Consider the following 72,089-nt stretch of genomic DNA (forward strand, 5'->3'; position numbering starts at 1 on the left):
AAAACCAAAGACTATATCAGTATGAGTATACATTGGAGGAAACTAAGCCTTGTTGGTGCTTGGACACCTGCATAGAACCAAGACTAATCCTAGGTTTTTTTTCCTACCAGTAAAAGGATCTCAAAAACCCATCGAGGTACTTAAATTTCTGAGAAAGGGTCACAGATGAAACATGATGAAATAAATATAGGAATTGGGGAAGAAAAATCATCATGAAAATGTTAATACTATAAAGCCATAGTTGTTCTATCCATGTTTTTCAGGCATCCCTAGGGATGGATCCATCTTTTCCCAGTTGCTACCACCCAGCTACCGGATGGCTATTGAATAAAACTGGAAATGAGGAGACTGCCTTGTATCAAGCATCACTATCCCACTGGGAGATTAACTGGGGCATGGATTCTGATTAAAGGGGTTATCCAGCGCTACAAAAACATGGCCACATTGCTCCGGAGACAGCCCCACTCTTGTCTCGAGTTTGGGTGGTGTTTTGCAATTCAATTCCAATGAAGTGAATGGAGCTTAATTGCAAACCACACCTGAACTAGAGACAAGAGTCGTGCTGTCTATGAAAGAAAGTGGCCATGTTTTTGTAGTGCCCCTTTAAAGTGACACTCTAAACAGCCCAAGTAGAACATTTATGAGTAAAACAATCCCACTGAGATTGACATGCCCATCTGACCCAATGCCAAGAACCCTTAGTAGCAGATCCTCTGTTTGGATAGGAAGATAACAGTCACCCTCTCCTGCACCAACGTCTTCTCCTTCTTGTCCACCCCTGTCTTTTTAGAGATGGTATCTTTAGAAGAAAAAGCAGCAGTGGGAAGAAGATCCCCAACACCCATTTCAAGCCTTGACACGTCTGAGGGCCTGTGCCTCTTACATTCTTACATGCCACAAAGTCCCGCAAGCTGCCACTTTTTCACCCCCTCCTGTAGCTGCAATTCCCAAGTTAGCAGACACCATCTCACTTCCTTTTGTGGCAGTCATTACCTCTGAACCTGTAGCTGCCATATTGGCTGCCACTTTTAAATCTACAGGCTAACAACTGTGTGTGCCACCAGGACTAAGGGGAAGGCCAGCTGTCCCAGTGGCCAGAGGTCAAAGTTATATAATGTATCTGCATATGCAACTTGCTAAGTAGGGACAGTTATAGAGTCTCTCTTTTATACACCCTTTAGGCAGCTCTGCCCTTTTGTTATGTAGGCCCAATTGGCCAATGTTGCCAACTTGTACCATGTTGGCAACATGTAACGTTGAAGAAGTGTGCCTGGCTTTTGGACCATGAAAGAGAATGCTTGAGTTCAAGCGTGGTGCAACATTTTATTATTTTTGTAGTGACTAAGCTAAGTGTATGTGCCTGATCATTACACCATATATGTTGCAGTGAAATAACCTATTGTTATGGGGAGGGGTTAGTTTTGTTGGGGTTTAGTTTGTAAAAACCACGCTACTACCGGCATTGCTACTGCCTTCTTTTATAAAGTATGATGTTTGTGCAGAGACTCCTTCAAATAATATGCTTTGGTGCCGAGCAGTATGTACCCTTGAAACCACAGGTGCTAGAGTATACAGTAACAAGATTACTGCGGCACTCAAAATTGTAGTGAAAAAACCTAAGTGGTTTATTAAGTTCAAAAACCACAACATTTTGACCTAACAATAAGATCTTTTTTCAAGCAGTATCAAGTGCATACATGGCATAGATATGTATAACTACACAGCAAACGTAACTTATACCAGTTGTTACAAATCATTAATTAATGTCAAAATAAAAATCAAAACAAACAGCACGTGTCAAAATATTAGCAGAAGGACTTGTCAGCTCTACAGGAAAATATCAATTATTGGAAACTACCCTAAAGACCTTAATGAACAAGGAGGAGTTCATGGCATCATTGGAAAAACCTCCATATCTAAACATGAGAAAGAAATCAAAGGGGGAAAAAAACAGAAATGGAGACATTGACACCAAAGACTGCGACTTAAGGAACGTATATACATGGAACACTGAAGCTTCTAATGCCAATGTAAAACAACTCAGAAAGTGAAATCGCGTGACAATTCTATTTTAGATTCCACTAGAAGGCTATGTTAACACTGCATATATGTCCGGCCGCATATTTTCGCGGCCGGATATATACGCGGTAAACTCAGGCCGGAGATTTACGCTACTTGCGGCCGGCTACGTACGGACCGCGAACTTACGCCCGAAGTCTACTTACGCTTCCCGAGCGCCCTACGTAGCGATCTGACAGCGGACTTTTGCTTGGAAATCTTCGCCTAGCCCCGGACACCCCACAGAACCTTTTGGATCAGCACAAAAAGCTGCAAAAATGAAGAAATCACCACTACGTACGGGACCGCATGTAACGCTACGGGCGTAAGTTAAGGCATTTTCTTCCGCAAACAATGGTCTGGTTCATTTTTTATGCCGCCGCGTACGATCCGGGCGTAAGTTCATACGTAGTGTGAACTGTGCAGCCGTACTTCGTATACTTTCCATTATACGCAAACTACGTAAGTCTCCGGCTGCTTATTCACGGAACGCGCTACGGACGGAAACTTACGTAGTGTGAACATAGCCCAAAAGTTTTTTTGGGAGCACACAAGTCTCCGGCGATGCCCACAACTAAGTAACAAGGAGCGAAGGCCGGAAGCGACAGACACCGATACAGGAAAAAAATGTGTGACCAAAACTACCCAGATCTAGCCCATGCATTCACCGAAAGACAAGGAAAAGGGAAAGGATATGCTCCTTTCAGTGACTTACGTATCAGAGTACTAAACAAGGGATTGTATTGTTGCCCAGGGAATTCAGTGAACGGGTTTGAACTGAACTGGACTTGTGGCAATTCTTCAGACACATAAAGCTTAAGATCTGGGGTACCACTTTGGGTAGAATGGAAGTTCAGATGCTCTAGAGGTGGAGTCCTCAGATATTTTCTTGCGTGACTTTAATTTATTAACTAAAAATGAGTTTACACCTCTATTGACATAAAAACCCATAGAGACCTTCAATCAGGTGGTAAAAAGAGACATTTATAGACTAAAGATGAGTACACCTGTGGGTTCTGTCAGAAATCTCAATACGACTAGGACAGAATTGATTGCTCTGAAAGATCTGGCATGTAACCACAACATCACCATCAAGCCATAACAAGGGTTGTGGTGTCGAGCTTATGAATATGAGTCAATATATGGAGGAGGAATATCGCCAATTGATGGACAACAATGTATATGAAATTTTGCAGAGGGATCCTTGTGGAGAGGTGCAGACTTAGTTAAAAGGTCTGTTACCTAAGATACATAGATCCTTTACTAACCCCCCATGTAGACCTATTGTGTTGGAGAAGAAACACAGTTCTTAGTAACCCCTTAACGTCAGCCATATGGCTATATACGTTCCTGCTGAACACACTCCGTGCAGAAGGAATGTATATAAACATTACTGGCTGTGAAGGGGTTTTAATGTGTGCAGGGCCGTTTCAATGCGATCGACCCTGCACACATTACGGTCCCCATTACCGCAGCTGTCTGTCATTAACCTCCTTAAACCTCATTAAACCCCCATTAACTACCTTAAACGCTGCAATCACAGCATTTAAGGTTGTCAGTGACAGGACAAGGCCCTGTCACTGACTGATCAGGATCTCCGCAGCATGGCTGAGGGGGTCTCAATCACATGTACCATCAGATGGGGGTAAGCCACTTACCTCCGTCCTGTCAGATCTTCGATCTGTGCTCTCAGGCAGACTCTATGTACAGATCGCCAATAATACTGATGAATGCTAAGCTATGGCATAGCATTTATCAGTATATGCAATCAGAGCATTTCATATATAAGTCCCCTAGGGACTTGTATATGCAGTGCAAAATGTGTAAAAAAAAAAAAAAAGTTTTAAGACATTTTAAAAACTAATAAATAAAAATTATTCGATCTATTAAAATATAACAGTATTGTTTCCGCACGGTGAACAGCGTAAATGAAAAGTGAAAAAAAACACCAGAATTGCAAATTTTTTTAAATTATATATATTAGAAAAAATTTTATTGAAAACAATCAAAATTTATTTGTTACACCAATATACCAATAAAAACTAGAGATCATGGTGCAAAAAATAACACCACAACCAGCCTTTAGGTGGAAAAATAAAAGCAATATGGCTCTTAGAACATGGGGAGGAAAATTGTATTCATTTGACCCGGACATCAGGGCACCAATGACCTCGGTCAAAGTTTGGATGCCACCTGTGTCACCTTTGTTGTGTCCATGGACATAGGTAGTCTCTAAATTTGCATAGGAAACAACAAGGAAATCAGGATCATTAAAAATGTTTTATGTCAACCTGAATACTCTCCATCAAACTTCCCTCCTAACTTTACCTGATCTTGTGTTATCATGCTGTTTCTTCATGTTTGATGGAAAAATCTTCTTGTAGAAGAACGGGACTGTGATGGAGTCAAAGGTAATGCTCACTTTCTCAAATTTATATGTGGCCTTTTTTGAAGCGTCACATGTTGGCGGGCTGGTGGAGATACATAAATGATGTGTGGTGCTGAGCAGAGCCTCCTTAAATTCTATAGGTTCCTGAACCGAATGGATCCAGACACTCAGTTCACTATTAGGTATTCAAATACTTCTATATCGTGAGAAGATGTGTGTAAAACCCGATTGTATACTAAACCAATGGTATACTACCAATAAAAACACTTTATAAAAAGTTGAGTCTATTCGGGGAGACGGGTGGAGGAGAAGAAGATGAGCCTTCCTGTCAGACCAGAGGGGGGATATGCAGGGCTATGAGGAGGATGGAGGCAGTACCCATTGGCAGTATACTGTGGAGATGGAGGCGGGATCTCCTTCCCACTCGATGGTGGAAATGGCTATGCCCATGTTGATATGCTTTCGGGCTGACCCACGCTTGCAACAGATTCGTCAACGGGACGAATTCTGGCTGGCCACACTACAGAACACACGGTATCGCAACAAGCTGTGTGAATTCATTCACCCTTCCCAACGGGAGGAAAAAAATTATTATTATAGAGAGGAGCTGGATGCACAGCTAGTGGCAGCCTTTGGAACACGGCGCTCTCATTCACGCCATTCCCACCAGGGCCACACCAGCAGCGCTGCCTTCTCCACATCTTCCTCTAGCAGCTTGGGTGGCACAAGCAGCGGCACCAGTCTGAGCCTAATGTCCATGATGCACGCTTTCATGCAGCCACAGGCCGGGCTAACAGGAGCACCTGCACAGCAGCAGGACATGGCGGCACACCTCAAACAGCAAGTCTAGGTGTTTATGGACTCTATGTTGCCACCTAACGTCCCTGAACCCCTGAACTACTGGGTGGGAAAATTAGATGTTTGGCCACAACTTGCTGAAATTGCTTTGGACATACTCTCCTGTCCGGCCAGCAGTGTGTCATCCGAGTGAGTTTTCAGCACAGCAGGTCATATTGTCAGTGCCAGGAGAACCAGATTGTCCTGTGATACTGTGGAGCGTCTGACTTTCATCAAAATGAACGCCACATGGATAGATAAGTACTTTGTGACACCTGCTCCTGAAACCACACAGTAGGATTTGGTCCTTTTGTCACCAAGATGTAGGACCTTCTCTGCTTCTATTATGGCCTATATGTGAACTAGACCTTACTGCCCATTCCACCATTCCTGCTGCTGCTGCTACCTCTCGCCTGTCCATGGACCTCATTATTCTGCTTCCGCTGCTCATGTCACCCCATTACAACTGCTACTCCTGCCCAGGCCTCCATGTTGGCTACTACCGCTCCTGCCCTGGCCTCCATGTTAGCTACTGCTGGGCCTTCACTGGCCTCTATGTTGACTACTGACGCTCCTGTACTGGCCTCTATGTTGACTACTTCTGCTCCTGCCCTGGCCTCCATGTTGGCTACTCTATGTTGGCTACTGACGCTCCTGTACTGGCCTCTATGTTGACTACTGTTGTTCCTGCCCTGGCCTCCATGTTGGCTACTCCATGTTGGCTACTGCTGGGCCTTCACTGGCATCCATGTTGACTACTGCTGTATTTGCCCTTGCGTCCATGTTGGCTACTGCTGGGCCTTAACTGGCATCCATGTTGACTACTGCTGGGCCTTAACTGGCATCCATGTTGACTACTACTGTGCCTGCCCTTGCCTCCATGTTGGCTACTGCTGGGCCTCAACTGGCATCCATGTTGTCTACTGCTGGGCCTTAACTGGCATCTATGTTGACTACTGCTGTGCCTGCCCTTGTCTGCATGTTGGCTACTGCTGGGCCTTAATTGGCATCCATGTTGACTACTGCTGGGCCTTAACTGGCATCCATGTTGACTACTGCTGTGCCTGCCCTTGCCTCCATGTTTGCTACTGCTGGGCCTTAACTGGCATCCATGTTGACTACTGCTGGGCCTTAACTGGAATCCATGTTGACTACTGCTGTGCCTGCCCTTGCCTCCATGTTGGCTACAGCTGGGCCTTAACTGGCATCCATACTGACTACTGCTGGGTCTTAACTGGCATCCATGTTGACTACTGCTGGGCTTGCCCTTGCCTCTATGTTGGCTACTGCTGGGCCTCAACTGGCATCCATGTTGACTACTGCTGGGCCTTAACTGCCATCCATGTTGACTACTGCTGTGCTTGCCCTTGCACCCATGTTGGCTACTGCTGGGCCTTAACTGGCATCCATGTTGACTACTGCTGGGCCTTAACTGCCATCCATGTTGACTACTGCTGTGCTTGCCCTTGCACCCATGTTGGCTACTGCTGGGCCTTAACTGGAATCTATGTTGGCTACTGCTGCTCCTGCTTGGCCTTGATGTTGGCTACTGCTGCTCCTGCCTGGCCTCCATATTGGCTACTGCTGATCCTGCCTGCCCTCCATGTTGGCTACTGTTGCTCCTGCCTGGCCTCCATGTTGGCTACTGCTGCTCCTGCCTGGCCTCCATGTTGGCTTCTGCTGCTCCTGCCTGGCCTCCATGTTGGCTACTGCTGCTCCTGCCTGACCTCCATGTTGGCTACTGCTGCTCCTGCCTGGCCTCCAGGGCCGCCATCAGGAATTTCGGGGCCCCATACAACCAAAGTGTCTGGGCCCCCCACATTAATAAAAAAAAAAAAAAAAATTGTGTGTTCGACCCACGCCTTGCTGGGAGGTATAATTTGGTTCCGATCAATTCTAGAGAACTGGCTCATATATCCCATTTTTCACAGTGGCTTAAAATGTAACCTCTGTTATACAGTTATAAAATTGTAGAAATTAAATGTGAACAAGGTGCAATTCAAATAGACACTTACTTGTATAGCTGCCTCTTGTGCTCTGTATGCAGTGCATTATATTCACCCCTGCAACGTACAATTTATAGCGTATCTACAAGCCCAGCGGGGCTCATTATGATGGAGACTAAAACTTATACAAGAGTGGGGTAGGGGTTCCCCTGTATTCAGAATGTTGTTGAGTACTAGGCAATGCCCCGTTTGGGGTTATTGAATTTCGAGGGTCTGGGGGGCTGTTTGATTTGTATATGTTCACCAATATCCCCCCCCCCGGTATGCTCACTAACATAGAATATGTTGATAAGGCTAATATAATGAGGCTGTTCCATGTTAGTGAGCATGTACAAATCATCCCCCCCCCCCCCCCAGGCAGACTAGTTTAGCTCACCCAAGCCAGTGATAGCGAATACATGGTGGTGAGAACGCTTTCTAGGAGATCCTGTTTGTGCAGCAGAGGTGCCTTTATCCTGCTCTGCATAGACCCTCGAAATTCAATAATCCCAGACGGGGCATTGCCTAGCACTCAACAGCATTTTGAATACAGGGGAACCCCTACCCCACTCTTGTATAAGTTTTAGTCTCCATCATAATGAGCCCCGCTGGGCTTGTAGACACGCTATAAATTGTACGTTGCAAGGGTGAATATAATGCACTGCATACAGAGCACAAGAGGCAGCTATACAAGTAAGTGTCTACTTGAATTGCACCTTGTTCACATTTAATTTCTACAATTTTATAACTGTATAACAGACATTACATTTTACATTATACATTTTAAGCCACTGGGGAAAATGGGGTATATGAGCCAGTTCTCTAGAATTGATCTCACACACAGACACCAGCACACATGTATACAGACACCAGCACACATGTATACAGACATACAGACATCAGCACACCAGGGCACGATGAAGTTTGAACTTCTGCAACCTGGAGAAATCACCTGATATCACCTGCAGTCCTATGTAACACCACATAACACAGTGGTATCTCTGAGTACAGATAATGTAGTAGATTTCACCTGCAGTCCTATGTAACAGCACAGATAACACAGTGATATCTCTGAGTATAGATCATGTAGTAGATGTCACCTGCAGTCCTATGTAACAGCACAGATAACACAGTGATATCCCTCTGAGTACAGATAATGTAGATGTCACCTGCAGTCCTATGTAACACCACAGATAACACAGTGATATCTCTGAGTACAGATAATGTAGTAGTCACCTGCAGTCCTATGTAAAACCACAGATAACACAGTGATATCCCTCTGAGTACAGATAATGTAGATGTCACCTGCAGTCCTATGTAACACCACAGATAACACAGTGATATCTCTGAGTACAGATAATGTAGTAGTCACCTGCAGTCCTATGTAACACCACAGATAACACAGTGATATCTCTGAGTACAGATAATGTAGTAGCTGTCACCTGCAGTCCTATGTAACACTACAGATAACACAGTGATATCTCTGAGTACAGATAATGTAGTAGTCACCTGCAGTCCTATGTAACACAACAGATAACACAGTGATATCTCTGAGTACAGATAATGTAGTAGCTGTTACCTCGGGGCGCCCCTACTAAATGATGTTCTACAAAATAAGAAAAGTGTCATACAGGGACTCACAGGTGACGTCTTCTTTGATCTGAGGCGTCACTTTCCCTTTTCCTCTCCATCCGGCCCAGACCTCCAGGATGATTCCTTCCAGATACGTTTCATCCCCTTAGAACCTGCGAGACAAACAATTTAGGCTCCGCACATTTCTAGCAACTTCCTTTCCTTTCTCCCCCCTGTAGGCTCCCATAGTAACTGCGCTGTGTGGGAGGCCCCCTGTATGTAGGATCCCCTGCTGTGCCCCCATGAGCTAATAATGCCCCTAGAGGTGGCCTCCATGAACTAATAATGCCCCCAGAGATACCCCCATGCACTAATAATGCCCCAGAGATGCCCCCAGAGGTACCCCCATGCACTAATAATGCCCCCAGAGGTGCCCCCATGAACTAATAATGCCCCCAGAGGTGCCCCCATATACTAATAATGCCCCCAGAGGTGCCCCCATGAGCTAATAATGCCCCCAGAGGTGCCCCCATGAGCTAATAATGCCCCCAGAGGTGCCCCCATGAGCTAATAATGCCCCCAGAGGTGCCCCCATAGACTAATAATGCCCCCAGAGGTGCCCCCATATACTAATAATGCCCCCAGAGGTGCCCCCATATATTAATAATGCCCCCAGAGGTGCCCCCATATACTAATAATGCCCCCAGAGGTGGCCCCCCATGAACTAATAATGCCCCCAGAGGTGCCCTCATGAACTAATAATGCCCCCAGAGGTGCCCCCCATATACTAATAATGCCCCCAGAGATGCACCCATACACTAATACTGCCCCCAGAGGTGCCCCCATACACTAATAATGCCCCCAGAGGTGCCCCCATACACTAATAATGCCCCCAGAGGTGGCCCCATACACTAATAATGCCCCCAGAGGTGCCCCCATACACTAATAATGCCCCCAGAGGTGCCCCCATACACCAAGAATGCCCCCAGAGGTGCCCCCATACACCAATAATGCCCCCAGAGGTGCCCCCATACACCAATAATGCCCCCAGAGGTGCCCCCATACACCAATAATGCCCCCAGAGGTGCCCCCATACACCAATAATGCCCCCAGAGGTGCCCCCATTCGCTAATAATGCCCCCAGAGGTGCCCCCATATACTAATAATGCCCCCAGTGGTGCCCCCCTACACTAATTATGCCCCCAGAGGTGCCCCCATGATATAATAATGCCCCCAGAGGTGCCCCCATACACTAATAATGCCCCCAGAGGTGCCCCCATACACTAATAATGCCCCCAGAGGTGCCCCCATACACTAATAATGCCCCCAGAGGTGCCCCCATATACTAATAACGCCCCCAGAGGTGCCCCCATACACTAATAACGCCCCCAGAGGTGCCCCTAAAAAAAAAAAACATCCTACTCACCTAATCCGCGCTGTGCAGGCAGCAGCTCTTCCTCCTCCTCTTCGGGCTCCATCTTGCGAGCCGCAGGGACGGGACTTCCGGCAGACGTGATGACGTCACATCATCACGCCTGCCGGAGGGGCACATGATCACGGCCCGGCCTCCCATAGGCTGCTGGTATGAAGTGCCGGCAGCCTATGGGAGAGAATACAGGAGGAGGACGCTGCTAGGTCCTTCTCCTGTATTCTGATCGCTTTAATGTTCCGCCCGCACAGCGATCAGTGCATCCCGAGAAGCTGCGTGGCCGTAGCTTCTCGGGATGCTCAAAAACAGGTGGCAAGGGGGGCCGTGCGGGCCCCCCTAGCGTAGCGGTCGGGGGGCGGCGGCCGGCAGGCCCGCCGGGCCCCCCCCCGTGTCTCTTAGGGTCCGGGCCCCATACGGCAGTACCACTTGTACTGCCCTATCGGCGGCCCTGCTGGCCTCCATGTTGACTACTGCTGCTTCTGCCTGGCCTCAATGTTGGCTACTGCTGCTCCTGCCTGGCCTCCATGTTGGCTACTGCTAATCCTGCCTGCCATCCATGTTGACTACTGTTGCTCCTGTCTGGCCTCCATGTTGCCTACTGCTGCTCCTGCCTGGCCTCCATGTTAGCTACTGCTGCTCCTGCCTGGCCTCCATGTTGGCTACTGCTGATCCGGCCTGCCTTCCATGTTGACTACTGTTGCTCCTGCCTGGCCTCCATGTTGGCACATGCTGCTCCTGCCTGGCCTCCATGTTGGCTACTGCTGCTCCTGCCTTGCTTCCATGTTGGCTACTGCTGATCCTGCCTGCCCTCCATGTTGACTACTGTTGCTCCTGCCTGGCCCCCATGTTGGCTACTGCTGATCCTGCCTGGCCTCCATGTTGGCTACTGCTGCTCCTGCCTGGACTCCATGTTGGCTACTGCTGATCCTGCCTGCCCTCCATGTTGACTAGTGTTGCTCCTGCCTGGCCTCTATGTTGGCTACTGCTGCTCCTGCCTGGCCTCCATGTTGGCTACTGCTGATCCTGCCTGCCCTCCATGTTGAATACTGCTGATCCTGCCTGCCCTCCATGTTGGCTACTGTTGATCCTGCCTGCCCTCCATGTTGACTACTGCTGCTCCTGTACTGGCCTCAAATGACTATTTATGGACCTCCACTGGCCTCTAATGACTACTGCTACTCCTTCACTGCATTTGTGACCTTTTTCCTGCATAGACCCTGTAATGGTGAATTTCCTGCATAGACCCTGTAATGGTGAATATTGAAGTCTAAAAAAAAAAAATAACTTTGAGATATTGAAAAGATAACGATGTTACTGACATGTAGAGCCCTAAATTCAACCAAATACACTACCCCCGTATCATATAGATGCTTTAAACTATAAAATCCGAAGAAATCCGAAATCCGGGAGAGATTTTTATGGAGAGATTCACAAAGAGTGTACTGCTGCTGGAGTCAGTGCTTCAAAAGCCACCACATACAGACGTCTGCAGGACATGGGCTACAAGGAAAATACGCCAGAAGCGTCTTTTTTGGGCCAAGGAAAAGAAGAACTGGACTGTTGATTTGTGGTCCAAGGTGCTGACTTCAGATGAAAGTTAAATTTTGCATTTTATTTGGAAATCAAGGTCCCATAGTCTGGGGGATGAGTGGAGAGGCTGTACACAATTCAAGCTGCTTGAGGTCTAGTGTGAAGTTTCCATAATCAGTGATTGTTTGGAGACCCATGTCATCTGCTGATGTAGCTTTACTGTGTTTCATCAACAACAAAGTCAACGCTGCCGTTTGACTAATCTCAAAAGAAGGGAGTTATATTGCATATATGACTTAGACACATTAAAACCCAATGGGTTAAATGTTGACTTTAAAATTACTTTGAGATACTGTAAATAGGTCCCCTGTTGCCCACCCAGTATTTATGTATGCTTTCCTCTTTATTGTATGGATCAATGCATATATGGTTATATTTCATATGTGATTTGCATTTTATTCATATATCTTTTGTTTTCTTATAGACATTGTTAAAGCAATGAATCTGTGGAATGGTACAGGATATCACCACATGATCACCGGCCTTCATTGGAACTGTTAGCAATTAGTCCCCTTTAAAGTCTTTTGTTGTCTTTGCAGAATCAAATCATGTTGATTCAGCCCAGAATCAGTCGTTTCCTGACAACCGAAGTACTTGGACAAGTAAGGGTGAAGTACCCTAATACAAGCCGATGCAGTGCTTGTGCACCCTCTGTGAAAATATCCCTTTGTATGCCTGTTATAGGCTATGTTTACACAACGTCAAAAATAGAGGACAGGCAGCTGATTTTGATATTTTAAAAAAAGTCTGTTTTTTTCGGCGATTTAACTGGCTGCAATGGCAATGCATTGAAGTCAAGGGGAAGACGGACGTGCAATGCACACAATGCATTGAATAACAGACGTTTTTAACGTGGACAGAAAAATAATGAACATGATCAAACAGCAGACGTTTTTTATTTGTAGTTCACACAGTTTTTCTTTTGTCCCCGTTCTTTCTCCGTTTTTACTATTAAATTCATTGGACTTTTCAATTAACCCACACCCAAAGTCCAATTAGTAACCTCAAACTAGAATAGTGTACAAACACCAGTCATTGCACTAAGGGAAGGCTAGACAGCTAAATGACATCCGTTATTTTAGATTCAAAATAATGGATGTCATTTTTAATGGAGCTAAAAAAAATGTTGTGTGAACATAGCCTCATACCTCACAGTCTCACAGTATTACTAAGTCTTATATTGCTTCGTTATCAGTTTGTGCATGAAGGGTTAACTCCCTTCCCTCCTTCTATGTTGCTAATTACGCTATAGAAGGTGCGCAGTCGGACACACAGGACACCGCTTCAATACTATTATGATGTTTAGAGCCGATGTGTCATCAGGGTGTGTGAAGATCCCCGCAGATTCCCTATGTAAATATTGCTCATATGGACTTTTATAAACTCTATAATCCTCTATTTTTACACAAATCACTAGAGTTGTTAGATTATATACTACTGACCACTGACCAATGAGACAATGGTTGTATTTACATTTTGGCACATGTGCTGTTTGTTTTGTGTTATTTTTATTTTGACACTAATAAATGATTTGTAACAACTGTTGTAAATTATGTTTGCTGTGTATTTATACACCTTTACGCCATGTATGCACTTGATAGTGCTTGAAAAAGATCTCAGTGTGAGGTTGAAACATTGTGTTTTTTTGGGCTTAATCACTAAACCACTAACGTTTTTTTCAGTACAATTTTGAGTGCCGCAGTAATCCTGTTGCTGTTGGTATTCTGGAGATGATACATAACACTGAAAACTTAGTAGGATGCCACCTTATTTATACACAGTTTGTGGGCTATCTTTTGACACCATCTGGAAAGTTATTGGTTATAATCAAACGCTCATTTGCCACCTTGGCACCTCTCCAGCAATGGTTCTCATCACACTACGTATGGCTCTGTGCATTACTGACGACATTAAAAGAAGGTTTCTGCAATGTAACACAGTATATACTACAAATATCTATAGGAGGAACAGAACCGGCACTACCACCTCCATGCGGCATCAAACGTCAGAACGAAGATTGGAGTATCGGATTCCCAGCATAGGTGGTGCTCGCTCGTGCGAGTTGCAGTAGAGCAGGTAGACAATCTTTCAAAGAAGGAAGAATGCACGGGGCACTTCACCAAAGTTGTGCTGTATCTTTATTACGGTGTTGCTTCAATACATAGTTAAAAGGCAGGTAGCAGAGAGGACGCCATGCACCCTCAGCAGGACAGCTGTTGCGCGTTTACCACGCTTCGTCACTCTACGCCCCTTCCTGCACGTCATGGGTTTATACACCCACAATAGTGACGTGTAGGAATGAGGCGTCACAGTGGTAGTTAATTAAAAATTTGCCTAAAGCTCAATTTAAAAACAAACAATGGAAATATAGTTTCACCACTTCACAAGTGTTTATCAGAGAAACATACTAAGATCTATGCGATCATTTAAACCTAGGTTGCCTTGTGCACCCGTGGCCATAATAAGCCGTGCCTCTTTCCTTAGCAATACTTTGTTGACATCAATATCGCTTCCACTGAACACACGTTCCAGACCCATAAATTTCATCACTTTTGATTCTCCATGATGTACCTCGTTTATGTGCTGTATTAATTTGGTTGCTCCATGTCCCGAGCGTATAGAGCGTACATGCTCATAGAACCGCCTATTGAGGGCTCGCGTTGTCTTCCCTATATAAAAATAACCGCACGGGCATGTTATCGCATATGTGACCTGTTTAGTCTTACAGCATATAAAATCAGAAACAACGTGTGTATGACCACCAAGTGTTACTAGATTTGCATTTCCAGGAAAATACATAGTACTTGAAAAGAGCGCCCCTTTACCAGTGACCTCACTTTAAGAGAAACTTGGATCCCATTCCTTTAAGAGCGACATGGCTCCCGTCCGTATAAGAGTGACTTGCGTCCCATACCTTTAAGAGCGACTTGGGTCCCTTTAAGAGTGACTTGGGTCCCGTGCCTTTAAGAGCTACATGGATCCCTTTAAGAGCGACTTGGATCCCTTTAAGAGCGACCTGGGTCCCTTAAAGGGACCCAGGTCGCTCTTAAAGGGACCCAGGTCGCTCTTTAAAGGGAATCATTTCGCTCATAAAGGGACCCAAGTCGCTCTTAAAGGGACCCAGGTCGCTCTTAAAAGGACCCATTTAGCTCTTAAAGGGACCTATTTCGCTCTTAAAGGGACCCAGGTCGCTCTTAAAGGGACCCAGTTCGCTCTTAAAGGAACCCATTTCGCTCTTAAAGGGGCCCAGGTCACTCTTAAAGGCACCCATTTTGCTCTTAAAAGGAACATATTTCGCTCTTAAAGGCACATATTTCGCTCTTAAAGGGACCAAGGCCACTCTTAAAGGGACCGATTTATCTCTTAAAGGGACATATTTCGCTCTTAAAGGGACCCATTTTGCTCTTAAAGGGACACATTTCGCTCTTAAAGGGACATATTTCGCTCTTAAACGGACCAAGGTCTCTCTTAAAGGGACCGATTTTGCTCTTAAAGGGACATATTTCGCTCTTAAAGGAACCCAGGTCACTCTTAAAGGGACATATTTAGCTCTTAAAGGGACCAAGGTCGCTCTTAAAGGGACAGATTCTGCTCATAAAGGGACATATTTCGCTCTTAAAGGGACCCAGGTCGCTCTTAAAGGGACTCAGGTCGCTCTTAAAGGAACCCAGGTCGCTCTTAAAGGGACATATTTTGCTCTTAAAGGGACTCAGGTTGCTCTTAAAGGGACCCATTTTGCTCTTAATGGGACATATTTCGCTCTTAAAGGGACCCAGGTCGCTTTTAAAGGGACACAGGTCGCTCTTAAAGGGACCAAGGTCGCTCTTAAAGGGACCGATTTTGCTCTTAAAGGGACATATTTCGCTCTAAAAGGGACATATTTTGCTCTTAAAGAGACCCATTTTGCTCTTAAAGGGACCCAGGTTGCTCATAAAGGGACATATTTCGCTCTTAAAGGGACCCATTTTGATCTTAAAGGGACATATTTTGCTCTTAAAGGGACCCGGGTCGCTCTTAAAGGGACCCAGGTTGCTCTTAAAGGGACCCATTTTGCCCTTAACCTCTTAAGGACATAGGACGTATGCGTACGTCATATGTCCTCACTTGCACTTCAAAGCGGGGCCACGCGGCGGCCCCGCTTTGAAGTGCCGCGATCCCGGGTGCCGCGAGTAGCCCGGGACCGCTGCTATTAGCGGGCACGGTCTGATCGCCGTGCCCGCTAATTAGCTAATCGGAGGCAGCTGTCAAAGTTGACAGCTGCCTCCGATTACCAGAGGCAACGTTTCCCTGGGGTCTAGTGGGGGAGATCGCTCCTCCGGGACCTTGTCCCGGAGGAGCGATCTCCGTTACTGATACCGGCCGGGGACGCGTCCAAGATGGCGCCGTCCTCGGCTCGGCACTCGTTCGTTTTCGGCTGCAGCAGCCGAAAGCAAACGAGTGTCGATCTCATGGATCTCTGCAGCATATCTATGCTGCAGAGATCTCAATGAGAGATCCAAGTGTATATACTAGAAGTCCCCCAGGGGGGCTTCTAGTATATGTGTAAAAAAAAAAAAAGTGTTGTTAATAGTAAAAAGCCCCCTCCCCTAATAAAAGTCTGAATCACCCCCCTTTTCCCAGGTTTTAAATAAAAGTAAACAAATAAATAAATAAATAAACATGTTTGCTATCGCCGCGTGCGTAATCGCCCGAACTATTAATTAATCACATTCCTGATCTCGTACGGTAAACGGCATCAGCGCAAAAAAATCCCAAAGTGCAAAATTGCGCATTTTTGGTCGCATCAAATCCAGAAAAAATGTAATATAAAGCGATCAAAAAGTCGTATATGCGCAATCAAGGTACCGATAGAAAGATCACATCATGGCACAAAAAATGACACCTCGCATAGCCCCATAGACCAAAGGATAAAAGCGCTATAAGCCTGGGAATGGAGCGATTTTAAGGAACGTATATTGGTTAACAACGGTTTGAATTTTTTACAGGCCATCAGATACAATATAAGTTATACATGTTATATATCGTTTTAACCCCTTAACGACATCGGGCGTACCCATACGCCCCCGTTGCCTGGGCTTTAACGCAAACGGGCGTATAGGTACGCCCGATGTTTCCCCGATCGCTGTGTGTTCACACACAGCGGTCGGGGAAGATGGCCTGCTATAATGTATAGCAGGCCATCTTAGCTTCACGGCACGGGGGGTGGTTAACACCCCCCGTGCTTACGATCGCCGCTATAGGCTGATCAATTCAGATCAGCCAATAGCGGCGATCGGAACCTTTCCGGGTCATCGGTGACCCGATGACCCGGAAAAAAATGGCGGTCGGTGCTGTCCGAGGACGGCACCAACCGCCATTACTGTAAAAAGTAATGGTGGTCACCGTGCCACCGGCCCGATCGCCGTGAACGGCCGGCCGGCCGGCCGTTTACGGCGATCGGGCCGGTGGCACGGCGATCAGAGTCCCACAATATAGTAAATACCTGCCCTGGACCCCTCAGCTAGGTAGCCGAGGGGTCCAGAGCAGGTATTTGTACATTACTCACCTGTCCCGGGCTCCTGATCGGCGTCTTCCGGGTTCGCGGCGTCCTCGTCTTCGTTCGGGTCTTCGGCTTCCTCCGTGACGTCACGTTCGGCTTCTCTCGGCTATTTTCGGCTCCAGCGTCGGCTTTTTCCGTATTTTGCGCTCTGCTGCCCTCTAGCGGCTGATATGTGTAATACACTTATCAGCAGCTACAGGGATGTTCAGAATATAGAAAAAGTTTTTGTTTTTTTTTTTCAAATTTTTTTTTTCTATTTTCCACACCCTATCGCCGCTGAGTGTTGATCAGCATCGCACGAAAGTGCGCTGCTAATCAGCAACTCCTCCTTTTGGCGTAGGGTGTTTTTTTTCTATATTCTACTGCCACGGCCTGCTGATAAGTGCCGCACATAAGTGCGGCATTTATCAGCAACTCCTTTGTTGGCGTAGGTTTTTTTTTTATACTTACTGTAAAAAAACACGTAAAAAAACACTACATTACACCACACTACATTGAATAAAGTTTGACACTACACCACTACATACCCCATATACTAGTCCCCGTATAAAGATGGCCCCCAGGGTGTTTTCGGTGTCGGACGCATACGTTATTATTGTCTCCGACACCAAAACAGCCAGTAAGGATGAATGGGGGGATCCTTCTTTCCTCCATTCATCCTCATCATCCTCATCATCCAGTGACGTGTCTGGGGGTAGCGTAGCGTACGCTGCCCCCCAGACACGTCTTTTCCTCCAGTACCGTCCCAATAAGAGATGGCGGTATGGTGTGAAATTCTACAAACTGTGTGAGTGTACCTCTGGGTACTCTTACAGATTTAGGGTACGTGCTCACTGCGGAATGGCGAAGGATAACCCTTCGTGCATTCTGCAGCTGGCACCCGCCGGCGGACTGATGCGGGCGCATGTCTCCACCCGTGTCATAGACTCCATGTTATGCTTGGGCGGATTCCATCGTCCGTCCAAAGAATGAACACGTTGGACGGAGAGCGGAATCCGCCCGGGCATAGAATGGAGTCTATGACACGGACGGAGACGTGCGCCTGCATCAGTCAGTCGGTGGGTGCCAACTGCGGAATGCACGAAGGGTTATCTGTCGCGATTCCGCAGTGTGCACGTACCCTTAGAGTGTATGTAGGAAGGGACACCCGAATCCAGCCCCAGATGCCCCCTCCCCCCCCCCTATCCTCGGAACAAGTGGGAAAATCGTTCGGGAACTGATCTTCCCACTGCTGGATAAAGGTCACCACCTGTACGGGGATAACTTTTATACCAGCACCCCCTCTTCTGGTCCCTCGCTGCCCGAGCTACTGTAGCTTGCGGCACGATCCGAACATATCAGAAGCAGTAATAGAGCCCTAATATTTAGCAGCCATGGAGCGGACCCAGCACTTCTGGATATGAGGGACCCCGTATCGCACCAGGACAACATTTTCCAGTTGACGTCCCCCACACTGGAGAACAGGAGACCCCAGAAGAAGTGCAGAGTGTGGCGTAACAGGGGGATCAGGAAGGACACCATTTTCCAGTGTGACACCTGTCCTGATCACCCCGGCCTCTGCATACTGGATCGCTCCAAGGCGCACCACACGTCATTGGGGTTCTACATTATCTAAATTCTGTCCCTTATTCCTATTTCAGGGGTCACGTTGATCCAGGGATTATTCTGATCGCCAATATGGAGTCGGGAAGGAATTTTTCCCCTGTGATGAGGCTACTGTCGTCTGCCTCACAAGGGTTTTTTGCCTTCCTCTGGATCAACACAGGTTGAATTTGATGGACACCTGTCATTTCCAACCTTATAAACTAATAATTGCCCTAATACCCCCAAATAAATTAGAATTGTCCCTTTTCCCCAGCTAAGTAGATATGGCCGCCATTCCCATTAGAGGATGCCATGATGCAATTACAAAGCCTCTGTGCGGCCAGGACAGTAGAAACCCCCCACAAGTGACCCCATTCTGGAAACTACACCCCATAAGGAATCTAACAAGGGGGGCAGCGGGGATATGGCCCCCTGGTGACGGCCACATTTGGGACGTGAAAATGAAAAAAATTGTATTTTTTATTTTCTCAGCACATGTTCTACGTAAGTGCCCGTCACCAGTGGGGTCCATATCCTCACTGCACCCCTTGTTAGATTCCTTATGGGGTGTAGTTCCCAGAATGGAGTCACTTGTCGGAGGTTTCTACTGTCCTGGCAGCACAGGAGCTTTGTAATTGCGACATGGCCTCCATCCTCCATTCCAGCCTCTAAATGGCGCTCTGTCCCTTTGGTGGCTTGCCCTGTGCCCATATGGCACATTATGCCCACATGTGGGGTATTTTCGTACTCAGGGGAAATTACCCTACACGTTTTGTGTTCATTTTCTTTTTTAACCCCTTGTGGAAATCGAAAAAAATCAAGGCTAGACCAACATTTAGTGTAATTTTTGTAAAATTTTTACTCTAAATCATTAATCTTGTCATGATTTTTTCATTTTCACAAGGGGTTAAAAGATAAAAAAAAAACATTTAATGTGTAGCGCAATTTCCCCTGAGTAAGGAAATACCCCACATGTGTACATAAAGCGCCATTCGGGTGCAGGGTAAGCCTCCGAAGGGACGGAGCGCCATTTGGTTTTTGAAGGCTGGATTTGGATGGAATGGATTTCGAGGGGGCCATGTTGCATTCAAAAGGCCCCTGTGTTGCCAAGACAGTTGAAACCCCCCACAAGTGACCCCATTATGGAAACTGCACCCCTCAGGGAATGTAACAAGGGGTGTAGTGAGCATATGGACCCCACTGGTGACGGGCACAAATGTGGAACAATGTGGCGTGAAAATGAAATATTACATTTTTTACACTATAATGTTGGTTTAGCCTTGAATTTATCATTTTCACAAGGGGTTAAAAGAGGAAAAAAAAACAAAATGTGTAGAGCAATTTCCCCCGAGTCCGTAAATACCCCACATGTGGACATAAAGCGCCATGTGGGCGCAGGGCAAGCCTCCCAAGGGAAGGAGCGCCATTTGGATTTTGGAGGTTGGATTTGGCTAGAATGGATGATGAAAGCCATGTCGCATTTACAGAGCCCTCGTGCTGCCAAAACACTGGAAACCCCCCACAAGTGACCCCATTCTGGAAAATGCACCCCTCAAGGAATCTAACAATGGGTGCAGTGAGGATATGGATCCCTTGATGACGGGCACATTTGTGCCATGAAAGTGAAAAAATGAAATTTTTTACTTTTACGTCACATTTTTCCACATTTGTGCCCGTCACCAGTGGGGTCCATATGCTCACTGCCCCCCTTGTTAGATTCCTTGAGGGGTGTAGTTTCCAGAATGGGGTCACTTGTGGGGGGTTTCCAGTGTCTTGGCAGCACGAGGGCTCTGTAAATGCGACATGGCGCTTGAAATCCTTTTCAGTGAAATTCAGCTTCCAAAAGCCAATTGGCGCTCCTTCCCTTTGGAGGCTCGTCCTGCGCCCCCTTGGCACTTTATCGCCTTATGTGGGGTATTTCCGTATTCGGGAGAAACTGCGCTACACATTTTGTGTCTTTTTTTGCCTCTTATCCCTTTAAGAAAATGAAAAATTGAAGGCTAGAACAACGTTTTAGTGTAAAAAAAAAAAAAAAAAATTTTCACGCCACATTGTTCGGAAAATCTGTGAAGCACCTATGGGGTCCAGATGCTCACCGCACCCCTTGTTACATTCCTTGAGGGGTGTAGTTTTCTAAATGGTGTCCCTTTAGGGGTGTTTTTTAGGTTTTGGCACCCCAGAGCCTCTGCCAACCTGAAGTGGTACAGTCAAAAATGACCAAATATAACGGAGGCGTTGAAAATCACTAAGCGCTCCCTTATATCTGAGGCTTGTGGTTGCGTCAAATAGCGCAATAGGGTCACATATGGGGTATTTCTATAAACTGCAGAAACAGGACAATAATTATTGGGGTGCATTTCTCTGGTAATAGGTTTATAATTATGAAAAATATTGGATTACAATAAAATCTGCACAGAAAATTAAAATTTTCAAATTCCTTACACACTTAGCTTTTATTTCTGTGACTCCCCTAAAGGGTTAAAACACTTTCTGGATATGCTTTTCCAGAGTTTGGGGGGTGCAGTTTCTGAAATGGGGTGCTTTGTGGGGCTTTCTAACATACAGGCCCCTCAAATACACTTTAAACCTAAACAGGTCCCTAAAAATATCTGATTTTGAAATTTGACTGAAAATTTGGAAATTTGCTGCTAATGTTTTAAGCTCCCTATTGTCTAAAAAAAATGAAAGATAGTTTAATAAATGCCGCCAACATAAAGTAGACATGTTGCTAATGCTATTTAATATATAATTTATGTGGTATAACCACTTTCTGTATACGCAAAGAAGTTTCAAAGTTGGAAAAATGCATTTTTTCAAATTTTTTCACATTATTTGGGATTTTTTCATAAAGATTTGTTATGAGTATCGACTCCAATTTACCAGAAATGTAAAGTACAATATGTCACGAGAAAACAATCTCAGAATCTAATGTAAAGTACAATATGTCACGAGAAAACAATCTCAGAATTAGCCGGATAGGTAAAAGCATCCTGAAGTTATTAATGACTAAAGTGACACAGGTCATATTCATAAAATTTGTCTCTGTCATTAAGGCCATTTCAGGCTCTGTCCTTAAGGGGTTAATCGTAACGACTTGAGGAACATGCATAACAAGTCAGTTTTACCCCAGGGCGAATGGCGTAAAAACACATTTCCCCCAAATAAAAGAAATGCGTTTTTTTTTTCAATTTCACCACACTTTGAATTTTTTTCTGGTTTTGCAGTGTACTTTATGCAAAAATTCAGCCTGTAATTGCAAAGTACAATTAGTGACGCAAAAAATAAGGGGTCATGTGGGTTTCTAGGTGGAAAAATGCAAGTGCTATGACCTTTTAAACACAAGGAGGAAAAAACAAAAACGTAAAATCGAAAATGGGCCATGTCCTTAAATGGTTAAAGCGACATATTTTGCTCTTAAAGGGACCGATTTTGCTCTTAAAGGGACATATTTCGCTCTTAAAGGGACCCATTTTGCTCTTAAAGGGACCCAGGTCGCTCTTAAAGGGACATATTTTGCTCTTAAAGGGACCCATTTTGCTCTTAAAGGGACCCAGGTCGCTCCTAAAGGAACCCAGGTCGCTCTTAAAGGGACATATTTTGCTCTTAAAGGAACCCAGGTTGCTCTTAAAGTGACCCATTTTGCTCTTAAAGGGACATATTTCGCTCTTAAAGGGACCCAGGTCGCTTTTAAAGGGACACAGGTCGCTCTTAAAGGGACCAAGGTTGCTCTTAAAGGGACCCATTTTGCCCTTAAAGGGACATATTTCGCTCTTAAAGGGACTAAGGTCGCTCTTAAAGGGACCGATTTTGCTCTTAAAGGGACATATTTCGCTCTAAAAGGGACATATTTTGCTCTTAAAGGGACCCATTTTGCTCTTAAAGGGACCCAGGTTGATCTTAAAGGGACCCATTTTGCCCTTTAAGGGACATATTTTGCTCTTAAAGGGACCAAGGTCGCTCTTAAAGGGACCGATTTTGCTCTTAAAGGCACATATTTCGCTCTTAAAGGGACCCATTTTGCTTTTAAAGGGACCAAGGTCGCTCTTAAAGGGACCCAGGTTGCTCTTAAAGGGACCCATTTTGCCCTTTAAGGGACATTTTTTGCTCTTAAAGGGACCCAGGTTGCTCTTAAAGGGACCCATTTTGCTCTTAAAGGGACATATTTCGCTCTTAAAGGGACCCAGTCGCTTTTAAAGGGACACAGGTCGCTCTTAAAGGGACCCAGGTTGCTCTTAAAGGGACCCATTTTGCCCTTGAAGGGACATATTTCGTTCTTAAAGGGACCAAGGTCGCTCTTAAAGGGACCGATTTTGCTCTTAAAGGGACATATTTCGCTCTAAAAGGGACATATTTTGCTCTTAAAGAGACCCATTTTGCTCTTAAAGGGACCCATTTTGCTCTTAAAGGGACCCAGGTCGCTCTTAAAGGGACATATTTTGCTCTTAAAGGGACCCAGGTTGCTCTTAAAGGGACCCATTTTGCCCTTAAAGGGACATATTTCGCTCTTAAAGGGACTAAGGTCGCTCTTAAAGGGACCGATTTTGCTCTTAAAGGGACATATTTCGCTCTAAAAGGGACATATTTTGCTCTTAAAGGGACCCAGGTTGCTCTTAAAGGGACCCATTTTGCTCTTAAAGGGACCCAGGTCGCTCTTAAAGGGACATATTTTGCTCTTAAAGGGACCCAGGTTGCTCTTAAAGGGACCCATTTTGCCCTTAAAGGGACATATTTCGCTCTTAAAGGGACTAAGGTCGCTCTTAAAGGGACCGATTTTGCTCTTAAAGGGACATATTTCGCTCTAAAAGGGACATATTTTGCTCTTAAAGGGACCCAGGTTGCTCTTAAAGGGACCCATTTTGCTCTTAAAGGGACCCAGGTTGCTCTTAAAGGGACATATTTCGCTCTTAAAGGGATCCATTTTGCTCTTAAAGGGACATATTTTGCTCTTAAAGGGACCCTGGTCGCTCTTAAAGGGACCCAGGTTGCTCTTAAAGGGACCCATTTTGCCCTTAAAGGGACATATTTTGCTCTTAAAGGGACCAAGGTCGCTCTTAAAGGGACCCATTTTGCTCTTAAAGGGACATATTTCGCTTTTAAAAGGACCCAGGTTGCTTTTACAGGGACCCATTTTGCTCTTAAAGGGACATATTTCGCTCTTAAAGGGACCCAGGTCGCTCTTAAAGGGACATATTTTGCTCTTAAAGTGACCCATTTTGCTCTTAAAGGGACCCGGGTCGCTCTTAAAAGAACCCAGGTCGCTCTTAAAGGGACATATTTTGCTCTTAAAGGGACCCAGGTTGCTCCTAAAGGGACCCATTTTGCTCTTAAAGGGACCCATTTTGCTCTTAAAGGGACCCAGGTCGCTCTTAAAGGGACATATTATTCTCTTAAAGGGACCCAGGTTGCTCTTAAAGGGACCCATTTTGCCCTTAAAGGGACATATTTCGCTTTTAAAGGGACCAAGGTCGCTCTTAAAGGGACCGATTTTGCTCTTAAAGGGACATATTTCGCTCTAAAAGGGACATATTTTGCTCTTAAAGGGACCCAGGTTGCTCTTAAAAGGACCCATTTTGCTCTTAAAGGGACCCAGGTTGCTCTTAAAGGGACATATTTCGCTCTTAAAGGGACCCATTTTGCTCTTAAAGGGACATATCTCGCTCTTAAAGGGACCCTGGTCGCTCTTAAAGGGACCTAGGTTGCTCTTAAAGGGACCCATTTTGCCCTTAAAGGGACATATTTTGCTCTAAAAGGGACATATTTTGCTCTTAAAAGGACCCATTTTGCTCTTAAAGGGACCCAGGTTGCTCTTAAAGGGACATATTTCGCTCTTAAAGGGACCCATTTTGCTCTTAAAGGGACGTATTTCACTCTTAAAGGGACCCTGGTCGCTCTTAAAGGGACCCAGGTTGCTCTTAAAGGGACCCATTTTGCCCTTAAAGGGACATATTTTGCTCTTAAAGGGACCAAGGTCGCTCTTAAAGGGACCCATTTTGCTCTTAAAGGGACATATTTCGCTCTTAAAGGGACCCAGGTCGCTCTTAAAGGGACACAGGTCGCTCTTAAAGGGACCCAGGTCGCTCTTAAAGGGACATATTTTGCTCTTACAGGGACCCAGGTTGCTCTTAAAGGGACCCATTTTGCTCTTAAAGGGACATATTTTGCTGTTAAATGGACCCAGGTCGCTCTTAAAGGGACACAGGTCGCTCTTAAAGGGACCCAGGTTGCTCTTAAAGGGACCCATTTTGCCCTTAAAGGGACATATTTCGCTCTTAAAGGGACCAAAGTCGCTCTTATAGGGACCGATTTTGCTCTTAAAGGGACATATTTCGCTCTTAAAGGGACATATTTCGCTCTTAAAGGGACCCATTTTGCTCTTAAAGGGACCCAGGTTGCTCTTAAAGGGACCAGGTCGCTCTTAAAGGGACATATTTTGCTCTTAATGGGACCCAGGTTGCTCTTTAAGGGACCCATTTTTCTCTTAAAGGGATATATTTTTCTTTTACAGGGACCCAGGTCGCTCTTAAAGGGACCCATTTTGCTCTTAAAGGGACATATTTCGCTCTTCAATAGACATATTTCGCTCTTAAAGGGACATATTTCTCTCTTAAAGGACCAAGGTCGCTCTTAAAGGGACCGATGTTTGCTCTTAAAGCGACCCAGGTTTCTCTTAAAGGGACCCAGTTCGCTCTTAAAGGGACATATTTCGCTCTTAAAGGGACATATTTTTCTCTTAAAGGGACCAAGGTCGCTCTTAACCCTTTGAGGACCAGGCCCAAAAGGACCCAGTGGACCGCGCAAATTTTGATCTTAGTGCTTTCGTTTTCCCCTCCTCCCCTTCTAAGAGCTCTAGCACTCTCAGTTTTCTATCTACAAGCCATGTAAGGGCTTATTTGTTACAGGAATAGTTGTACTTTGTAATGGCGTCATTCATTTTACCATAACATGTATGATGGAATTCCAAATATATTATTTATGAAGATATAAATTGGTGAAATCGTAAGAAAGAATGCAATATGGTAACGTTTAGGGGGTTCCTGTGTCTACGTAATGCACTATATGGTAACAGCGACATGACACTATTATTCTATAGGTCAGTCCGAACACAACCATATGCAGGTTTACACAGATTATCTAATGTTATATATATATTTTTTTATGAAATCCTTTTTTTTGGCAATTAAATATTAATAAAATGGGCCTATTGTGACGCTTATAACGGTTTTATTTTTTCACCTACGGGGCTGTATAGGGTGTCATTTTTTCCCCCATGATCTCTAGTTTTTATTAATACCATATTTGTGAAGATCGGACGTTTTGATCACTTTTTATTGATTTTTTTTAATATATAATGTAACATAAAATCGGTAATCTGCGCACTTTTTCCCCTCTTTTCGTGTACGTTGTTTACCGGTCGCAATGACGCTTGTTATATTTTAATAGATCGGACAATTACGCACGTTACGGTATATTATATGTTTATCTATTTATTCATTTTTATATGTTTTATTTATATAATGGGAAAGGGGGGTGATTTAGACTTTTATTGGGGGAGGGGTTTTGGGGTAGTGTGTTAGTGTTTTGAACTTTTTTTTTTTTACACTTTTGAAGTCCCTTTGGGGGACTTCTACATACATTACTTTGATTTCTACACTGATGAATGCTATGCCATAGGCATAGCATTGATCAGTGTTATCGGCGATCTGCTCATTGAGCCTGCCTGTGCAGGCTTAGTGCAGCAGATCCCCGATCGGACCGCACGGAGGCAGGTAAGAGACCTCCGGCAGTCCATTTCAACGATCGGGACCCCCACAGTCACACTGCGGGGGTCCTGATCGGTAAGTGACAGGGGACTCCCCCTGTCACTTACACTTAAACGCCCCGGTCGCGGCGCGATCGCGGCAATTAAGGGGTTAATGACACGCGGCAGCGCGATCGCTGCAGCGTGTCATTACCGGTGAGGTCCCGGCTGCTGATTGCAGCCGGCCCCCACCTGCTATGAAGCTTCATAGTGGGAAAAACACCCAGGACGTAAGGTTACGTCATGGGTCGTCTGGGGACAGACTTCCATGACGTAACCCTACGTCCAGGGTCGTCTAGGGGTTAAAGGGACCGATGTTTGCTCTTAAAGGGACCCAGGTTGCTCTTAAAGGGACCCAGTTCGCTCTTAAAAGGAAATATTTCGCTCTTAAAGGGACCCATTTTGCCCTTAAAGGGACATATTTCGCTCTTAAAGGGACCAAGGTCGCTCTTAAAGGGACCAAGGTCGCTCTTAAAGGGACATATTTCGCTCTTATAGGGACCCAGGTCGCTCTTAAAGGGACCCAGGTTGCTCTTAAAGGGACATATTTCACTCTTAAAGGGACCCAGGTCGCTCTTTAAGAGCGAAATGGGTCTCTTTAAGAGTGAAATATTTCCTTTAAAGGGACCCAGATCACTCTTAAAGGGACCCATTTCGCTCTTAAAGGGACCCAGGTCGCTCTTAAAGGGACATATTTCGCTCTTAAAGGGACCCATTTCCCCCTCAAGGGACCAAGGTCGCTCTTAAAGGGACCAAGGTCGCTCTTAAAGGGACCAAGGTCACTCTTAAAGGGACCAATTTATCTCTTAAAGGGACATATTTTGCTCTTAAAATGACATATTTCGCTCTTAAATGGACCCAGGTCGGTCTTAAAGGGACCCATTTTGCTCTTAAAGGGACATATTTTGCTCTTAAAGGGACCAAGGTCGCTCTTAAAGGGACATATTTCGCTCTTATAGGGACCCAGGTCGCTCTTAAAGGGACCCAGGTCGCACTTAAAGGGACATATTTCTCTCTTAAAGGGACCCAGTTCGAGCGAAACGGGTCTCTTTAAGAGCAAAATATTTACTTTAAAGGGACCTAGATCACTCTTAAAGGGACCCATTTCGCTCTAAAGGGACATATTTCGCTCTTAAAGGGACCCATTTACCCCCTCAAGAGACCCAGGTCGCTCTTAAAGGGATCCGGGTCACTCTTTTACAGGTACTTAGTTCGCTCTTAAAGGGACCCATTTAGAGCGGCTTGGGTCCCTTTAAGAGCGACTTGGGTACCGTCCCTTTAAAAGCAGCTTGGATCCCGTACCTGCTACATGGCTGCCTCAGCTCTGCTATTTTACTGACTGACCTCTGCTACTTATAATGGTAAAGACCATTGCTCGGTTACCATGACAATCTTACTCATGTCAGGGAGACAAAATGGTTAAGGACCTTCCATATATTACATCTTCTATTGGCCAATAGTGGACATGTGACTGTGGATGGTGTGATACAATGCATGATGAGACCTTAGAGTTCCTATTGGCTGCTATATTTCAGCTATTTGCATATGTGCTGTGATTGGCTGTCAGCAGTTAGAGTGTGGCCATTATTTGCAATGGGCCTTTATTTTCTATGGGAAATTTGGGGTCTTTAAACGTAAATTTCTTAAAAACGACAAATCCGATCGTAACGAAAAATAGATAGCACACCACACACCGCCGAGGGCTTCGAAACGCAGTTTGAACGGAGTCTGTGCGCAAAGTGGTTCGGGCTGTATTACGCGCAGAAAAATGGCTGGAAGAAGAAACGGAAGAAGAAGAAGAATACGGATTACAATATAGTGCTTTTCAAACACTATAATTATTTTGTTCTCAGATAAATATGTACACCAATTGCAGTTTCTGCATCTGAAGTTACCTTCTAGGGGATTTTTTCTGAGCCAGTTTTTTTGATGTTGCGTTTTCCTCTCCTTCTTATCCTTAAATCTACTCTGTACTAAGTGATCTTTTATGTTTTTGGACCTACTTAATGAAATGATAGGGCTCTCTGTATATAGTTTAGAAAAGAGGGGATCTTGTTGGATAAGATACCAATTCTCATGAATTACTTTTCTTATTTTGTTGGCTATAGGGCTGAACTTTTTAATTTTTCTATATTTTAGGAGATTGTGGCGACTGCATCTCAATGCTCTGTTTTTGGACCTCTCTAGTTGGTGCTTGTCGTAGCCCCTCGCCATCAGTCTTGTCGTTAATTCATCGGCCTGTTGAAGGTAAGTTGAGTCCTCACTATTTATTCTGCGCAGACGCAGATATTGCCCATAGGGGACAGCTTTTTTCACATGGGAGGGATGATAACTAGTGTAGTGTAAATAGGCATTGGAGGCTGTTGGTTTCCTGTGGCTAGTTGTTGTAATTTTACTATTTTTAACTTCAATCAGTACATCTAAAAATTCTATTTTTGTATCATTGAAGTTGTATTTGAAATTCATGTTCAAATCATTGGTATTAAGATAGTCTACAAAGCTTCTGAATTCATCTGGACTTCCTAACCATATTATGAAAACATCGTCCACATAGCGACGATAACAGGGCAATTTTGAGAGAAAAGGATTTTTTGCACAAAAGACTATCTCCTTTTCCAGGAGGGCTAGGTACAAATTAGCAAGGGTACAAGCGACGGGCGTACCCATCGCTGTACCCTCGCATTGCACGTACCAGTCGCTTCCAAACTGAAAATTGTTATTTTATAAAATAAAATACAGTGCATCACAAATAAAATCAATAAAAATGCAACATCAAAAAAACTGGCTCAGAAAAAATCCCCTAGAAGGTAACTTCAGATGCGGAAACTGCAATTGGTGTACATATTTATCTGAGAACAAAATAATAACACTTGGTGGTCATACACACGTTGTTTCTGATTTTATCTGCTGTAAGGCTAAACAGGTTACATATGCGATAACATGCCCGTGCGGTTATTTTTATATAGGGAAGACAACGCGAGCCGTCAATAGGCGGTTCTATGAGCATGTACGCTCTATACGCTCGGGACATGGAGCAACCAAATTAATACAGCACATAAACGAGGTACATCATGGAGAATCAAAAGCGATTAAATTTATGGGTCTGGAACGTGTGTTTAGTGGAAGCAATATTGATGTCAACAAAGTATTGCTAAGGAAAGAGGCACGGCTTATTATGGCCACAGGTGCACAAGGCAACCTAGATTTAAATGATCGCATAGATCTTAGTATGTTTCTCTGATAAACACTTGTGAAGTGGTGAAACTATATTTCCATTGTTTGTTTTTAAATTGAGCTTTATGCTAATTTTTAATTAACTACCACTGTGACGCCTCATTCCTACACGTCACTATTGTGGGTGTATAAACCCATGACGTGCAGGAAGGGGCGTAGACTGACGAAGCGTGGTAAACGCGAAACAGCTGTCCTGCTGAGGGTGCATGGCGTCCTCTCTGCTACCTGCCTTTTAACTTTGTATTGAAGCAACAACGTAATAAAGATACAGCACAACTTTGGTGAAGTGCCCCGTGCATTCTTCCTTCTTTGATAGACAGTATATACTACAAACACTTAGTTATTTTAATAAAGTGAGAATTAATATAACATAAAACAAAAATATTTCAATAATTTGCTGTTTTGTTGTTGCCTTCTGTGCCAGCTAAAAACAAGATGATAAAGTTATAAGAATGTGTTAGAATTAGAGATGAGAGAATAGTGAAATATTCGATTGGATTGGATTCGATTCGAATAGCTCTCGATATTCGACTATTCGATCGAATATTGAATCGCATTATAGTCTATGGGAGAAAAATCCTTGGGACCTGGAAATCAAGATTCGGCGAATCGGAGGTCACCAAGTCCTAGACATCTTTAGCTTTAGCTTTTGTAATTAAAATGTACTGTTAATAAAAAAAAAAAATATACAAATAAATATATATATATATATATATATATATATATATTTATTTACAGTATATTTAATTAAAAAGTATGTATTCGTTTTAATTTAGCTATTGAACAACGAAAATAGCTGTATCAGAACAAAAATATTCTTTTTAAATTAAATATTAATTATTACAGGAAGCTGTATTATTGCCGGCAATTCCTATTGTCAGTAATACAGCTCAATGTAATAATCAATACTTCACTTTAATTTAAACAGCAAATATTTCTTCTAATGATGCCATTTTTTTTTATCACAATAGCAACATTAGAAGAAACACACACACCCCTGCACTGCACCCATCCCCGCAAAGAAGGGGGGGCACTTAACCCCTTCCTTGCTAATATGGGTGCAGTCTGACATCAGTCTGGCCCCCAAGAGGTTAAGTGAGGACCCTTACTTAACCCCCTGGGGGCTAGATTATTCAGTATGGCACCCAAAGGGTTAAGGGGGATGCAATGGTTGATGGGATTTTTTTTTTTAAATAAAATGGTCAACAAGTGGAATGGGGGTGTTTTTATTTGAATAAAAAATATTTTTCACTTGTGTCTTGTCTTTATTTCTTATAGAGTTATATAGACTATATAGACTTAGTAGTGGAAGCCGTCTCATAGACGGAATCCATTACTAAGTTGGGGCTTAGTGTAAGCCAGTATAAATGGCTAACACTAACCCCCCCCATTATTACCCCAGTACCCAATGCCACCAGAGGTACTGGGAAGAGCCAGGTGCCAGTGGTTCCAGAGCATCAAATTTGGCGCTCCCGGACTGGGCGGCAGCAGGCTGGTAATATTAAGGCTGGGGAGGGCCAAAACAAATCCAGGGTGGGTCCTTCCCACCCTGGTGTTACTAGGCTGCTGTTGCTTGGTTTTTAACCCGACTCGTTTACTTTTAATAAATAAATAATTTAAAAGAACGCATAGGGTTCCCCTATATTCATAACCAGTCGGGTTAAAAACCAAACAACAGCAGCCCAGTAACACCAGGGTGGGAAGGGCTATTTTTTTTGCCCCTCCCCAGCCTTAATATTACCATCCTGCTGCGGCCCAGTCCAGGAGCACCAATTTTGATGCTCTGGGACCACTGGCACCTGGCTCTTCCCAGTACCCCTGGTGGCATTGGGTACTGGGGTAATAATGGGGGATTTAGTGTTAGCCATTTTATACCGGCTATCACTAAGCCCTGACTTAGTAATTGATTCCGTCTATTAGATGGCTTTCACTACTAAGTCTATATAGTATAGAAACAAAGACAAGACACAAGTGAAAAATATTTTTTATTCAAATAAAAACAGCCCCACACCCCTTGTTGACCATTTTATAAAAAAACAAATCCCAACAACCGCTGGTCATTGACGTAGTCCACCGAATCCGCCGTAATCTACAGGATACCTATATCTGAAAAACAAAAAGGGAGAAACACAAAAAACACACAAACAGGAGCACAACACCCATCATTGGGAGCGGTGTTGTGCACCTTATAGTATGCAGCATCTTTACAGATGGCTGCTCACAGTGTGACATCCAAGGGGTTAAAGGAAGATGCGTTGCATCCCTCTTAACCCTTTGGGTGCCATACTGAATAATCTGGCCCCCAGGGGGTTAAGTAAGGGTCCTCAATAAACCCCTTTAGAGCCAGACTGACATCAGACTGCACCCATACCAGCAAGAAAGGGGTTAAGTGACCCCACTTCCTTGCTGGGATGGGTGCAGTGGAGGGGGGGACAGCTTTCTACTCACCCTCCCAGGTCTTGTCTCTTCTCTCTTCTATCTTCTCTCTTCGCCATTCCCCGACACAATGAGCTCAGCCAATCAGCTGGGCGGACATATAATTCAAAATGTTTCTTCTAATGTTGTTATTGTGATAAAAAAAAAATAGCATCATTAGAAGAAGCATTTGCTGTTTTAATTAAAGTAAAGTATTAATTATAACATTGAGCTCTATTACCGGCTCTATTGCCGGCATTAATACAGCTTCATGTAATAGTTAATATTTAATTAATAATGCACATTTTCATTCTAATAAAGCTATTTTCGTTGTTCAATAGCTTAATTAAAATGAATATATGGAGGGTGAGAGAAATACAGCCGGCACCAGCTGATGTAAGCACTTGGATGGAACCGGGGGCAAATAGATGCAGTAGACAGTCAATGTAGGATAACCTAGTAAACCGGGGTGCTAGGAAACTGAAGAGGTAAATATAACTGTGCAATGGAGGAAGAGGAATCCGCACTCACCGGTAAGCAGAAAGAGTAGGTTTATTGATCCAAACACCAGAGGCTGTGGCTGGGAGGGGGAAGATCTTACGCAGGTGAGCTCCTTACAGCAACAATTGTTTCTCGCCTGCTCGGCGCTTCGTCTGGCTGTGAGCTCACAGCCAGACGAAGCGCCGAGCAGGCGAGAAACAATTGTTGCTGTAAGGAGCTCACCTGCGTAAGATCTTCCCCCTCCCAGCCACAGCCTCTGGTGTTTGGATCAATAAACCTACTCTTTCTGCTTACCGGTGAGTGCGGATTCCTCTTCCTCCATTGCACAGTAAAATGAATATATACTTTTGAAATTAAATAAACTGTAAATAAATAAATATATACATTTATTTATTATGTTTTTATTAACAGTATATTTAATTGCAAAAGCATTGATTTGTTTTAATTAAGCTATTGTATAACGAAAATAGCTTTTTTTAGAACAAAACTTTGTTTTTTTAATGAAATATTAACCATCACAGGGTGCGGTATTATTGCCGGCAATTGCTAATTGCCGGTAATACCATGCCCTGTAATACTATTTCCCTGCTTTCCGAGGGAGCATAAACTTTATTAAAACAGCTAAACAATTGTTTAGCTGTTTTAGTAAAGTTAATTTAGATTCGAATATTCTATCACATATTCAATTAAACTCGAATCTTTTGAATAGTGCAGTATTCGATCGAATAGCTATTCGATCAAATACTATTCGCTAATCTCTAGTTAGAATGCATTAACAGTGGTGCCTTGGATTACGAGCATCATTCATTCCGGGACTGTGCTTGTAATCCAAATCTACTCTTAAACCAAAGCAAAACTTGCCATAAGAAATCACTGAAATGCAGACAATTGGTTTCACACCCCAAAAATAATGATTTTTTTATTCTGAATAACATGTAAAACCAATGAAAAAAATCTGGAGAAACAGCTGAATATGTTATATAAGTTACTGTACAGTATAGCAATCAGTATGTGGAATATAATGTATAGTAAGTGCATGGATCTGAAAAAAACAGCAACAGTTTGTAGCTACAGGATGCAAATGCAGAACGCCATAATGGCGAGGATGGGAAACACAAGGGCTGACAGAGACTGCAGGGAGTTGAAGGAATGAGCAGGACATAAGTGGGCACAGTATAGCAGTACTCTGTCCAGGGAGAGAGGGGTAACAGCTATGAAGAGATTACCTCCACAGTTCTGTCCCCTGATGCACTGGATCTGCTATGACTTGGAAGGTGAGGGGGACTTTCTGGGTCAGAGTACATTGCTGTAGACCACCCTGGGCAGGCCTTGTGCTTCTCCCACTTGCCCTCCCACCAAGTACAGGGAGCTCTTAAACCAAAGTGATGCTCTTAAATCAAGTCATAATTTTTAAAAACTGTGAGCTCTTTAACCAAAATGCTCTTAATCCAAGTTACTCTTAAACCAAGGTACCACTGTATATTATTTATTTTTATTTCATTTGATACTAAAATCTACAGTATAAGAACATACCCCCCCAAAAAAAATAATAATAATAATAATATATATATATATATATATATATATATATATATAAATAAATAAATATATATATATATATATATATATATATATATATATATATATAGTGAACTATTAGGATCAATAAGGTTACATTAAACTTACAAAGCAAATTCAACAAACGTTTTGTGGTTTGGAGCATTCCCTGTGCTAATAAAATCTGATCATCACACTGTTTTTAGTTCTGCTGCAGAAAACAATGTGAACATCTCATCTAGATGTGGGGGAAGGGTTGGAATACACTGCAAAGCTTCACTGGCTGTGCCTGAGGCTTTTTTGAAACAGGCATAAGAAAAGCAAAGGGAGATGCATGGATAAGTACTGTCTTATAATAATGATTTACTGAAGTCAAATAAAGGCAGGAAATTATGCGTATAAAAAATTGTTTATTATAGCCTTTGGGAAAACATTTACATTTCACTTTACCTATAGTGCAGTCTTCAGTATGAAAAACTGCTGTAAACTATGAAATGTATTAAAACAATATTACACACACAAAGAGTAAACACATAAAGATACAGGCTCATAAGAAACAGAACTGGTAAAAATAACATTGAGGCTTACAGTAAGTAAAAAATCCCTCTGGAGAGTTTCTTTGAAAATAAAACTTTAAGACTGTGATCTATTTTAGAGAAAGTGTTCTTCACATTGAGCAATGCAGCCTTCTTTTGAAAGATGAAATAGGAAAGCTACAAAAATAGCATGCCGGTAGAATTCATTTCTGAGTTGTGAGCCTACATGAGAACTATACAACTTGGGAAAATGTAAAAGTAGTCGTAAGTGACAGCTGTGTCATAAATGAAAACTTAAAAAATATATGTGAGGGGAAAAAGTCTATAAGTACTATATAACTGTTTAAGTGATTTCTAAACTTTGAGTATGGCTTACTTTATTTATTCATATATAAAATCGTGACATAAATGGATTTTACATTTTGTTCTCTAGATATACCACTGATCAAGTTCCTTTCCATTTATTTTCTTTATTATAAATCTATAATGATGGATGAGAACTATTTGTATCAGGGTACTCGAAAGTACTCAATACTTGACAGAGTACTACGTGGTGCTCGAGTTAAAATGATAGCCTCCTTCCCAAATGTTTGATGGCTTTAACTAGCCAATAAACATGCAGAGAAGGGTCTGGAACACCCTACTATGCCACAGTCATGTTGGCTGCAAACAAAGCTGCGATTACCTGGCCACATCAACACTAAAGATGAGCGAAGCAGCCGGAAATTAGTTTTGCAAGCTTTGCAAATTTTTTCAAACTCTTTAAGATTTGCAAATCAAATCTTAGCAAATTTCATTAAAACAGCCCAAACTGTAGTAACTACAATACTGGGACTATTACATATCAAAAACAATTTTAAAGAAATGTCAATCAGCCAGTCAATAATCCAATTTCCACCATGGACAGCAGTGGACCCTGCTGGATCAACGGCATAATATAATTTTTTTTTCCCTTGACAGGAGTGGAGTGCGACCACTGATTATGTAAGGCGCACACTTAAGCCCGTATTCCACGGGTCGTTGGAGGAGCAAACGAGCGCTGTCAGCGCTCGTTTGCTCCTCGTTCGCCGCTCGCTGCCGCCGCTATTCAACGCGGCTGCAGCGAGCGGGTGAGTGCAGGAGGGGGCGGCGGGGAGCTGCGGGGGGGCTGCCCGGGGGATCGCTAGATCGTCCGGGCAGCCCATAGGATATAGCAGCATCTGCTGCCGATGCTCCTATTCAACGGAGCGACGGCAGCAGATCGCTGCTATATCAGTCGCTTGTTTTTCAACATGTTGAAAAACAAGCGACTGCAACGATCAGCCGACATGAACGATGTCGGCTGATCGTTGCACTCTATTCCACGGAACGATTATCGTCCGTAGCGGTCGATATCGTCCGAAAACGAACGATAATCGTTCCGTGGAATAGGGCCATTAGTTCAGTACTGAAACCCAGTTGTATAACAAAGTAGGAGTGGCGTGCGACCACTGATCATGTAAAGCGCACCCTAAGTTCAGTAATGAACCCCAACTGTTATGGATGCACCTCAAGAGTGCTGTCATATTGACTGTCTGTTCCAAATTACAAGTTATAAGTTTATGGTGCGCACTGAGAATCAAACACCTGACACATTGATGGTTAACCCTTAGAGGACCCGGCCAATTTCAATTTTTGCATTTTAGTTTTTTCCTCCTTGTGTTTAAAAGGCCATAGCACTTGCATTTTTCCACCTAAAAACCCACATGAGCCCTTATTTTTTGCGTCACTAACTGTACTTTGCAATAACTGGCTGAATGTTTGCATAAAGTACACTGCAAAACCAGAAAAAAATTCAAGGTGTGGTGAAATTGAAATTAAAAAACGCATTTCTTTTATTTGGTGGGTATGTGTTTTTACGCCATTCACCTTGGGGTAAAACTGACTTGTTATATATGTTCCTCAAGTTGTTACGATTAAAACGATATATCACATGTATAACTTTTCTTGTATTGGATGGCCTGTAAAAAATTCAAACCCTTGTTAACAAATATACGTCAATTAAAATCGCTCCATTCCCAGGCTTATAGCGCTTTTATCCTTTGGTCTATGGGGCTGTGTCAGGTGTCATATTTTGTGCCATGATGTGATCTTTCTATCAGTACCTTGAGGCTGCCTCCGATTACCTGATTAGCGGGCACAGCGATCGGACCGTGCCTGCTAATAGCCGCGATCCCGGGCTACATGAGGCACCCGGGATCGCAGCGGTTCAGAGCGCGGCCCCGCTCTGAACGCGGGGAGGCGGCCCTTGACGTAAGGGTACGTCCAGGGTCGCCTAAGGGTTAAGGTGGATCTCCTTTATTTAAAGATGGCAGCCAGGTTATATACCCTGTGGGCGTGTGTTCTTCTACTAAGGCTCGTGTCAGTACTTCATTGCCTGTGGTACAAAAAGAGTTAGTTACGTAGCACGAATGTTTACTAACGTAAGCTGTAAGGAATGTGAATATCTCTACTTGTTTAAAAGGTCAGCACCATATTGTAATGGCTGCACTAAATACTAAATACAAAATATGACACCCTTAACAGTCCCCCCTTTGAAGCCATTATCAAAAGAAAATGACCTTTATTGCTAGGTCAAAATACTAACAATGTGTCTCACAGTGTATGTGTTCTGAGGTTTTCATCACATTAGGGACAACATCTCTGTAGCAGAATGGCTACCTCTTAGGGGGCTTATACAAATGAAAGTCCAATTCTAATATGGAAGGTATGGTGGTGGCCGCACTTCTTCTTTGTTCATTGGCTTCAAGCTTTTAGATTCTTTGAAATCGTCTGAGGCTGGGAAATCAGCATACATAGTTGGAGTTGCTTCTTCAACAACTGGATGTTCCTTGAAGACGTGTTGTTCTTCCTCCTGGAAAAATATCTATAAGCATAAAATATCTATAAGTTTGTGATATAGTTTCCCATAAAGAGTTAATAGTGAAGTTAGTGGAAGGTAAACATTTAAGCCTAATCCCTGGTTGGTTTTAGTGGATTTTTGGTTGTCTGAAGGATAAATATCGGGGGTTGTGGTTAGTGGTGTGTATTGTTAACAGAGACTGGTTACAAGTGGTGGCCACAGAGGTCTGCTCTGGGTCAAGTTCTTTTAATACAGTTTCAGGCTGGGTTCACACTACGTATATTTCAGTCAGTATTGTGGTCCTCATATTGCAACCAAAACCAGGAGTGGATTGAAAACACAGAAAGGCTCTGTTCACACAATGTTGAAATTGAGTGGATGGCCGCCATTTAATGGCAAATATTTGCTGTTATTTTAAAACAACGGCTGTTATATTGAAATAATGGCAGTTATTTACTGTTATATGGCGGCCATCCACTCAATTTCAACATTGTGTGAACAGAGCCTTTCTGTGTTTTTAATCCACTCCTGGTTTTGGTTGCAATATGAGGACCACAATACTGACTGAAATATAAGTAGTGTGAATCCAGCCTACGGTAAGTGACATAGGAAAAGATTCATCAGTGTGCAATATGGTTGATATACCTGAAAGTGTCCGTAATATGAAAATGATTTAACTTTACTAGATAAGTGGCTCAAACAATGGGGCCCTCCACTATCATTCACAACAGTATAGAAAGTCATTCCATTTTATACTACTGTGTATCACTATCCCCCCTTGGACATCACTTTCTCTATCTTAATATTCTGTCCTTTTTTGCTTAGAACTCTTTCATTTTGTGTATTGGACGGCACATGTCCCTCTGTGATAGAATCTCATATAAGGAACTCAGAAGATCTTTCCCTGAGGGGCTATGGAGTGGCTATTGTCTTGTAGACTGTGGTATATGCCTTGAGAGGGATGTACGTCTCCTCTTTGGAGGTCTTTACAGGAATGAATGTGCAACAGGTACCACCTAACATCTTGTTGACACCTCCATTCTAGTTAATAAAGTTAATAAATTGTAGTTGATTGTAATATATGTAGTTTATCTGATCTACATGATTGTTTGCTGTTATGATAGGCATTGGTGATTAAAATCTGGCTTTTCCCTGGTCCTGGCCTTAAAATAATTTGGTACCCCTCTTGACACCCCACCAAAGTATCATTATAAACATATATATCTCCCCTAGGTCCCTTTACCGTAGGACCGCCCTCAAAGGTAGGACATCCCACGTCTCTTACCTAACCTATTCTCCTGTCCCTCTTCCTACATTCTCCCTGTTTTTGAGTGATTAGACAATAAGGTCTCTACTGCATATAACAAATCTTGCAGACATGGAGAGAAAGGAGTTGCTGCACCTCACACTAAGACACTAATGCCTCTCTTCTATATTTAAAAACCAACGCCAGGATGTTGGTATATATTTTGATCAAACCATATAACCTCATGAACCATGTGCAGGTCCCCTGGCCCACATGAGTCCTAACAAATCTTGACTCGCTAATATCACAAGGACTTTGTTTACACTGCAGCCTCATCAGTGAATTGGAAAATCACAATTATCAAAAGAAAACTTTCCTGAAAAAGGATAAATGTATAGATAAAATCTTTAGAACAAATCACATCTCATAACAAAAACAAAAAGTTGATTAACACATAAGCCAATAATAGCACAATAACTAAATGCAATAAAATCTCTACTAAATTGGCCTAATATTAAATCATCATGGTGTGTTCACACAGGCAGATTTATCTGAAAGATTTTGGAAGCCAAAGCCAGGAATGGATTTGAAAAGAGGAAAAGTCTCAGTCTTTGCTTTATGACTCGTTCCCTGTTTATGGTCTGTTCCTGGCTTTGGCTTCAAAAATCTGTCAGATAAATCTGCCTGTGTAAACGCACCATTAGATTCCCTTATAATAACCAATCAATAAATTGCTAACTTCTATAACCTGCTCTAACTGCCTGCTGCAATTCTGCTCTCTACTCCACATACAGCCAACTGGCCACCATTGTTAATTAACTGCTCTATGTAGAGGCTGAGATCAGAAATGCATTTGAGTAAAGCACGAGTGGATACAAAACAGTAAAAAAGAAAATGTAATTCCTTGATTTGATTTCCATTTTTTGGGGGGATGTAGCCCTGGCTCGGTATAAAAACTGCATCATAACAGTATGTTTGATTCCATCATTGTAGATGTGTTAATGCTGATGCATTGTTTTGAAGAAGTGTGGCCAAATCAGTGGCACTGAACGCCAAAAAACGTGTCAAAATCAGGCATCAACCACTTGTACCTTTGGATAGCTGCTTTTAATCCAAGATCTGTCCTGGGGTCCGTCGGCAGGTAATGCAGTTATTGTCCTAAAAACAACTTTGAAACTTGCAGCCCTGTGCCCAACGGGAGTATCTGAGCCCTAACTTTGCACCACCCCTCCGTCCCTCCTCCCCACCCTCTTCATCATTAGGGATGCCGCTGGAACATTTTCTCCTGTCTGAACATTGCACAGGTGCCTTAACGATCCAGCCCATGTTCAGTATTCACACAGCTGACGAATAGGAGACAATCTGCCTGGAGCACTCCTTATGATAAGGGCGGGGAGGAGGTAGGAGGTTGTGCCAGCCTAATGCATTCACAATCCAAGCCCCAGCCGTTGGGCACAGGGCTGCCATATTAAAAGTAGTTTTTTAGGACAATAGCTGCATCACCTGCCAAAAGGACCCCAGGACAGATCTTGGATTAAAAGCAGCTATCTGAAGGTACAAGCGGTTTGGGGGGGGGGGGGGGGGGTCAGAATGTGGGCACAGAGTCACTTTAAATAAAGCCCCACCCTCTATGCAGTCCACTGGATGTGGAGATTTAAAACATGATAAATCAGGCATAGGAGTAGACTACACCTTCTCCCTATCTTTTCCTGACCCCCTGCCTACCCCCAAGGGGCTTACTCCAGGGGGGGTGCACCAGGGGGCAATTGATAAATGAGCCCAAGAAAGGTTTAGTACATCTGGACCACTGTATCGGCTGCATAAAGAAACATTTTATCATTCTGATTTATACCTCTTTCAAGAATGCTTGTGTAATCTCCAGTGTGAAATGTAGACAAGAATACTTCAAACACATTCACTTACAAATAACAGTGATTAATTTCAATTTGGTGGAAAGCTAGGTAGCTGTAAGCTGTCTGGTATCTTGTTAATATCTGAAATTATATTTAAGGTTAAACAAATCAGAAGGTCAGATTGTGTGTGTGTTTTTATCAAATACTAGACTTATATGATATACTTAGTCACCATAGTAACAGAGCTTGGTGTTTAAAAATGAGATAACTGTGCACATTTCCTGAAAGCTTTTTCTTCTAATATAAATTACCAATTTCGATAACCATTTGCTTCACACTGAGACACTCATGGTCAGCTGTTATTACAAGATTCCAATCAAGTTCAGGGATAAAATGATTACCTGGACAAAAAAAAAATACACACCTTGCGTGCTTCTTGGGCACTGATTGAGGGTTATTTTAATAATAAAAATAAAAATATATCCTTAATTTTTAATAAGTTAAGTTACTATATTTTAGGTATTAGTTAATGTGAATATTTTGGGATTAATGGTGCGTTTACACAGGCAGATTTATCTAACAGATTTTTGAAGCCAAAGCCAGGAACAGACCCTAAACTGGGAACCGGTCATAAAGGAAAGACTGAGATTTCTCCTCTTTTCAAATCCGTTCCTGACTTTGGCTTTCAAAATCTGTCAGATAAATCTGCCTGTGTAAATGCACCATCAGTGTTAAAACTTTTAAAATCTAAATAAACAGGGGAGGTGATATAAGGCAAGTTTGCAATTTACATTAGTTATTTATTTTACCTATCATACATTAAAACAAAACTATACTTATTAGTGCCCAAGTGCAGTCACCCGAAGACAGCTTTTTAGTGCTAGTAAAAAAAACATTAATTTGCATTTCCAGGAAAATACATAGTGCTTGAAAAGAGCGCCCCTTTACCAGTGACTTCCCTTTAAGAGAAACTTGGATCCCATTCCTTTAAGAGCGACATGGGTCCCGTTCCTATAAGAGTGACTTGGGTCCCATACCTTTAAGAGCGACTTGGGTCCCTTTAAGAGTGACTTGGGTCCCGTCCCTTTAAGAGCTACATGGATCCCTTTAAGAGCTACATGGACCCCTTTAAGAGAGACTTGGATCCCTTTAAGAGTGACCTGGGTCCCTTAAAGGGATCCAGGTCGCTCTTAAAGGGACCCAGATCGCTCTTTAAAGGGAATCATTTTGCTCATAAAGGGACCCAGGTCTCTCTTAAAGGGACCCAGGTCGCTCTTAAAGGGACCCATTTAGCTCTTAAAGGGACCTATTTCGCTTTTCAAGGGACCCAGGTCGCTCTTAAAGGGACCCATTTCGCTCTTAAAGGGACCAAGGTCGCTCTTAAAGGGACCGATTTATCTCTTAAAGGGACATATTTCGCTTTTAAAGGGACCCAGGTCGCTCTTAAAGGGACATATTTCGCTCTTAAAGGGACCAAGGTCGCTCTTAAAGGGACCGATTTTGCTCTTAAAGGGACATTTTTCGCTCTTAACCTCTTAAGGACATAGGACGTATGCGTACGTCATATGTCCTCACTTGCACTTCAAAGCGGGGCCGCGCGGCGGCCCCGCTTTGAAGTGCCGCGATCCCGGGTGCCGCGAGTAGCCCGGGACCGCTGCTATTAGCGGGCACGGTCTGATCGCCGTGCCCGCTAATTAGCTAATCGGAGACAGCTGTCAAACATGACAGCTGCCTCCGATTACCGGAGGCAACGTTTCCCTGGGGTCTAGTGGGGGAGATCGCTCCTCCGGGACCTTGTCCCGGAGGAGCGATCTCCAATACTGATGCCGGCCGGGGACGCGTCCAAGATGGCGCCGTCCTCGGCTCGGCACTCGTTCGTTTTCGGCTGCAGCAGCCGAAAGCAAACGAGTGCCGATCTCATGGATCTCTGCAGCATATCTATGCTGCAGAGATCTCAATGAGAGATCAGTGTATATACTAGAAGTCCCCCAGGGGGGCTTCTAGTATATGTGTAAAAAAAAAAAAAAAAAGTGTTGTTAATAGTAAAAAGCCCCCTCCCCTAATAAAAGTCTGAATCACCCCCCTTTTCCCAGGTTTTAAATAAAAGTAAACAAATAAATAAATAAATAAACATGTTTGCTATCGCCGCGTGCGTAATCGCCCGAACTATTAATTAATCACATTCCTGATCTCGTATGGTAAACGGCGTCAGCGCCAAAAAATCCCAAAGTGCAAAATTGCGCATTTTTGGTCGCATCAAATCCAGAAAAAATGTAATATAAAGCGATCAAAAAGTCGTATATGCGCAATCAAGGTACCGATAGAAAGATCACATCATGGCGCAAAAAATGACACCTCGCACAGCCCCATAGACCAAAGGATAAAAGCGCTATAAGCCTGGGAATGGAGCGATTTTAAGGAACGTATATTGGTTAACAACGGTTTGAATTTTTTACAGGCCATCAGATACAATATAAGTTATACATGTTATATATCGTTTTAATCGTAACGACTTGAGGAACATGCATAACAAGTCAGTTTTACCCCAGGGCGAATGGCGTAAAAACACATTTCCCCCAAATAAAAGAAATGCGTTTTTTTTTTTCAATTTCACCACACTTTGAATTTTTTTCTGGTTTTGCAGTGTACTTTATGCAAAAATTCAGCCTGTAATTGCAAAGTACAATTAGTGACGCAAAAAATAAGGGCTCATGTGGGTTTCTAGGTGGAAAAATGCAAGTACTATGACCTTTTAAACACAAGGAGAAAAAAACGAAAACGTAAAAACGAAAATGGGCCATGTCCTTAAAGGGTTAAAGGGACCCATTTTGCTCTTAAAGGGACATATTTCGCTCTTAAACGGACCCAGGTTGCTCTTAAAGGGACCCATTTTGCCCTTAAAGGGACATATTTTGCTCTTAAAGGGACCAAGGTCGCTCTTAAAGGGACCGATTTTGCTCTTAAAGGGACATATTTCGCTCTTAAAGGGACCCATTTTGCTCTTAAAAAGAACCCAGGTCGATCTTAAAGGGACATATTTTGCTCTTAAAGGGACCCAGGTTGCTCTTAAAGGGACCCATTTTGCTCTTAAAGGGACATATTTTGCTCTTAAAGGGACCCAGGTTGCTCTTAAAGGGACCCAGTTCGCTCTTAAAGGGACATATTTTGCTCTTAAAGGGACCCATTTTGCCCTTAAAGAGACATATTTCGCTCTTAAAGGGACCAAGGTCTCTCTTAAAGGGACATATTTCGCTCTTATAGGGACCCAGGTCGCTCTTAAAGGCGCTCTTAAAGGGACCCAGGTTGCTCTTGGGTCCCTTTAAGAGTGACTTGGGTCCCGTCCCTTTAAGAGCTACATGGATCCCTTTAAGAGCTACATGGATCCCTTTAAGAGCGACTTGGATCCCTTTAAGAGTGACCTGGGTCCCTTAAAGGGATCCAGGTCACTCTTAAAGGGACCCAGATCGCTCTTTAAAGGGAATCATTTTGCTCATAAAGGGACCCAGGTCTCTCTTAAAGGGACCCAGGTCGCTCTTAAAGGGACCCATTTAGCTCTTAAAGGGACCTATTTCGCTTTTCAAGGGACCCAGGTCGCTCTTAAAGGGACCCATTTCGCTCTTAAAGGGACCAAGGTCGCTCTTAAAGGGACCGATTTATCTCTTAAAGGGACATATTTCGCTCTTAAAAGGGACCCAGGTCGCTCTTAAAGGGACATATTTCGCTCTTAAAGGGACCAAGGTCGCTCTTAAAGGGACTGATTTTGCTCTTAAAGGGACATTTTTCGCTCTTAAAGGGACCCATTTTGCTCTTAAAGGGACATATTTCGCTCTTAAACGGACCCAGGTTGCTCTTAAAGGGACCCATTTTGCCCTTAAAGGGACATATTTTGCTCTTAAAGGGACCAAGGTCGCTCTTAAAGGGACCGATTTTGCTCTTAAAGGGACATATTTCGCTCTTAAAGGGACCCATTTTGCTCTTAAAAAGAACCCAGGTCGATCTTAAAGGGACATATTTTGCTCTTAAAGGGACCCAGGTTGCTCTTAAAGGGACCCATTTTGCTCTTAAAGGGACATATTTCGCTCTTAAAGGGACCCGGGTTGCTCTTAAAGGGACCCAGTTCGCTCTTAAAGGGACATATTTCGCTCTTAAAGGGACCCATTTTGCCCTTAAAGAGACATATTTCGCTCTTAAAGGGACCAAGGTCTCTCTTAAAGGGACATATTTCGCTCTTATAGGGACCCAGGTCACTCTTAAAGGGACCCAGGTTGCTCTTGGGTCCCTTTAAGAGTGACTTGGGTCCCGTCCCTTTAAGAGCTACATGGATCCCTTTAAGAGCTACATGGATCCCTTTAAGAGCGACTTGGATCCCTTTAAGAGTGACCTGGGTCCCTTAAAGGGATCCAGGTCACTCTTAAAGGGACCCAGATCGCTCTTTAAAGGGAATCATTTTGCTCATAAAGGGACCCAGGTCTCTCTTAAAGGGACCCAGGTCGCTCTTAAAGGGACCCATTTAGCTCTTAAAGGGACCTATTTCGCTTTTTAAGGGACCCAGGTCGCTCTTAAAGGGACCCATTTCGCTCTTAAAGGGACCAAGGTCGCTCTTAAAGGGACCGATTTATCTCTTAAAGGGACATATTTCGCTCTTAAAAGGGACCCAGGTCGCTCTTAAAGGGACATATTTCGCTCTTAAAGGGACCAAGGTCGCTCTTAAAGGGACTGATTTTGCTCTTAAAGGGACATTTTTCGCTCTTAAAGGGACCCATTTTGCTCTTAAAGGGACATATTTCGCTCTTAAACGGACCCAGGTTGCTCTTAAAGGGACCCATTTTGCCCTTAAAGGGACATATTTTGCTCCTAAAGGGACCAAGGTCGCTCTTAAAGGGACAGATTTTGCTCTTAAAGGGACATATTTCGCTCTTAAAGGGACCCATTTTGCTCTTAAAAAGAACCCAGGTCGATCTTAAAGGGACATATTTTGCTCTTAAAGGGACCCAGGTTGCTCTTAAAGGGACCCATTTTGCTCTTAAAGGGACATATTTCGCTCTTAAAGGGACCCGGGTTGCTCTTAAAGGGACCCAGTTCGCTCTTAAAGGGACATATTTCGCTCTTAAAGGGACCCATTTTGCCCTTAAAGAGACATATTTCGCTCTTAAAGGGACCAAGGTCTCTCTTAAAGGGACATATTTCGCTCTTATAGGGACCCAGGTCGCTCTTAAAGGGACCCAGGTTGCTCTTAAATGGACATATTTCACTCTTAAAGGGACTCAGGTCGCTCTTTAAGAGCGAAATTGGTCTCTTTAAGAGTGAAATATTTCCTTTAAAGGGACCCAGATCACTCTTAAAGGGACCCAGGTCGCTCTTAAAGGGACATATTTCACTCTTAAAGGGACCCATTTTCCCCCTTAAGGGACCCAGGTCGCTCTTAAAGGGACCAATTTATCTCTTAAAGGGACATATTTCGCTCTTAAAGGGACATATTTCGCTCTTAAAGGGACCCAGGTTGGTCTTAAAGGGACACATTTTGCTCTTAAAGGGACATATTTCGCTCTTATGGGGACCTAGGTCGCTCTTAAAGGGACATATTTCACTCTTAAAGGGACCCAGTTCGAGCGAAACGGGTCTCTTTAAGAGCGAAATATTTCCTTTAAAGGGACCCAGATCACTCTTAAAGGGACCCATTTCGCTCTTAAAGGGACATATTTCGCTCTTAAAGGGACCCATTTACCCCCTCAAGGGACCCAGGTCGCTCTTTAAGGGACCCGGGTCGCTCTTACAGGTACTTAGTTCGCTCTTAAAGGGACCCATTTAGAGCGGCTTGGGTCCCTTTAAGAGCGACTTGGGTACTGTTCCTTTAAGAGCGGCTTGGGTACCGTCCCTTTAAGAGCAGCTTGGATCCCGTACCTGCTACATGGCTGCCTCAGCTCTGCTATTTTACTGACTGACCTCTGCTACTTATAATGGTAAAGACCATTGCTCGGTTACCATGACAATCTTACTCATGTCAGGGAGACAAAATGGTTAAGGACCTTCCATATATTACATCTTCTATTGGCCAATAGTGGACATGTGACTGTGGATGGTGTGATACAATGCATGACGAGACCTTAGAATTCCTATTGGCTGCTATATTTCAGCTATTTGCATATGTGCTGTGATTGGCTGTTAGCGGTTAGAGTGTGGCCATTATTTGCAATGGGCCATTATTTTCTATGGGAAATTTGGGGTCTTTAAACGTAAATTTCTTAAAAACGACAAATCCGATCGAAACGAAAAATAGATAGCACACCTCACACCGCCGAGGGCTTCGAAACGCAGTTTGAACGGAGTCTGTGTGCAAAGCGGTTCGGGCTGTATTACGCGCAGAAAAATGGCTGGAAGAAGAAACGGAAGAAGAATACGGATTACAATATAGTGCTTTTCAAGCACTATAAAAAAGAAACTAGACACATGAAATCTTGCAGACATGCTTTACATCACATGCCCTGTGGATTGAGATTTTGAAAATTAACCCCTTGCCTCCGCAGCCTGTTTTGGCCTTAATGCCCAGGACCTATTTCTAACCCTTAGAGGACCGGGCCAATTTAAATTTTTGTGTTTTTGCTTTTTTTCCTACTTGTGCTTAGCCATAGGAGTTGCATTTTTTCACCTAGAGACCCAAATGAGCCCTTATTTTTTGTGCCACTAATTGTAATTTGCAATGACAGGCTGAATTTTTTTCATAAAGTACACTGCAAAACCAGAAAAAAATCAATGTCTGGTGAAATTGAAAAAAACAAAAAGAAACACATTTCTTTTATTTGGAGGGTTTTTGTTTTTACGACGCTCGCCCTGGGGTAAAACTGACTTGGTATATATGTTCCTCAAGTTGTTAGGATTACAACGATATGTAACATGTATAACTTTTATATGATGTGATGGCTTGTAAAAAATTTAAACCATTGTTAACAAATATATGTTCCTCAAAATCGCTCTATTCCCATGCTTTAATCCTTTGGTCTATGGGGCTGTGTGAGGTGTCATTTTTTGCGCCATGATCATTACTTTCTATAGGTACCTTGATTGTGCATATGCAACTTTTTGATCGCTTTTTATTACATTTTTTCTGGATTTAATGCGACCAAAAAATGCGCAATTTTGAACTTTAGGATTTAGCAATATGATAAATTAATAGTGTCATTGCAAAGTACAATTAGTGACACAAAAAAGGGCTTATGTGGGTCCATAGGTGTAAAAATGCAACTGCTATGGCCTTTTATACATAAGGAGAAAAAACGTAAAGCAAAAACGAAAATTAGCCCGGTCCTTAAGGGGTTAATTAATTATTTAATTTATTTGTTTTTATTTATTTATTTATGTATTTATTTGTGTTTTTTTTTCTTTTACTTTTGCAGGTATATACATATAATGCATTACAGCACATGATGTGTGCTGTAATGCATTATATGGTGAATGAGCTGTCAATTTTACACACTGACAGCTCATTCATTCCAACGATTAGGTCCTTCCCTCAGTTCAGGGGCCTGATCGTTAAGCCAAGGAGCAAGAAAGGGGAGAGCGAGGGCGCCGAATAGGGGGGGGGGGGGGGCGCACAGGCAGGGAGCCAGAGCGGGAATCGGGGGGGGAAGCCACCACGGGGAGGGGGAGGGACAGGCAGCCAGAGCAGGATCCGGTGGGGGGGGGAGCAGACACTGGGAAGGAGAGGGAGCAAGAGCCGGTGGGGGGCAGGAGGGTGGCAGGAGCAAGGAGAGGGAGCCGGATTGGGGTTTGGATGGATGGGACAGGGAAAATACAGAAGGGGGCCTGGGGGAGGATGACGGCAGTGGTGGCGGGAGGAGGCAATGTGCTGCCTCCTCCTTCCGGCCAACCGAGGCAGACAGCGAATCTTCACAAAGATGCTGCTGTCGCAACGACCACGGCATCTATGGGGTTAACTGCCCAGCGGGAGCACGGCTCCCCTCTAGGCAGTGCCAGCAGGAGCACGGCTGTGTGAGACAGCCTCCTCCCGCTGCCAGATCTCAGATAGGGACGGCGAGGGGGAGGCAGGGAAAGTATGACGTCCAGGGACGTCATGATACAGAATGGCACTGCTTTTCATGATGTCCCTGGATGTCATATTGGGGGAAGGGGTTAAACAATATATATATATATATATATATTTATATATATAGATAGATAGATAGATAGATAGATTTTTTTTATTTATTTTAACTAAGAAGCAAATTAGCATTTTGTTTGTACTTTTATTTATTTGGTGGTAAATGTGTTAGAAATCATTGCACATCTTTTGTCTAAGTGGTTAAAGAATATGTTAAATGTTAGACTGATTATATAACCAGGAAATTATTCTGCTGAGCACAAACCTTAATGCAGAGGACAAAAATATCCTCAGCGAACGAAAGAGCTGATGTAGTACATGATCTCATGATTTTTTTTTTCTAGACCTTGAATGTCATTAGTTTAGCGAAAATGATCTACTCATGAAAAGTGAAAAATTCCAAAGGCTTACAAAAACTGTATAATTCATGTTAGTGTGTCACAGTTAAATTAAGACTTTCAAATTTAGGACATATTTCAAAACATTTGAGTCTTTAATTAAAAAAATATTTTAATGTTGTCCCCTTATTTATCAGTTTAAACATTTTTTTTAAAAAAAATACTTACTTTATTACACATTATTATGATCATTGACTTAATGTCAGGACGCGCGGTCATGGTGTCCGTGCCATTGGTCCTACCTCTGACTCTGCAGGTGATGTGGATGCTCGCTCTCATTCTCTATCATTAGGTGCAAGCCGTAGAATGCGAGCATTTTAATCAATTGCCCTGTTGTACAGACCTGGTCACCGAAGGGTTAATTGTTCTCTGGAGTTTCTCCTCTCACCTGTGGGAGTGGAGATTCCAGACTGCATTTAAGGTCTGCAAACAGTCTGCTGGTTGCCAGTGTTTGAATATCTCTGCCCTAGCTAGTTTGGTGGTTTGTTCTCTGCAGTTCTGACCTTGCTCTGTATTTCTGACCATCGCCTTTGCCTGATCCCTTTGTACTATGATACCGGTTGTTTTTTTTACTTTGGCTTGTTTTTGACTATTCTTAGCTTTGTGATTTTGTCCTGAAGCACCTTCCTGGTTTTGACTCGGCCTTTTTGACCATTCTTCTGTGTTTGTCTGTCTCTTGTCTCCCATCCCCTGCACCCTAGTCAGTGTATTTCGCAGTCATCGTGGTTGTCGCCTCACGGTCTAGCATGGGTGAGGCAATAGGCAGGGACAGAGGTTAGGGTAAGCACAGGGCTCACGTTCCTCTGTTATCTGTTTATCCCAGCCCTGACAGAAACACTAGCCCAAAAAAAGACCTACAACCTGCATACGACCAGCTACATTCATTCCATCTATTGAGCCTATGTCAGCTGTGGTCTCACAGGTCCAGGTCTTGACTAATTTGGTTGAAGATCTGACTACCTGCCTTCAGGTCCAGGAAACCAGACCGGTATCTGTCCCGATGCCATCTCTGGCCATTCAGTCATCTGAAACTTAGGTCCCGCTTCCCGACCTTTTTTCTGGTGACTGTAGGGCTGGGCGGTATATCGCAAAAATACCGATACCGGCTCTGGCGTCTGTTAACCAACCTCAACATTGCCAGGACGTTATTTGCGGTATTTTTTTATTTTCCCGGCCTGTACGAGCGCCTCCTGCACCTGGCCCATCTATCAAACCCCTGGCCTGTTCAGTCCAATTAGACTATTCTCCCCGTGCACCCACCCCCAGTGCATGGCCGATCCAGCCCCAACAGAGTATTTCATGCCACCTCCCGACACCCGCCTGCACGCATGCACCCACGCACCCAGGCCGTCCCGTCCGGGCGCTCCAAAACCCCCGCGCCCGGCCTGTCAGAGTTCACCATTGCCCTGCATCCGACCTGTCCCATCACCTGGCCCTGGTACTTGTGGCTCTTGCAGCCCCTGTGTCACCCGAGGTGCAGTGGTACACGCTGGAGCAGGGGAACCTGTACTATCCGCTGTACCTGTCACAGATGCAGCTCCTTCCTGTAGACGTGCACAGGTTTTGTGACCCAGAGCTGTCACTACCCCGCAGGAGGAAGCTGCTGCAGCTGCTCCAGAGCCTGGTGGAAGGAAGCAGCTTCCAGCCCTTGCAGATCATCATCTCCTTCGCTGTGCCCAGATTCTGGAGTTGCAGTGTGCCCTCTGCCTGCCCCTGGTGTCTGCAGGTGCTGTAAGTGCCCAAATACTGTGCTTTTCTTATATTGTATGCTGTTCCCATATTCTGTGTGCTCTTCCCATACAACTGTGCATATACAGTGTACCATGCCCATATACTGTTTGCCGTGCCCACATACTGTGCATGTACTGTGGGCTGTGCCCACATACTGTGTGCTGTTCCCATATACTCTGAATATACAGTGTGCCATGGTCATATACTGTGTGCCGTGCCCACATACTGTGCATATACAGTGTGCTGTTCTCATATACTGTGCATATACAGTGTGCCGTCCCCATATACTGTGCATACAGTGCCGTGCCCATATACAGCATGCCGTGCCCACATACTGTGCATATACTGTGTGCCATTCCCATATACTGTGTTGTGCCCACATACTGTGCATATACAGTGTGCCATGCACATACTATGCACACACATACATACACACACACCCCTATCCCTATGTGCCCCCTGTAGTCATACACCCCTATCCCTATGTGCCCCCTGTATAGTAATACACCCCTATCTGCATCCCCCGTATAATCATACACACCTATCCACCCCCCCCCCCGTTACCCCCTGTGTATACATGTCCTGTAGTGTGTACATAGTTGTATACCTGTGTATACACTTCCTATAGTGGCTGTATACATGTATATACACATCCTGTAGTGTATACATAGCTGTATACCTGTATATACATGTCCAGGTCTTTGCCGAGACCCAATAATAATAATAATTATTACCTCTTACTGTTGGGGTTCCCCAGGGGTCAGTCCTGGGTCCCCTCCTCTTCTCCCTCTATACAGCCCCCATCGGACAGACCATCAGCAGGTTTGGTTTCCAATACCATCTTTATGCTGATGACACCCAGCTATACACCTCCTCCCGTGACATCTCCCCTGCCTTCCTGCAAAATACTAGTGACTGCCTATCCGCTCTCTCTAACACTATGACCTCTCTGTTTCTCAAACTTAATCTCTCTAAAACTGAACTTCTTGTATTTCCTCCCTCTAACAAACCTAAACCCGACATCTCCCTCTCAGTCTGTGGTACTAGCATCACTCCTGTGCATCAGGCTCGATGTCTGGGGGTTTTGTTGGACTCCAATTTATCCTTTACTCCCTATATCCAAGCTCTTACACGCTCCTGTCATCTCCATCTCAAAAACATCTCCAGAATCCGCCCATTCCTCACCGCTGACACCGCTCAGACTCTGACTGTCGCCCTGATCCACTCCCGTCTTGACTACTGTAACTCCCTAATAATCGGTCTTCCTCTGTCTAAGCTCTCCCCTCTCCAGTCTATCCTGAATGCAGCAGCCAGACTCATCTTCCTCTCCAGCCGCTATACTGATGTCTCTCCTCTGTGCCAGTCACTGCACTGGTTACCCATCAAATCCAGAATCCACTTCAAGCTCCTCACCTTCACCCATAAAGCTCTCCACAACTCTGCCCCTCCATACATCTCCTCCCTCATCTCCACCTACCATCCTTCCCGTGCTCTGCGCTCTGCAAATGATCTAACCTTAACATCTTCCATAATCAGAACCTCTCATTCCCGCCTCCAAGACTTCTCTCATGCATCAGACTAATACCCAATACCCACAGTTTCAAGCGTGCCCTGAAGACTCATCTCTTCAGGCTCGCTTATAACGTTCCCTAAACTGTTTCCCCCTTCTGTTTCCCTTGCTCTATTTCTCTGACTGTTCCTGCACTTTATATGTTTACCTGCATCAGACATTGGCGTTGTTACTGGCTCATCCTGTAATTCTAATTATGTACAATGGCTGGACCATGGACAAATAAAGCACTTATGCCTGGTGTCTATGAAAATTAGTCTGTAAGCTCCAACGAGCAGGTCTCGTCTATACTCTGTATTTTGTATTTTTTTGTTATTTTTATTAACTATGTACTTATTTATTCCAATTTAACTGCGTATTATGTACCTCTGTACTGTATGCATAGAAAAAAAAGCGCTGCGGAATCTGTTGGCGCTATACAAATAAATTTATTATTATTATTATTATTATTATTATTATTATAATAATAGCTATACACTTTATGACCCAGCCTTGTGTTGCTGCTAAGCTTTTTTTTTTTCACTTTTGTGAATCAAAATATTGCCAGTTCGGCATGGCAAGTGGGTGTGGCTTTCAAAGGGGCATGGACTACAAAAAAGGGGCGTATCAGAATTATCGTTTAATTATCGTTACTGCAGCTACATATACGATTAACCGTGATATTGATTTAGGCCAAAATCGCCCAGCCCTAGCTGACCGTAAGAATTTTTTTTTTCATTTTGGGAAGGGTGTAAACTTTATTTTTCTTTACACTCTCGGTCCTCTGAGACAGAAGTGCAGAAGGTGGGGTTGGTGATGTCTCTCCTGCGGGGTGACCCACAGACTTGGGCTCTTTCTTTACCTTCTGACTCACCTCTGCGCTCTTCGCTAGATGATTTTTCGCTGCCCTGGGACAGATTTATGATGAGCCAAATCGACCTGCAGTAGCTGTTTTCCACTTGTTGTCTCTCCATCAGGGTAGACTAATGGCAGAGGAATTTTGTGCTACGTTCAGACACGTTCAGACTCGGGGTGGAACGATCAAGCTTTGAAAGATCTGTTCATGACTGGCCTCTCTGACCGTGTTAAGGATTTGTTATTAGCTCATAGAGAACCTAAGACTCTTGATGAAGCTATGACCCTCGCCATCTGGGAAGATAGACGCCTAAGGTCCAGACGATCACCCCCGGGTGTCTCCTGCTCCTCAGCCAACCCTCAATCCAGTCTATGGTCTACCTGGGCCAGAACCAATGGAACTCGGTAGCATAAACTCTGAGCAGAGGAGGGAACATCGCCGGAAGAATCAACTATGTTTCTACTGTGGGAGCCCAGAACATCAACTTAATGCCTGTCCCGAGAAGCCACAGCAGGAAAAACTTCCGCTCCTAGGTAGTGGACAGGAGGACTGCCTAGGAGCTCAGGTACTTCCTAAAATTTCTAAAATGTTCCTGCCCTGCACCATTGAGGTCTAGTTGGCCTCATGTGCAGGTCAGGCTTTATTGGATTCTGGCGCAGCTGCAAATCTCATTTACTATGACTTTGTGTCCCAAGTTTTGCCTTCAATAATTCCGCTGTCTCCTCCTATCCAAGTGTGTCTAGTGTGGATTTGACCCCATTCCGTGCTGGTCTGGTCAATTTCCGCACTCCCCAGATTAAGTTCACGGTGGGGGCACTTCATGAGGAATTTTGTTCCTTTCTAGTTTGAAAAATTTTTTGTCTGTGAATGTTATCTTGGGTCTACCATGGCTCCAAGAACACAATCCAGTAGTTGACTGGGTAACTCTGGATCTTGTTCGCTGGGGTCCTCAGTGTGAGGCCCATCTGTCACGTTTCTCTCTGTACCACAGTTGCTAGTAATCCGGATATCCCGGATTTTATCTCTGATTTTTCTGATGTTTTTTCCAAACCCTTGTCTCAAGTTCTTTCTTCTCACAGGGATTTTGATTTGTAAAATTGATCTCTTGCTGAATGTCAAGCTTCCTAATGGTTGTGTATATATAATCTGTCTGTACCAGAAAGGAAGTCTCTGAAGGAGTATATTGATGAAAGTTTGGCTATTGGGCATATTCGACCTTCTGAGTCACCAACTGGGGCTGGTTTCTTTTTTGTTGAAAAAAAAGAAGCTCTCTTGTCCCTTTTCTTCTGTTTCCGATACCCCAAAGCAGAATCCAGAACCAACCTTCTATGCACAGTGTGGTCACGAGTTCAGCAGAACTTGCAAAAATCACAAAACCAAATGGTCCACCACTCCAAGAATAAATGTGCAGTCCTTTTGCCATAACTCATGTTGTTAATCCGGTGTGTTTCACGGTAGTGCTGCCGCCAGAATGGCGTGTTCACAACACATTTCATAAGAGTTTGTTAAAACGTTATGTGGACCCTGTTATACCCCTACCTCTCCATCGTTTGTTAATGGAGACCTTGAGTGGAGAGAATTCTTGATTCAAGATGGGTAAGGAATTCTCTACAATACCTGATCCGTTGGAGAGGATTTGGTCCTGAGGATAGATCTTGGGTCTTTGCTAGGGATGTGCATGCACCCCGATTAGTTAGGTTGTTTCAACGTTATCCGTTGAAGCCATCTCTGTAATCTAGGGGTCTGGAGGCCCCCCATGGAGGGGGGGTACTGTCAGGATGCGCCGTCATGGCGTCCGTGCCATCGGTCCTGCCTTTGACTCTGCAGGTGATGTGGATGCTCGGTAGCGTTCTTGATCATTAGTAGAGATGAGCAAACTTTTAAAAAATTCGGTCCGACCGAAGTTTGAATTTCTTCGGATTTCATAGTTTAAAGCATCTATATGATACGGGGGTAGTTTATTTGGATGAATTTAGGGCTCTACTTGTCAGTAACATCATTATCTTCGATATCTCAGATATATATAAATTTATTTTTTTTTAGACTTCAATATTCACCATTACAGGGTCTATGCAGGAAAAAGGTTACAAACACAGTGAAGGAGCAGCATTAGTCATTTGAGGCCAGTACAGGAGCAGCAGTAGCCAACATGAAGGCCAGGCAGGAGCAGCAGGAGCCAAAATGGAGGCCTAGCAGGAGCAGCCGGATTTCTAGCTCTTTGTTTGTGGTTTCGGATGCCTGTCTTGGGTGTGTATATTTATTGTGTGGTGGTCACTGTATAGGACTAATATTTAGTCTTTCACATCATGTGTTTTTTATGGTATGGTAATATTCATTCGCCATGTAATGGCAGAGGTCATCATGTGGCAGTATTATTTGGGCCTTTATGGTGGTATTATTGGTAAAACAGATGTTCTATATTGTTTCTACTGTAATGTAAAGTAATAGTATGGGAGTAATATATAGATATATAGATTAGATTTTCTAGTCCAAATGCAAGGCTCACCTGATGTGGTTGTGAGAAGCCACATACTATATCACATGTACAGGTGTATGGATAGATGCGTGGATACCAGCTCCACAGTAGTATACCCACACATAAACAGGTATAGGAAACACCAGCTGTAAGCGCAGGCTTTAATATCCAAAAAGATTTATTATAAAATAATTAAAAAAAAAATCTGTAAATGCATTTTCAAGGCTACAGATAACATACATGGACAGAGCTCTATTTTTGCTTTTAATGTTACTATGAAAAGGTGGCCTCATGTCCGGGATGGACCCTACACTGTACTTTAACCTCTCCATGGCTAAAAATAAGCTTACATGCTCTGGACATGCAGGATCCAACTAATACTAGCATGAGGCCACCTCATCGTGGTGGTATGGTTCACACTATTTGCAAATGGTATGCCAAGAGCCTTATTATTTTTATAGTGTTTTTTTTTTTTTACAATTGAGAGGCTACCAGCATATTTTGTATTTTGTTTTTGTAGAAGAGCTCTCTTTGCCTGTGTTCCAGAAGGGGCGATGTGGCTGCCTCTACTTGGTCATGCCCATCACCTATCCCACCCAGGTGGTTATTTTTGCCAGTATTAGTTGGACCCTGCATGCTCTGAGCATAGGCTTATTAATATGGAGAGGCCGAAGTACAGTGCAGCGTCCATCCCGGGCATGAGACCACCTTATGGTGGTGGGATGTTATCATTATTTGCAAATGGTATGCCAAAAGCCTTATTATTTTTACGGAGTTTTTTTTTTTTAGCAGTTGGACGGCTGCTTTTAGGGATTTTCATATCTGTATTGGGTCTAGATCTTACTATTAGCGGTGAGCTGTTGCATTTTTTGTGCTCCTGCCTAGTGTTAATGGTGTTTGTAGAAGAGTTGACCAAATTTTTCATTTTGAATATGAGGAATATGTTGCTCTGACCACAGATACATGCTCTCAGCAAGGCACAGGAGGCCTTTACACCAGAGCCTTAACCACTGTAGTAACAGAAATATAAGAGCATATAAATGCAGTGGAATGAGAAGACTGTGAAGGAATATGTGAACAAGAGAATTCACCTGCATAGTCTCATCTGAGTCCACCTTTAGCTCAACAGATCATGTTGACATTACAGTTCATTACTATGACATGTAAGCATGATGTAAGCACAATACACAGCCCTATGTACTTTGTCTAGCACTGTATACTGTATATTCCCTTGGCCCAACACAGTGATCCTGACTCATGGAATCCCTTTTTTAGGCCATGTTCACACAACGTAAGTAAAGTATTAATCACGGCTGTTGTTGCCAATTTGCTGCAGCTAGAGGGAATCCTGGCAGGAGTGTATACACAAAGGGGGACATTTATTAAGTCAGGGTTTGTTTTTTCTTTACGCCGGGCATACAAATGTTCCCGCAGCTCCAGAGCTCAGAGGCGCACTGCCTCTACATAAATCCCATGTGCACAAAGCCTGTCCATGAGAACAAAGTGAAAACTACACCTGCTCACTATAATTTTCCTCCATTATCATGTTTCCTCGGATGCGGCCGCACACTGATGCCAAATTCACTGAATTCATCAGAAATAAAGATCATCCAGCCGATACTGCAGTAACGGCCGGGATTATCTTCTCTGACACCGGCCGTTCTGACACCTGGCAAGGTCACAGGAACGCCCATTGTCTTACACCATGTAAACATGGCCTTACACTGTATACATTAACCTACTGTGTGTTACGGTTAGTGCATTCCTAGGGTCACATCCTAAGTCTAGTTAAGTCTAGGTTCCCTAGAGCAAGGCAGAAGAGACATGCAAAGCAATAACCGATAACAATTGGCCCCACAGTATAAAAGACAGGAAGGACCACCCACACACAGTTCGTATACAGCAAGCAATATTTAATAGGGAGGGCGTGTTGTGCTGCTTTTGGACGCCAGGAACAGAATTTTTCGGATAGGCAAGTATAAAATTCCTAAGTTCCTGGGTCCTACGGCAGCACACAATGGGACTACGTAGCAGTGCAAAACAAAGGAGGGAGGTATAAATCTAATCTTTAATAATCAAGCACTTCCCTGCCCAGGGCTGTTTCACCAATGACATCCAGCCTGTAGAAGGAAGTAAAGGTTGAAGCTCTTGACCATGTAGCTGCTCTGCAGATTTCCTAAATAGACTCATTTTAGACTTCAGCCCAAGAGGAAGACATGGCCCTGGTCGAATGAGCTGTAATTCCAGCAGGAGCTTTAAGATTTTGACGCGAAAAGGCCAGCTCAATGGCACTACGAATCCATTTGGAGATTACATTTTTTGAAGCTTTGAAGCCTCTCATCTTTGCGCAGTAAGGCTGGGTTCCCACTACGTATATTTCAGTCAGTATTGTGGACCTCATATTGCAACCAAAACCAGGAATGGATTAAAAACACAGAAAGGCTCTGTTCACACAATGTTGAAATTGAGTGGATGGCCACCATTTAATGGCAAATATTTGCAGTTATTTTAAAACAACGGCTGTTATATTGAAATAATGGCAGTTATTTACTGTTAAATGACGGCCATCCACTCAATGTCAACATTTTGTGAACAGATCCTTTCTGTGTTTTTAATCCACTCCTGGTTTTGGTTGCAATATGAGGACCACAATACTGACTGAAATATATGTAGTGTGAACCCAACCTAAAGGATAAAGTGATTTTCTGCAGATTTAAAGGATCTCTATCAAGAACAGCTCTTCTAACGCAGTGAAAATGAAAAAAAAAAAAAATGTTCCTCAAGTCGGTATGATTAAAACTATATGCAACTAGCATAACTTTTATAATATTTGATGGTTTATGGGGCTGTCTGAGGTGTCAATTTTTGCACCATGATTTGTACTTTAATTATGTATACAACTTTTTGATTGCTTATTATCACAATTTTTCTGAATTTGATGTAACCAAAAATGAGCAATTTTGCACTTTGGCGGGTTTAAATGCTTACCCCGTTTACTATGCGAGATCAGGAATGGGATAATTTAATAGTTTGGGTGATTACGCACGCGGCGACACCAAATATGTTTATTTATTTATATTTTTAAAATGGGAAACGGGGGGGGGGGGGGTTGGTTGATTTCAGACTTTTATTAAGGGAGGAGTTTTTTTTGTTAAAAACACTTTTTTTTTTTAACTTATTCATTAATATAACTACATTGATCTCTCATAGGAATCAGTGTAGTATGCTTTATACAGCAACGATCAATGAGATTGGCGCTCTATTGGTCTGGTCTGCTAAGATGAGATCTCCCCTCTGCGATGGCATCACAGGGGGGAGATTCCCTAACTAGACACCAGGGAAAGGCACACAGAAGACTTTTAAATGTAGCTATCATGTTTGACAGCTGCATTAGCGTTCTTAGTCTCCCCTAGTGACGAGATTATATAAATGTACGTCAACCGCTGTTAAGGGGTTAAGTCCCTTCTGAAGAAAATTCAGAACACTGTAAGAGGAGCAATCTGGAGAAAAGGCCCAGAAGGTTTTCCAAACCCCCGCATACTTCCGCCTAATGCTCTGTCTCCTGGCACTTATTTATGGTATTTAGAACGTGAGGTTATCACTGTTCAAGGCAATTAGCTCATCTGCCAAGCAGTCAACTTGTGGCGGTCCAGATTCGGGTGGAGAAAACCCCTCTGGGTGAGGAGGTCTGGGACTCATAGTGGCCTCCATACCCTGCTTTTGGCTAGAGTGGATTGTCAGGGAAAAACACAGCCTGCATGGCTAGTGTGGAAGAATTAAGATGGACTCCACTTTCTCCTTCTTCACCTTGGTCAAGACTCTCTAAATCAGGGCTGGTGGAGGGAAGGTGTTGACAAAATTCCCCCTCCAAGGGGTCGAGAGACAGTCCACAAATGTTGGGTAATGAGCCAGGTCCCTTGAACAAAATTGCGGGAGTTTGGTTTTCTCCGGTGACACAAAGGCGTCGAGGTCCGGGACTCCACATTTCTGAATCACTAGGAAAGACTTTCTGAGATGGGGACCATTCTCCTGGCAGGAGTGTGTCTGCTCAGATAGTACACTGCGTGATTCAGAGTCCCTTTGATGAGGACTGCTGACACTTCCGACACTTTTGCTCGGCCCAGTGAAAAATTGATTGACTTTCCTCCAGGAGGGATGGTCATCTGGTGCCCCCCTGCTTGTTCAGGTAAAACACGGCTGATTGTCCGATTGTACCAGGTCCCCCCCACCCCCCGATTCTTTAGAAGACTCTGAAATTGAAATAGGGCTAGCTTGACCACTCAAAGCTCCTTCCTGTTCGATGACTATATTTTTTTGCGGGAAGACCATTCCCTCTGGATCCAGTGGTCCTGGATGTGGGCTCCCCAACCAAAGCGAGAGGCATCGGTGGTCAGGACAATTTTTTTCTTGTTGTAATAGTGACACACCACGGCACAAATTTGAAGGTTTAAGCCACCAACAAAGATCCGCCTTGGTGGACTCAGACATCCTAATAGACTGTTCCAAATAACAATGCTCCCTGTTCCACGCTGTCTGGACTTCCATCTGGAGCTGGCGAATATGGACCCTAGGCCAGGGAACTGCATCCAGGGTGGATAGTAAGGTGCCCAGTACCTTCATAGCTGTTGGATTGGAATCACTGCATTGTTCCACAGGTAGGAAACCTGTGTGTTCAATCTCCCAATCCGTTCCTGTGAGAGAAAAAGCTTCATTTGCAGTGTGTCTATCTTGATCCCCAGGAAAGTCAGGGCACCAGCTGGGATTTCTCAAAATTCACAAAAATCCTGTGTGATTGAAGTAGACGGATAGACTCACAGACATAGTGGGAGAGATGGTATTCTAAATCGGCTATAGGCAGCCAATCGTCTAAGTATGGCACCACACTGACCCCCTTGATCCTTAGTATCGCTGAGAGAACCACACAGACTTTGGCAAAGACTCTTAAGGCTGAGGACAGCCCGAAAGGGAGACAAGAGAATTGGAGGTGATGAACTTTCCTGTTCCAGAGCAGTGCCACTCAAAGAAACTTCCGATGGGCTGGTGCTATTGGAATGTGCAGATAAGCATCTTTTAGGGTCATGATGTGAGGTAGTCCCCTATATCCAGCAGTGGAATCACTGATTTGATATCGTACATTTTGAAGGAGATTTTCGTCATAAATCTGTTCAGGTGGGAGAATTTGATGACTAGACGGAACATCCCGTTGGACTTTGGGACTGCAAATATCCTGGACACCTTTTCCTCTTTGGGAGGGAGGAACTGGCTCCAGGGCATTCTTGGAATGAATTCCTTGACCAGAGGAAGCAGATGGGCGTCTGAAGCACAGTTTAGGAAGTAGTGATCTGGAGGATGGGCTCTTAGTTCGGGGAAATAACCATGTTGGATCAAGGACAGAACCCATTTGTCTGAGGTGGATTCTGCCCAGGATGTCAGATAGTGCCTCCCTCTTACTTCTGAGCTTGTTAAACTGGCATCATAATTGCTGATCCTTCTTAAGAGGAGCTTTGTTTTTGGGGAAAGATAAGGGAGAGATGGACTATTATGGTCTGAAGTTCTTGAATCTGTTAGCTCTATAATACCTGCGAGCCATGGGGGAACTCTTGGTTTGCCTCCGAGGTTTAAAGGCCAGTTTCTCAGGAAGAGGGGAAGTAGGACCCTTCTCCTCATGTAGGTCTTTTAAAATGTCCTTTACCTGAGGACCAAAGAAGGACTCCAGCTGAAAAAGCAGGGCACAGAAGTGCTGCTTGGAGGACAGATCTCCTGCAAACTGCTTCAACCAAAGGCATCTTCTGGTAGGGTTGGATAAAGTAAGGGCCTCGGAAGCAAGGGGGAGCAAATCCACTGGAGCATCACAAAGGAACTCTGCAGCCGCCTTCATGGTAGGGATCTCCAAGATCTCCTCAGTTAGAAGGTGTGAAGACAAGTCCTTTGTGATATCGCTCGCACCACTGGTGCTGAGGCTAGAGAAGCTTGAGTGAGAGCTGCAGCTGCAGAATAACACTTCTTAGCGAGAATGTCCACCTTCCTGCCTAGTGGGTCTTTGAGCATGGTAGACTCCTCCTGTGGAAAAAAAAGATTTTTTTAGTTAATTTTGCCACAGCCAAGTCCAGTTTAGGAGGTACCTCCAAGGTTGAGGTGTGCGCCTCATCTAGTCTATACACAGACTTGAACCTGGAACCAACATCAAGATGTTTATCAGTCTTATTCCATCCAGGACACAAGCAATGGATGGGATGGACAAGCTTTTTCATCATTCACAGGAAAATAGTACAACGCATCCCTGAGCCGATTTATCTCCAAAGTCCCTTTGACTGCTTTTAAGAGTCTAGAGACCTCATCTTTATGAAACAAATAAGTCATTAGATAACCCAGCATCAGAATTAGATGATAATGATGCATCCTCTTGAGAAAAGTGAGCAGGAGAGTTGTTTGCTTAGACAGTCTCATGCATTTGGCACCTGGACCTCCGTCCCAAACATGTTAGATAACTCACTCCTCACAATATCACGTACAGAGTCCGTAAGAGATACATTAATAGTTGGCACTGCTGAAGTGCACAGGGTACATACGTCTGAAGGATGCTCCTCAGGAAGAGGCTGCTGACATGACTGGCATAGTCTGTGTCTTGTCTTGCCGGTATTCTTCTTGGCAGGGGAATCCATGCGTAATCTGGGAAAAGAGACACACAGAATGCAGCCAGCACCATAAATGCAATGCAACACAGCATGACAAATGAAATGGCTGGGAAGGCTGTCTGACAACTTACTGTAGCATCACTGGCTAGCAGCTGCCCTGCAGAGAGCAACAGACAGAGTGATTTCTTTGCATTAGAAGGAGATCCCCGCCGGCTCCTGCCTCTATGTGCCCCAAATCCCGCCTCCGGACCACCTACACTCCTCCCAGCATACCTGATAGACAGGGGATTTCCACTGTCAATTGGAGAAGATATAAGATGGGCAGTTGTCGCTCAAGAACGCAGGGCACCAAAAAAAAAAAGTGCCAAAAAAACACTGGAGCCCACAGCAGAAGGGGGAGGAGACATATGACATTGAGACTACTCCACTCATCCGTGCACTGGGCAACAAAGAGAACTCCCTATACGCTATACAGCATGAAGGAAGTGTACAGTAAATGGCATATAATGTCGACTGTCAGGAATACTCACCCCGCGCACTGGGCAACACAGAGAACTCCCTATACATTACACAGCATGATGGGAGTGTACTGTAAAACCATCATATAATGCCCACTGGCAGAACACTTACCCTTGCACTTGGAAGGCACATCGATCAGGAAAGCAAAGATGCAAGACCCATATTGCACCCTTCGGACAGGGAGAGTGAGGGAAGAAACCCCGGCAGCATCAGTCAAAACAGCATCACAACCCCATCCTTGAACATTGGGTAGGGGGTTCCGTGGAAGTGCTAGGGCACAGGAGAACTGAACACTGCTAATCCTACCTCCTGGTCCTAACCCTCAACCAGGAAGCCACACAGGGATAGAAGAATCACACAGTGACTCTGACTCCTACGTTGTGGTGGACCGTGGTGCCCACAACACTGAAAGGGCAAGTCCTGAAAGGAAAAGAAACACAAAATAAAAATCTATAATACAATATAGACACAGTCTCTTCTATCAATGTAGAACAAAAGAACTATGTGTGTGAGTGGTTCTTCCTTTTATACTGTGTGGCCAACTGGCCATCCTATTTTTTAAAGACCTGACTCTATAAAGGCTGTGAAGTACAGCACAAATTCAAAGGCAATTCCAGTGAGTGATTAGAGATCCGAAATCTTGAACAGTATATACACTGCACAATATCAAAGAGCTTTATCAAAGGGTGTAAAATATACACTGCTTTAAACTGGCCATTACAACAAATTACAGCTTGGCTTTCTTAAAAGGTAAAATGGAAGAGGAGCTGTGATTGGTTGCTGTGGGCAGTTTACACCAGTGTATATTTTACACCCTTTGATAAATCTCACACTAAGGCCCCGTTCACACTACGGAATCTCCACCAAGATTTTGTGCGGAATCCCCTCCCACCCCACCCCCGGGGACTTGGAGCTGAATCCTGCTTTCAATCTGTTTTTATGAGCAGAATGCTGGCAATACCGCACGGAGGGAGGAGACCTCTGTCTGTCCGGAAAAGTGATCGGGACCCCCGCTCTATGATCACACTAGGGGGTCCCAATCAGAAAGTGACAGGAGCTACTCCTGACACTATACTTTAAGAGGTTAATGAAAGGCTGTAATGCCATTGGTGCAGCCTGTTATTAATGGTGCTTCTGAGCACACTCTATAGTACATTAGCAACTCAGGGCATATAGGTATGTCCTGGGTCATCTGGTGACAGGCAGTATGGTCATCTAGGGGTTAAAAAATGTTTTTAAAAAAATGAGAGTATTTGATGCAATCAGAATTGAATGGAAGCAATTTGACTGTTCTATAAGATTGATCAATATACATTTTACTACTGCAGTATGGTATCAGTAGCTAGGCTTGGATTTGTGCTTGGATCTGATCCGTTCTGTAAATGTATTTATTAACGTCTTAATTTAGTAAACATCAGTATTCACACTTTGTAATGATGGGGAAAGGTTATAACCTCTTCAAACCATGTTTATTTTTATCCTTGTTATTTTCAGTGATATACAATCCAAATTTACTTTATACCCATAAATGTTATACCCATATGTCATATAATCTATTTTTTATATAAAATATTATGTAGAGGTATCTGGAAACACTACACCTTTATTATAAAGATGCTTAACTAAGCTTCTTCATCTTTTTACCATTAATCATAATAGAGCAATGATTTATATTTCTTCTGTCTGTGCACTGACAAGATATGTTCATTTTCAAAACAGTAGGATCCTTTAGCGATAAAGAATGTTGACTCAAAGTCGAGCTGCATTATCTACTTATAAATTTAAGCCTTGAACACTGATATTTAGCAACATAAAGGGGAAAATATACAGTAAGTTAAAGGAGTAATAAGTACAAATAATTTGTTGCAAAGCTCAAAAACCCTATGGGGGACATTTATTAAGTCCGGCGTTTTTTACGCCGGACTTATAAATGTCCCCGCATCTCCGGCGCTACGGAGATTTATGTAGAGGCGGACTGCCTCTACATAAATCCCGTGCGCGTCGGTGTGCACAGCCGAAAACCTAGGCCACCTGAAAGGTGGAGTAGGTTTTCGGCGTATCTTTTGGTGTAAAAAATGATAAATCCTGCGGACTCTGAGGGCTTGGCTCTGCAGTATAGGGCTATGTTCACACTATGTAAGTTCCGCAGAAATCATGGCCGTTGTTACAATGGATGTAATTTCTGCATTACTTACATAGTGCTGCAGGCTGAGGGAATCCCGGCCGGAGTTTATACACATAGTATACACTCCGGCCTGGATCCCTAGCGGTGCCGTAGAAAACTGACATGTCAGTTCACACAATGGAGTGAGAGGCTCCAGCTGCACGCTCCATTGTGTGCTGTGGGGAGTTCTGATGCAGGCGCACACTGATGCGCCCGCATCAGAACTCTGCGGCGCTAAGGATCATCAAGCAGGTACTGCAGTACCTGCCGGGATGATCTTTTCTGAGACCGGCCGTTCCGTGACCCGGCCAGATCACGGAACGGCCGGTCTCATACTACGTGTGACCATAGCCTAATACTGTAAATGCTGTTAGTAGCAAATAAAACACTTAAAGGGGAACTTCGGATAGGAGAAATTATTTTCTATTAAAAGTTATAAAGATGTCTCTATATAATGTATTACCAAATCTGTGCGGTTTTGCCACCCTGGTAGTTCATGGACATCCAGGAAGTGAAGAAAACTGGCCTCCGTGCCAATCCACTTTGTCTCCTGCTCCCTCTGCTCTCCTACTTCAGGAGATAGAGATTACATTCCTCTGTCTGACATTGAGTTTGTTTGCTGAGCACAGGCTGATGATGCAGACTTGACAGGGGACAGGGTATGATGTCACAGGAGGCTTGGCTGGATCTTCCACCCCCCTGAGTTATTCATAATCTCTCACCAGCCTCTCCAGCCTACACCTTTGCAGAAGCGGGTGTTGCAGCTTCATTGATTGTGCAAAAGTCTCCAGTGAAATTAGGGCTATGTTCACACGTGTTTGAGTTTCATTGCAGTACTGCAGTGTTCACACAAAAGTGATTTAGTAAAACAACTTAATGATGCTAAACGGCACAGAGGATCAGAGCCAGCACTGCCAATCCCACCTGGACAAAAACCGAGGCATAAACAGTATATCCCATTGTAACATAATATTGGATAAAATCCCTATTGTGGGGCTCTACTTCAAAGATAAAAGATGGTACATAATATGTGCGTGGAGATAAGAAGAAAAAAATTAAATTAAATTTAAAAAGTTCATTACTTTATTCCAATATCGGCGTTACAGATAGAGAATACACTGGATATATGGAAGCCTGTAAGATGCAGCCAAAGGCCTCAGAAGCTATAATCAGTGTAATAGTGATAATGTTGCACTGCAAAAATGTACTGAAGTGTAGTATAACAGTGATCTATTGTTTGCAGATTGAATTTCCCTTAAAGGGGTTATCTGGCGCTAGCACATTTTTTACATTTTGCTGCCATTATAAGAAAACATAAACCTTGTATGTTACCTCTTCGCGCTCCCTCAGTGTCCTGATGTGGAGTAACAGACCACTCAGCCAATTACTGACTGAGATTGGACAACAACGCGGTCAGTATTTGGCTAAGCAGGCTGTCACTCTGAAGTCTCAGAAGTAACGGCAGCTAAAGACATCGGGGGACACCAGCGACACGGCATCAGGAAAATGGGGGGAGCATGGAGAGGTAGGAATATAATGTTTTATGTTTTCTTATATGGAAGCGATGTAAAAAGTGAGCTGGCGCTGGATAACCCCTTTAACCCCTTCAGGACTGGGCTGATTTGGGCTTTCAGTACCAGAGACGATATAAATAAGACTAGGAGAAAAAAGGGGGCCGGGAAGATGGCACTTCGTGTAATCCTGTTACATTCAAATGTGTGAAATTAAAGTATAGGTGGACTCTTGCCTTTGAGCCCCTTGGGCTTTATGCATATCACCCTGCTTAGGGGTAGCTCGCAGTGTCAGTTGATAGCTGCCGGCGAAGGATCCAGAAAACGGGACTCTCCCAGTGTCAGGGCCCGTGGTTTCATGAAGTGAAGAAAAGAAAAAAAAGTACCTGAGTAGGTTTCCTGGTGCTGCCAGATTGCATTGCAGTGCCAGGATACCAACCTAGTGCAGGTTTAAATGGGATAATTTTATTGTCAGCATAATTATGCGGTGATACTTAATATTAGAGATGGTCCGAAACTGCCGAACGCTCGGCATCAGATTCCCGCTGTCTGCGCGCTCCGTGGAGCGAGTGGATACAGCTGTAGGACTGCCTGGAAAACTGGGATACAGCCTATGGCTGTATCCCAGTTTTCCAGGCAAGCTTACAGCTCTGGTAAAAAAAAAAGAGCTGTGCTTGGCTGCTGTGGGAAGTTTACACTGGTGTATATTTTTACCCTTTGATAAATCTGGGCCTTAGTGTGTGTATAGATAGATAGATATTTTTTTTTGTCTGCACTGTCATTGCCTGATGACAGGAATATTAGATTGCAGAGCTGATCTGCAATGCAATATGCCTTAAATAGGCAAATGGGCAAAGCGGATCAGGCTCTGCCTTAGGCTGAGCCTGATCAGCTTCCGTAGCTATGACACAGGAGGCCTCAGAGAAGCCTCCTGTTGTCATAGCAACCATTGGGAATATGCGATACCTCTGCACAGCCCCGATGGGGAACAGAGAATTCTCCCTCTTTTCAGCACTACAGGGTTAACTGCCGAGTTTAGGGCTATGTACATTGAGTGCCGTCAAACTCCCCCACCCCCCACCCCCCCGGATGGTACTGGCACAGCGCCTGTGACATCCTAGTCACATATTCACATCCATCTGTTGGAACAGCTTGCAGAATAGGACATGCCGGTACGTGAATTTCCTGGAAGGGGCCATTTTTTATTCCCAAAGTAATGACCTGTGTTCTGCAATTATTATGATATTATAGTAGGCAGCAGATGTGGACCCCCCTTTATACCAAACCAGTTTGACTTTGTGCCACGCCCAGGAGTCTAAGTGCCCTCTAGCACCCTTTATCCCCATGCAGGATGTGGAAGCTGGATTTGTACTGCTCGAGGACACCAGGTTGCTTTACAAGGTATGGAATGATAAATGTCTGGCCCTAAGAAAAAGACAGTGTCAGTACGGATCACCAGAGAAACAGGTAGTATGTACATAATAAGCATACTGGGTTGTCAACAGAAGAATCCGAATGGTACTAGGGATGAGACAGTGGCATAGTGAACCAGGTGGAGGATTAGGGTAGATGGCCTAGATGCAGGTCAGAGGAGCAAACAATTGCTGTCAGCTCTTGCTCCTCCTAAGAGCCGGGGGGGAGGGGTGGCTGAGGAGGGGGCTGCCCGAGTTATCACTAGATTGTCCACGCAGTCCATGGAGGATAACAGCGACCTGCTGCCGCTGCTCCTATTCCACAGAGCGACGGGGCAGCAGATCGTTGCTGTCTTAGTTGTTTATCCTTTGACATGTTGAAAGATAACGACAGACAACGATCAGCCGACATTGTTCATGTTGGCTGATTGTTGTCTTCTATTACACAAGTTTTGTTGTGTAATAGGGCCTTTAGAGATCTTAGAGCAACACTCTGGATTTTATTTTTGGTGGCTTAAAGGGAACCAATCAGCCTGATTGAGCTGATATGGTTCCATGAACCGCTGTATGCAGCTCCTGCAGGAGCCGTGGCACGTACTGGCCGCGGCTGCAGCAGGAGCTGTATACCTGGAAAAAAGCTGTTTAATCACTCAGGCGCTTGACAGGCAGAGGAGGGGAGGTAGTCATCTGGCTGGCTTCCCACCTGTGTCTAGACACCGCTCTCTGCCTGTCAGCTCGCTCCGAGGGGATGAATGACAGGCAGTAAGGTCCATTACCGGCATCTCTGCCTGTCAATCATCCCTCTAAGTGCTGACGAGAGTGGTGGCTAGACACAGGTGGGGAGCTGCCCAGATGACTACCTCCCCGCCTCTGCCTGTCACGCACCAGGGTGATTAAACTGCTTTTTTCGGGTATACAGCTCCTGTTGCAGCCGCAGAGGGTACGTGCCACGGTTCCTGCAGGAGCTGTACACAGCGGTTCAGGGAACCCTATCAGCCCGGGAAAACATAACTATATACTATTAGACATGAGTGAGTACTACTCGATCAAGTAGGTATTCGATCGAATAGTACACTATTTCAAATACTCGATTTTGATCGAGAATTCGATCAGAAACACAGTAAAAATTTTAATCCCCTCCCACCTTCCCTGGTGTGTTGTGTGTGTTTTTTTTTTTTTAACCAATAACTATGCAGGGGGGCTGGGACAAGCACTAGGAGCACACATGCAGTGAAAAAAAATCACCTACATTCATTGGCTGGCTAGACCATGTGATCTTTAAAGTCATAGAACAGTGTATTTGAGATTCGGATTCAGATGAGACTCGGAGCTAGAGAGGGAGACTGTGTGTAGCAGGGACAGTCAGGTATTAGGTCATATTAGGCAGGAGAGACCCACAAAAGCCCTTTAGCCAAAGATACACAGCTATTAAACTGACTAGCAGCACAAGAACATAAGTTTGTTCAGACAGGCAGCTGGAGTGCAGTGTGAGGAATAGGCTGCAGTGTAGGCTGCAGTGTATCTGTCAGTATAGGGTATATGGCTGTATACTCCTTGTGTGCAAAGTTTATAATCCAAATGTTTTTCCACTGTTCTGGGTGCTGTGTGGCACATTATAAAGTCAAACACCTGTTGCCTGCTGTAGGGCATTCTTACATCACATTATTGAGGGTATACAACTGTATACTCCTTGTGTGCCAAGTTTTAAAATGTAAGCGTGTTGCCACTGTTCTGGGTGCTGTGCGGAATTGAAAAGCCTTGTACGAATGCAATGTGTAAGGCTAGCGCAAGGGGACGGGGGCGTGGAAATGGGGAGTGGAGATGCAATGTGTGCTGGTGAGGGACAGCCAGCACTACATTCATCCAGCATCCCTGGGTTCATTGAACAATTAAGCAGGGGCTGAGGCCCGAGCAGTCTCAACAGGTTGTAAGGTGGATAGCCGATAATGCTTCCAGTCTTCCAATCATCTACCCAATCTACTCCTTCCTCTTAACCTGCCCAATCTTACCAACAAAGTCATGCCACCCTTGCCCACTCCCAGGAGCTCTTTTTTGGTCCTCTTACCAAATTGGACATTAAAGTACTTGAAGAATCCCAGGAGCTACCTGAGGATTTTCTTTGTAGCAATGCCCAAACACTGGAGCATCCAACATCTCCTGGTGACTTTGCTGTTGTGTAGAGGCAACCTGCACATCAAATCGTCATTGATAATGATGAGACACAGTTGCCATTAGAGGAGGCTGTTGGTATGGTGAGCGGGCAGGAGGAGGAGCACAGTGTAGAAAAGGAGGTGTCGGATGATGGCCAGGGGTGATGTCCAGCAGGGAAAGCAGTCTAGATGAGTGCTGTGCAGCACCACAAAATGCAGCTAGAGGCAGAGGACTGTCCACTGAGAGAACACAGGGCAGAGGCAAAAGGGCTCCAGCTGTTCCCTGTAACAGCCATTTGTGAAAAACTCCTCCACCAAGGACACCTTCTTTGGTGTGGAGATGATAAACTCAGCGCAGTTTGCACATTCTGCCACTCAAAGCTGAGTAGGGGCTCCTAGAAGAGCAACATGACGACCTCAGGCATGTAGCATCACTTGGAAGTCAAGCACTGGGCTGAGTGGGAAAGAGCAGCATTAAAACTTACCTGAAAAGCTATACTCATAATTTTTCCGGGGCCTTTTTCAAGACCTCCATATAGTTTTTAGGAGGGCTATGCTCATAATTTTTTCAGGGACTCTTTCAAGGGCCTCAATAGAATTTTTAAGAGGGCTTATTTCAAGGACCATCTATACAATATTTCTGAGGGTTCACCTCAAGGGCCTCAAGCTAATTTTTGGAGGGCTCATCTCAATGGCCATGTATAGAATAATGGATTTGAGATTCATAATCAGATGCTACTTGTAGCTAGAGAGAGAGACAGTGTGTAGCAGAGTGAGTTAGTTATTAGGTAATTTTAGGCAGGAGAGACCCACAAAAGCCTTTGTTAGGGCAACAACTTGTGTGGGGCAAAAACTTGGCAGTTCAACTTTTAATCAGAATCTTGCTTTTTTAGTAGGATCCTTGTGTTGTCCATTTCAAACCATTTAATTTGTGGATAAAAAAAAACTTGCTGGGGGTGTCCCCTGCCTTCATTTCATTTTGTAGCTGTTTCAAAGGCAGAAGCCAGCAGCTCGGTGAAGGTCACTTTATCAACTGTTTTTTTAATCTTTAATTTCAAATTAAATTAAATGGAATGGGAATGTTGGAAGCCTCAGCACAAAATCAATTTTTGAAGGACTCACTTCAAGTACCTCGAAATTTTCTTTTAATATGTTTTTAGGTGGAAGAAGTGACTGTTTAGCAGGCAGGCTCCATCAGGTCGGTAGAAGGGTTAGTAGTGGGTGGTTTTTCCATTAAATTCAATTTAAATTTGCCTTCTCTTAGATACTCTTTAACTCCTAGACGACCCTGGGCGTACCTGTATGTCCTGGGCCGCCTAGGAGACTTCAGAGCGATGCCGTGCAGTGGCCCCACTCTGAACAGCTGCGGTCCCGGGTGCAGATTGTAGCCCGGGACCTCGGCTATTAGCAGGCATGGTCCGATCGCCATGCCTGCTAATTAAGTTTTCAGATGCTGCTGTCAAAGTTGGCAGCTGCATCTGAATCCTTCTTGCAGCCTTATCCCTGGTGTCTAGTGGGGAGATTGCCACCCCGCAACATTGTGTTATTAGTGAAAAGCCCCCTCCCCTAATAAAAGTTTGAATCACCCCCCTTTTCCCATGTTATAAATA

The sequence above is a fragment of the Dendropsophus ebraccatus genome, chromosome 6, assembly GCF_027789765.1.
Source record: "Dendropsophus ebraccatus isolate aDenEbr1 chromosome 6, aDenEbr1.pat, whole genome shotgun sequence".
NCBI lineage: Eukaryota > Metazoa > Chordata > Amphibia > Anura > Hylidae > Dendropsophus > Dendropsophus ebraccatus.